This window comes from Uranotaenia lowii, chromosome 2 (genome assembly GCF_029784155.1).
Source record: "Uranotaenia lowii strain MFRU-FL chromosome 2, ASM2978415v1, whole genome shotgun sequence".
In the NCBI taxonomy this organism is placed as follows: domain Eukaryota; kingdom Metazoa; phylum Arthropoda; class Insecta; order Diptera; family Culicidae; genus Uranotaenia; species Uranotaenia lowii.
This window is the reverse complement of record NC_073692.1, coordinates 84,205,856-84,277,944: the sequence shown is the minus strand read 5'-3', so window position 1 is coordinate 84,277,944 and position 72,089 is coordinate 84,205,856. Positions and strand designations below refer to the sequence as shown.

At 34.0% G+C, this 72,089-nt stretch overlaps 3 protein-coding genes across 3 annotated transcripts; 2 read left to right on the top strand and 1 right to left on the bottom strand.

Annotated features, from left to right (window-relative positions):
• Nucleotides 1-19,158: 19,158 nt before the first annotated feature.
• Nucleotides 19,159-26,651, top strand: LOC129747702 (shematrin-like protein 2). Its single transcript, XM_055742020.1, has 2 exons — nt 19,159-19,309; nt 26,046-26,651. Exon 2 carries the CDS (start codon nt 26,053-26,055, stop codon nt 26,572-26,574), a length of 522 nt encoding a protein of 173 aa, XP_055597995.1. The 5' UTR covers nt 19,159-19,309; nt 26,046-26,052; the 3' UTR covers nt 26,575-26,651.
• A 25,914-nt stretch (nt 26,652-52,565) lies between these two features.
• On the top strand, nt 52,566-57,770 carry LOC129741616 (uncharacterized). Its single transcript, XM_055733354.1, has one exon. It carries the CDS (start codon nt 52,566-52,568, stop codon nt 57,768-57,770), a length of 5,205 nt encoding a protein of 1,734 aa, XP_055589329.1.
• Nucleotides 57,771-61,580: 3,810 nt separating this feature from the next.
• Nucleotides 61,581-70,989, bottom strand: LOC129745741 (cuticle protein CP14.6-like). The gene is made up of 2 exons (XM_055739064.1): nt 70,852-70,989; nt 61,581-62,713 (listed from the first exon to the last, which is right to left on the bottom strand). The coding sequence occupies exons 1-2, from the start codon at nt 70,858-70,860 to the stop codon at nt 62,315-62,317; spliced, it is 408 nt and encodes a 135-aa protein (XP_055595039.1). The 5' UTR covers nt 70,861-70,989; the 3' UTR covers nt 61,581-62,314.
• Nucleotides 70,990-72,089: the final 1,100 nt, after the last annotated feature.

Genomic DNA, 72,089 nt, shown 5'->3' with positions numbered 1-72,089 from the left:
TCGCGAACGTTTTGGCAAAATTTCTTACATAGGATGGACAAAACATTTTTCATAACTCTTCATTTGGCATAAGAAAACTTTACAGATAGGTAAAAATTATTTTAAGTTCTGAATATGTATAAAAACATAAAAATACAGGTGATTCAAGATGTGTGGCCCACGATTCCCCACAAGCTATGATTTGTAAATTGGTTGCGTTTGTGTGACTTATTGATGTTTCATCAAAAATTCCTTTTCCATGTGAAAGATCATGACAAAACTAAGATCATAAGCGTATGAGTATATTTTTGTTATGCACTTTAGGTTCCCCATCGATGGAACTAGCGGGTGTTTTTTTAATTATGTAAGTAAATTTTTCTAACTTTTTTTTGCTTGATAAATAAAAGAAGCATATGATGCGTATTTCTTTCAACAACATGTAGGAATATATGCTCACGCAAAGCGACGACGATGACAGTTGGTTTGAGATTTTTATCCCAACACACATCTGAGATATTAAAAGTGGCCCACGTTTCCCCATGGCCCACGATACCCCACTCTCCTCTATATATAAAAATGAATTTCTGTCTGTTTGTCTGTCTGTCTGTCTGTCTGTCTGTCTGTCTGTCTGTCTGTATTTCTGTCTGTTCCCTATAAACTCAGAAACTACTGAACAGATTTACGTGAAACTTGACAGGTGGGGGTATTAGAGGCCGGGGAAGGTTCCTATTATGGTTTGGGACCCCTCCCCCTAACAGGAAGGGGGGGGAGGGGCCTTTCAAACAAAAGACAATTTTTTGCATAACTCGAGAACTGATCATGCAAATGGTATGAAATTTGGCATGGGGTGGTATTTGGGAACGGGGAATATTTCAATGAATATAAGGTACCCCTCCCTCCTCTTAGTGGGGTTATAGCAAGGGGGAAAGGGGACTACCGTACAATTATTCATATAACTCGAAAAACAATTAAGATATTGGAACCAAATTTGGCATGGGAATGTATTTTGGTAAGAAAAATATTTCAATGATTATTTGAGACCCCTCCCTCTTTGCAGTTGAAAGGGGGAGGGCCTCTTTCATATTATTTTACGTTACTCAAAAACTAATAATGCAAATGGAACAAAATTTGACATGGGAAAGTATTTGAATACGAAAATATTTCTAGGATTATTTGAGACCCCTCGCTCTGTTCAGTAGGGAGGTATAAAGGGGGAGGGGCCCTCTTTTTAATTTTTTACTTAACTCAAAAACTAATCAAGCAAATGGAATTAAATTTGGCATGGGCGGATATTTGGGAAAGTGACATGTTCTAATGAATGTTCAAGGCCCCTTACTTCTTCCAGCGGGGAGAAAGGAAAGAGAAAGATAACTCAAGAACTACAACAGTAAATGGAACAAAATTTGGCATGGAACGATATTTGGGTACGAGAAATGCTTCTATGAATATTTGGTATCCCTTACTCCTTCAAAAGATGAAAAGGGGGAAAAGAGGTCTCCCTTACAATTTTCAGTATAACTGGAGAGCTGATCGAGCAAATTGAACCATATTTGGCATGTGAGGGTATTTGGATACGAGAAATGTTTCTGTTATAAATTGAAGCCCCACCTTTTTCCAGCGGAAAGATATAAAGGGGAAAATGGGAGCTTCCATACAATTTTTTTACATAACTCGAGAATTAATAGAGCAAATGAAATAAAAATACCAAATTTTACCAAGAAGATTTTGAGTACAAAAAATACTTTTATGAATATTAAGTTCTCACCCCTCCATTCAATGGGGGGATGCTATTTCCTTTCAAGTTTATGCATAACTCAAGAATTTACAAAGCAAATAAATCCAAATTTGTCATGGGATGGTATTTCAATACGAGAAATTTTTTTATGTCAAACAATTCCTTTCTTGCAGTGGGATGATAGAATTGGGAATAAAGTAAGGGAAGAGGAAAGCTTACATTTAACTTTATTTTTTTTTACAATATCCTTGAAATGGACAAAACTGAACATGGAAAATCATTTTGGTATGATTCTATGATTATCTGACACACCATCCTCCTTTCAGTGAGTAGGTACATAGGAGGAGGGAGGTGAGCCCAATACAATTTTGTTAGCATAAGTTCTCAATTTATGCTAACGAAGCCAACAAACGGAATAAATATTTCATGGAAATGTATTTGGGTACGAGATATGTTTCTACGATTGTTATAGACCCTTACGCTTTACAGTGTAAAGAGGGGAAGAAAGTAGGGGGTTCCATAGAAATTTTGTTGTAATGCTTTAAAACTTATCAACCAATGAAACTATATTTGATATAATAGGATTTTTGGGAACGAAAAACAATTGGTATTATAAAGATCACGACCTCTATTCCACAGGGGGTGAATGGAAGGACAGAGGGGGGGGGGCTCTCTTATCAGTTTTTTAGCATAAATCCAGAGCATATCAAGCAAAAACAAACATATTTTATAAGTTAGATTGTTTGCGTTCGATTAATTTGTGATCCTCCTTTTTTAGGGCGAAGCTATAACATAATTCATAAGCAACCGCTGAAAAATGAGAGCTGCAGCCAAGGACTAAAAAAATCGTATTCACATCGGAGCAGCCAAGAAACAAAACCGCGCGTAGTTCACAAAAGTTCTGACCACAGTAGGTTCGCGACTCAGCAAACACGTGATTGTAGAGGATTTTTTTCAAGGAGAATCCGATCGCCAGAAAATCATGAGCGAGCCGTGGCAGAAAACCTCGCGAACCTCGCGATTCTGGTTCGTGAACCAAATTGGAAAACGCATTGCACACGCATTGGTCGTGTTTTCCGTTTCGTTATTTTGTCTCCACATGGTTGTTGGTTGCGCCAAATGCAACGCGTGGACAGATGAAATAAATAGATTTCCAAAGTTTTCATAACATTTAAACGATGTAAATATATAATTTGTGAATTGAAGTTTGTCCTTTCTGATGTTAAACAGCGTCAAATTTGACAAATTTGTATATAGAGTTTCGGAAGGATGCGATTTGGCCCAGTAACAGATAGAAAAAATATTGATTTAATTATCCAAAGGAAAAAAGTTATTCCCACTCCTAAAAAGGTGTAAGGGGTGGACGAAGGATTCAAATTAAACTGTTGGACCATCACAAAGAAAAAAAATAAGTAAATTTGCATGTAAAAAAAGCTACCAGTCCAATCTAGAATTGTGCTACTTCGGCATCTTAATTGTATTCCCTTTGTTATTTACAAGTTTCTTCCGAAGTTCAAATTGAAGAACTTATATAAGTTTGGAATTTCAAATTTCATGTCATGGCAGAAAAAAGAGGCATTAACCGTGCGATGAAGTTGATGAAAGTGAGAGAAAACCATTAGGATAATTAAGAATTTCAATGTTAACTCATTACGGACCAAATGCAAGATATCTAGTTTTTTTCGTTTGAAGCGTATCCGAGCCGGACAAACCGTCCAAAATGTCCATAAATCCGAGCATTATCCGGACAAAAAAAAACCTTTTTTATCAGAATTTATCGACAGATTTTTAAACGTACTTTAAGATCCAAAACACCATTCATCATTATTTTTTCTCGAAAAATTCCGTTTGGAGAAGTTTGTAATTTTGATTTTCCTAATAAAGTGAATAAAATCGGGAAAACCCCGGGCATTTTCCAATGAAATCCAGGAAACCGAGCCGGGTCAGACTGTTTCAAAATTTTGAATTGAATGTCCAGAAAAACCCGGATAAAACCGGGAAATCGGACAACATTGATTAAGAAAGATACGCTATTTCGTTAATATCATTTTCAGTTTATGAGCAGATAAAAATGACGAATTAAAAAAAGCAGGAAATAATTCATCAAGCTCAATCAAAGGAAATCCAGGCTATAAACGTAGATTTCAAATCCATGAGTATGATGAGTCGCTCACCAAATCTACCACCCAACCCAGCAGCAGGAGGAACTGCCGTCTCGCCGATTCAGATTTCAGATTCAGATCTCAGATTCAGATTTCAGATTTCAAATTTCAGATTTCAGATTCAGATTTCAGATTCAGATTTCAGATTCAGATTTCAGATTCAGATTTCAGATTCAGATTTCAGATTCAGATTTCAGATTCTGATTTGAGATTCAGATTTCAGATTCAGATTTCAGATTCAGATCTCAGATTCAGATTTCAGATTTCAGATTTCAGATTCAGATTTCAGATTCAGATTTCAGATTCAGATTTCAGATTCAGATTTCAGATTCAGATTTCAGATTCAGATTTCAGATTCAGATTTCAGATTTCAGATTTCAGATTCGAGACGGCAGTTCCTCCTGCTGCTGGGTTGGGTGGTAGATTTGGTGAGCGACCAAAAGAGAGCTAAAGGATTTGTTTCTCCCGCGGCTACGTGAGGGGTGCGAGATTTGTACACCAACCTGCTGAAGATGTGGGCCAAACTGGTTGAAATCTGACAGCTTTCAGTAAATTCGAAAAACGTTGCTACAAATTTTCAAAACACAACACAAAAAGTATGTCCAGCGAAAGAGGAGATTCTAATGAATTTTAAGGTATATAAAAAGTGACCAAATTGAGTTCAAATTTTAGAGAAATCACGCTAACAAAATCCCGTAAACCCACCGACATGAGGGGAAGTTAGAAAAATGACAAAAAAGATGTGATTTTCATTACAATATACTGAACAACTGAGATTTTTGAGGAACCAACTATGTTCTACGAAAATAATAATAAAGTTACCGAAAAAAAAACTAAAATTTGAATTCAGAGAATCACTCCATTGGTAAGCGAGATACAGCAATGCAAAGCCAAAATTGGGTGACTTTTTTGAAGTAAGAATTTTTTCTACCGGAAGTTCCGGGATAGCGGCCAAAACTTCCTTTGGACCACCAAAAACTTATACATCCATGGATAGACTTATTCTTGACAATTCCAAATATTATAAAATCAGCGCAATATTTAGAATCTGTCACAAGTTATAAGAATTCTAAAAAGAGCTTTTTTCGGGACTTTTTTCATTCGGAATCAGCTACTGGTGATCTCGTAAAATATTTCAACTTATTTTTTCGATATTGAGAAACTGGAATAAATTATCTATACAGTGAACCAAAATTCATCGAAATCGGTCAATATTTGCGGCCAGGAGAACGTACGTAAACTACAGGTCAAATTTATCAAAAAAATAGATTTGTACGGAAATTTTGCGAACGGCTTCGGAAGGTTAAGAAGGTTGTCTTTTCCAAATTTAAGAAACAGTTATGGAATTTTACATTCAATCTCTGCTACAGAAATGTAGTGATTTGGATGAAATTGTGAGGCTTTAAGATTTGATTTGATTAATTATTCCTTAAACGGTTGTTAAAGATCATTTTTAGGGTCTCAAGTAGCTTTGTTTAATTCAATTGACCACCCAGGAGTTGACATGACAGTATGAATTTGATTTAATATTTAGAATTCCGTCAACCTTGAAACGCTGTAAGTTATCTTCGAAAATTTTTTTTTAAATAAACTTTAAAAAAACATAAATATTCCATACAATAATTGAAAGAAAATGAAGAACTTCCTGCTGCTGCTTGAAGCACAAATTATTACCCGTACACGTACCTAAAGAGACGCACAGCCTGCCTACGGAAGAAAATCAAATAACCATGCGTTTCCTTTCCAAAAAAAGTTCATGAACCTTTTCGCTAAATGGTTCGTGAGCCAAAATCGCGGGGAAAAATTTTCATGTATGTTACCATTTCCACGAGCGAGATAGGATTCAAAATCCAACAGAATCGTCTGTTGGTTGGACTGCTTCGCTCGTGTTTCCTATAGTTCACGAACCTAGGGGATTTTTTTTCACAGCCTGCTCGCGCTTTGGCGAACCTTTACGGGTAAAAATCGTAGACGAGCGGGAATCGCCACTCGAATTATGAATTATGTTATAGTTTGACTTAAAATGATGCCAACCAAACAATTAAAATTTTAAAAAATCTGAAAATATTATTCGATTTCGAAAGGCGTAGCAAAGCACACCGGGTCAGCTAGTATTAAATAACTAACAGCATTCAATAAAAACTTTTTTTTTTAATCTTTTGCATATCATCTACAAATTGAAATAAAGTAATACAAATACCATTAGTCAATATCTTTCAAACTCTGTATTTTTACGACAATGCATTTCTATAAATTTTACTTAATTAAATACGTTGAAAACATACTGTAAAAGTGTGAAAGGAAAGAAAAATACTGACAAGAATTATTTGACTCGCAAACAAATCATATTTCTAAAATTTGGCCCGCCACCTGAAAATATTCTCCACCTATGCTGTAGAATATTACAAAGGCTTTTTTGTAACATCTTTATTTGAAACGGCTCATACCAACTTACAAAGGCTTAGACAAATTTAAAATAGATTATAATTCAATTATCAACATGTTGAGAACGTTAGAAATTTTACTTCACAGAAAATCGTGAAAGAATTTTTTTTCTCCAATTCTGCAAAAAAAGGTGAATTTGACGAAATTTAAAACAATTTCAGATAGTGGATATTTCTTAAATCCGGTCATTTTGCAGTCTTCAGCTAAGTTAAAAAATAAATTCAAATATACAATAGGAAATGCTCAAACCGTTCTTTAATGATTGTTTCATCATCAGTAGTCAATGTTCGGTTTCACTAAATGGCGATGATTTTTAAAAATTCAAGACGTCACATCATGAAAACAACTATTGTACAAAGTCAGACAAAAGATTCGAGCTAAGGATGCCAAAATCAACCAAAATCAGTTTTTTAAACTTAGGCACCAAAAATGCTCAAGCGTGAATGGGATTTTCAAGTATTTTGCTCGAGAGAAGCAAGAAATACTGGTTTTTAATTAATAACTTTCTTCTTCACTCACTGATTGCTTTGTATGAATATTTTTCTAAAAGCCTTCGTCAAGACAAATATTTCAACCGAGGACTGCAAAACATGCTTAAAATGTACTCATTACGTGTTACACGACAATTTGCGGCCAAAATACAATCTTCGAACTACAGCAATTTTTTGATTTTAAGTCAAATCGTGTTACAGTCTTCGGGTGAAATATTTGTTTCGATTAAGGCTATTAAAAAATATTCATGAATAGCAGTCAGTGAGTACACCCATAGAAGAGGTTGCAAAAATCCAATGCCTTTTTAGCACATCTCTGTGCCGATAATGCTCTGAAATGTGCACTGTGCCGAAGACGGTATGTTTGAAAAACCGTAACTGGCATAAGGACTCGGCTCCCAACCAAAATGATGACCACTACATTCAAGCGAAACAAGAAAAACATTTTATGGGATTTCGTTCCTATTGGATAATTCATCCTAGAAACAAGAAAATAAAAATTAAAACCACAGCACTGTAGTGAGAATCGAACTCACATCACCAATTGTATCGTCTTGCCAGTCCGACATTCTAACCAGTGTACTATTCGAGCTTCATGCAGGACGAGGTATATTTGTCATAGGCTTTCTGTTACCGATCAATCACAAAAAACGTACAACGGCGGCTTCCCGGCGTTTGGCCTCCTTTCAATGCATTCCTTTGTCTTGCGATGGAAACGGGAAAGGGAACGGGAGTGAAGGAACGGGAAACCCATTGAATGAGAACTGTGCTTTGCTTACTGCCTGCTATTACATACACACGCTACATATACACAGCTGCTAAAGCCGGGCAGCTTGGCCGGTGTTGTTTGCCGGTAAATTGAAGGAATGTTTTTGTTGTTGCTTTTGCTACATACACACGCACAGCTTAGCCGTGTTTGCCGGTTGATTGAATTAGAAGGATGTTTTTGTTGTTGCTTTTGCTACATTCACACGCACAGTGCTCGGTTCGCTGGCTGCCTGGTGTTGGCCGGTATTTATTTCCATCCTTCTTCGGCTTGTGAAGCGATTGGGAGGGACGCGAAAACGTTTTTATTTTGTTTCATTCAGACATACGCAATTCGGTTACGCTGGGAGGTTAATGCCGGTGGGCGCAAATCGAATCAGTGCCGGTCGCGTTATCTTCTTGTACCAATGATGCTATGAAATTGACTACACGCCATTGGCACAGAGGCTGAATTTTGGGTGTAGAAGAAAATTAATAATGAAAAACTAGTATTGTAAAAAAAATGCAAATATTAATGTTTAAGTAAAATAACCATAATTTCTTCAATTTTCTACCGATTCTGATAAATAGTCACTTTAAATTTTTGTTTTAAACTTTAATCAACGATACATAGAAGGTCATATTTTTTAAATGTTACCAGCAATCTAGCTGTACGAAATTAATAGCGCCCAGAGATGGAGAGATAGACATTTGATGTCTTCAGCAACATTGTTCAATTTTACATGGAGCATATTTCAATATCAAAATTTTTGCCAAGGGGTCCACCGATAGCGAGATAAAAATGCTAACTATTTTGTTCTTCAAGTTAGGGCTTTGATGTCTTCGACAAAGTTGTTTATCTGATTAAAAAACATAAGTTTGTTGAATATGTCCAAGCCCTATCACATCACTTTCAGGAGTTACAGTCAAAGTAAAAAAAAAATCTCTTTTAAAAACAGTTTTTTGAACCTGACACGTTGTAGATTAAATAAAATGGTTCGCTGTCTTTGAAACAAGGTTGTAACAAGCCAGCCACGATCTACAATTGTCTCATACATTATGATGGGTTTAGAAGTAGCTGAAGCCCTATAGAAAGCATTTAGTGTATTTTATTGGCAATTTTTTAAGGCTCGTCCATCGAAAAGTGCACATTTTCGCAACACCTCCTTTTTTTGTGATTATTTTTTATGATAAGCGGAACCATTTCCATTTGAAATTAGCGGGGAAATTGGTGGAAATAGTAGAGATTTGAATGATTGAAAACACACTTTTTATATGAAAATTACCTATTTTACTTATAGAAAAAACGTTGATAACATTTAATTCATGAATAAAATGTTGCAGTTTTCTCTAATATATTTTATTTTATTAAAAGACATTTGCATTCGATTTTTCGAATCATTTAAACTTTAAAAAAATTAGTGGAACTAATCTGTTAAATTTGGTAGAGCACTAAATTGAACCGGTTGAAGCGGTTATATTGTACTGGCAAAATCGGTTCTATTATTCATTTATATGATATTAAATACTAATTTAGTGCTCTACCAAATTTTATAGATTTGTTCCATTATTCTTTTTTAGTTAAAATGATTTGAAAGATCGAATTAAAATGTCTTTTAATAAAATAAAAGATATAAAAGAAAACTGCAACACTTAATTAATGAATTAAATGTTATCAACGTTTTTTCTATAAGTAAAATAGGTAATTTTCATATAAATAGTGTATTTTTAATCATTCAAATCTCTACTATTTCCACCGATTTCCCCGCTAATTTCAAATGGAAATGGTTCCGCTTATCATAAAAAATAATCACAAAAAAGGAGTCGTTGCGAAAATGTGCACTTTTCGATGGACTTGAAGGCTCGTCCATCGAAAAGTGCACATTTGCCAATAAAATACACTAAATGCTTTCTATAGGGCTTCAGCAACTTCTAAACCCATCATAATGTATGAGACAATTGTAGATCGTGGCTTGTTACAACTTTGCTTCAAAGACAGCAAACCATTTTATTTAATCTACAACGTGTCAGGTTCAAAAAACTGTTTTTAAAAGAGATTTTTTTTACTTTGACTGTAATTCCTGAAAGTGATGTGATAGGACTTTGACATATTCAACAAACTTATGTATTTTAATCAGATAAACAACTTTGTCGAAGACATCAAAGCCCTAATTTGAAGAACAAAATAGTTAGCATTTTTATCTCGCTATCGGTGGACCCATTGGCAAAAATTTTGATATTGGAATATGCTCCATGTAAAACTGAACAATGTTTTTGTAGACATCAAATGTGTATCTCTTCATCCCGAGTCGTTAAGACAAACAACGAATGGATAGTGTTGGGTGGAGTAAATTTGGTATTTACGGGTAAATGAAAAAAGCTTGAGTGGAGGGAATCTCAAAAAAGAAGAAAAAAAGCATCGCACAGCCGGAAGGAAGGGCTGTTTGGGCTAGTTTTTCCCCGCGATTGAAATGTAGGGATCATAGCTTTGCCAGCGGGTGAAGTATTGGTCGGAAAGTGGTTAATAGGCGCGAGGTTTTGGGGGCCAGCCGAATGCATATTCCAAAGCACATGCGTTGCTTTAATGCATCTAAATCAGACGGCTTGCGGAACGCGCGGATCTACTGGCTCGAGGCATGGCAACGGTTTTGGCGATATGTCAAAGGAATCAAAAAGAAAGTGGGAGCTCAAAGTTCGTTGAAGTTATGTGGAAATTAGTTGGCTGAAAAAGAGTGTTGTGTGATTAAATCCAAATCGGAAATGTGGGTCTATGTAACGAATGCTGAAGTTTATTTTGAGTCCGAAGGAATAGTTTGAGGTGAAAATTGAGCTGCGAGTCGAGGGCTTCAAGCTCCGAATTGAGAGATAAAAAAGTGGTTGATAAATTGAAAATTGTACCGAAAAAGAAGAGCGGATTGATTTGTCTGCTTCTAGACCTGATGCCTATTGCGGTATGGTGAACGCATCCTTGATATGGAAAAACTAGGAATTGATGCTGATTTTTTGGTGAGATTGCTCCTTTTTGTATCATTTTATTCCATATAACGATTAAACGTTCAATTAGGTGCCAACTGGCCAGGTATATACACGGATGCCGGAATACTTGTAGTAAATGCATAACATTGAACTTGTTATACTTTTTTAACTAGTTGAGTACCTGTTTGAATTGTTATCCCAAATTATATTAACATTTACACGTTATACATTCACATCAAAACAGTTTACACGAAGCCATGGTGCCGGGTATGGAATTTTTAGTTGTCTATATAATCTATGTGTATCCATACTTTGGTCAAACTGCGGTGAATCCGTGCACCCATGGTGGATTATCAACATACATACAACATACACATCAAATGTGTATCTCTTCATCCCTGGGAGCTTTTATTTTCGTACAGCTAGATTGATGTTCTGCACCACTGTGTATTGAGTTAAAAACTGTCGATAAAATACAATTTCCTCTGCAAAAAATGCATTTGTTATTGTTTTTTCTATCACAACTTTACTAATATCAACAATACAATTGATCATATGCAAAAATGAAGTTTTATCATCTAGATTAAAAAATTATTCACCTTTAATAATCAAAAGAAAAAATTCAAATTTCTTCTATGCAGTCCAAGATATTTGAAGATAAGTAGGTACAAGGTCTTTATTTTTATTTTTACGAAGTCTAATATTTGGAGCATAACTCAAAAACTGGTTTACTGAGATTTTTTTAATTCCATTTTCGGATTCAGCGATGAAGTTCTCGATTTTTTTTTAAATTTTTTAAACTAGTGTTATTAAAAGTTTATATTTTGTGCTCATAAAAGATTTTTTGAGCGAGTTTTATCAAAATATACAGGAAAGATTTTTTAAAGCTAAAAAATACGATTTAAAATCTGCTGTAATTTCTTAACTTTTTTCAGGGTACTTTTTATTACTGTTAATGCTGCGTCAAAATGTTCGAAGCGGTGTCTCTCAAGAATAGTGATCACTAATGAATGTTACCCTTAAAAAAGATAACTATTTTTTGAAGCCTCATAACTTTATTATCTTTACTAGAATCAAAATGCAGTTTTCGGATGAAATATTTGTCATAGTTTAGGCTTTAAGAAAACCCGTTTTCAATAGAAATCGGCTGAAGGGGACTAAAGTTATTCATGATAAACTGGATTTTTATGTTCCTCCCGAACAAACTGTCTCAAAATCCCATACAAACTTTAAGCTTGTTGAGCGACCCCTTCCCGTGATCCGATCTGGCCCAAATTTGACATGAGACCTTTTACTCAGGGACCGAAAATAGCACGAACACAGTACGTGCAACACAATTTTTTGACACGGCACACTGAAAACGAAATCGTGTTGTGTTTGTGTTGTTCAAATTAGTTGTGTTGCGGATGATACATAACACAGTCTACATAAAAAACTTTGTGTGCAACATCTAATCGAAAGTGTTGACACAGATGACGATGTGCGCGACACTTGAATGTAGCACAACACATTAATTGTGTTGTGTTCAGATTAGACACAGTGTTTACAGAACGAACACAAATTACTTATTATAGCTATGGCGGCACAACTTTCCCGTATGTTTGGGTAACGTGCCGCCATTAAGCCTACCCCTTTTCTGATTGTTTATGAAATTGGGTTGTTACGCGGGTTTATCGGACAAATGGCCCTTAATCTGAATGAGATTAACTATCATGCGTACTAAATTAAAATCCTAATTATATTTTTTTCCGAACATGCACTCATTCAGAACATACCCATGAGAATTCGAGCCTTGCAACAGCAATCAAATTTTAAACAAAATTGTTAGGGTTTCTATACGATGGGCCAGACGGCTTGAATTTTAATTATTTTTCCTTTCAAAACAATTTGTTAACTTCATTTTGATGTATTTTTTTTATATCTCAAGTTTTGTTAATATTCTCCAATCTAAGTAATCGGTGCAAGAAAAAGTCAAAGTTTTCAATTATGTTGGAAGTCGTAATCGATCACCGGTGCCCTCCTCAAAAATAATTAGTTTGAAGCGAGTGTCAATTAAGTTGTAGTGCCATTAGTATTCCCAGCGCCAGACATCTTACGAAATGAATATAAAAGTAAGTGAAAGGTAAAATATAACTTATAGGGCTTTTGCTACACACACATACAACAGGTCTGTTGGGCACACATTAATGGTTTTTATATGCGGAAAAGGCAAAATTTAGCAAAAATGTTGTTTTAAACTAAAATGAATGCGCCTTTTCTCTAAAAAAGTGCCAATAAGCATATTTCGAATCATTGGCTAACAAGTTGAATCAATTCGGTGAATATTTGATTGAGTAGCAGTGCAGAAGCTAGCAGAACTAAATGGAAAAACATGACTATTATGTTTGAAAGGTATATTCAACGGTTCCCCCAGATCATTTGTTCACGTTTTCGGGTATGTTTTTTAGAATTTCAAACCCGGAAGATGAAGCTAAGTGTTTTCGTTTCGGAATTTATAAAGATGTTAAGCAATATTTTCTCTGTTTCCTCAGGAAACAGTCGTATCCTACACAGAATCTTAATTTTTTCAAAGCGCCTCACTCGAAATCAGAAAACAAATTTGCGAATAAATAAACAAATGCACTGGCTTCTTAAAAATGTGCTGCTTATTGAAAAACTTTCGATAGTTTTCCTAAATAAATTTGAAAACTAACTTTCTTCCGTCGAATCGTATTCATTTTGCATTAAGCTGTCACTTTTGTTTGCCCAACGGCTTACTTATACTAATGCACTGTGCAAATGCCCTATTCTTAGAATCTTTTAGGGACTGAACAGCTTGCTATGAAAACCATTCTGAGAAAAAAATTTATTCACCGGAAGTTTCAATGCGGTTACTTATTTATTTGTTCTAAGCTGGAACCTGTAGAAGATCAATCTTGGACCCATTCCAAACAACACCACAGCTATGAAGAAATAAGTTCGAAAAAAGTTCAGACTAGTCAGCTGAAATTTGGGTTGATACTACAGGAGTGTCCAGGTTTGTTCATGACATTTGAATTGAATACATTTAATCAAACTTTACATTTACTTTTCCTTATTGTAAATCATGGCGCAGCTTCCTAAATTGTTAAATTTAAAATGCTTATGTTAGTTTCAAAACTTCAGATCCTCCGAATAAGTTTTATAAACGGTAATCAACTAAATTACAAATAATTTCGAAGAAATTGAAGTTTTATTATTTAATAAAATTTAAACGAATAATTTTGATAATTCTAACATCGTACCGACCTCAAACTTATCAACATAACGAGTCAGCTTTGGATAATTAGAACAGTGTAGTCATTTTTTTATTTCATATAATCATTGAAACATTTTTTGAACAATTTTGAAACTGATAATTAATCATAGAGCGAAGTTCAAGCAGAATGTCTTGATGAAATATAACTTCTTTTTGAATTGAGTTCTAATGCTGATGGACCGATTCATAAAAGCGTCGGTCTCAGTGGTCTAAAAATGCTTCGCGCTAATGGCATAGTTCCGGGCCCCTAGAGCATTACCACAATGATGAACCGATTAGCGAAAGTTGAAATAACTTTATTGAATGGTTTTAAAGCTAATTGATTATCAGTTTTCATTTATGTTAAAAAATAATGTTTTGATAGTTTATAAAACTATAAAAAGACAACAAAAAGTTAGGAGAAGCGGTTCGCATATAATTTCCATTTAGTTTTGAGTATGACAATCTGTTGTGTCGTTCCAATTATATTTGTTAATACATCTGTTATTCATTCAAACAAAACAATTTTTCTTAAATTTTTTTTACATTACATTTATTCTGCCAGTTTATTATCAAAGAATTAGTATGAAAAGTATGTATGTAACTAAAAACATTAAAAATTAAAAGTAAGTAAACAAATTGCAAACTGAATTTTTTATAACTTGAGATCATCTAAAAACTCTTTATTCAGTTTTATGAACAGTATTTGCTCGAGTGTAGATTCGTTTAAATTACTGCGTAAGGGAGTGAGGACAGAGCTAAGTGAGCTGAACGCGCGTTCAACAGACACTTGAGTCGCTGGGGCCGAAAGAACAACAGACACCAATCTGTAGATATCTGGTCTTGTTGGTTTTTGGTTATACCAATAACTGAGAATTGTTTGTCCTTGTTCGAGGAACAAGCGTGGAGACCGAGATAAATCCTCAACCTGGTCCCAGAACTCATTCGAAGATCTTTCCTCACTGGATGTATCGTGTGATTGGAGATACTCTTCGTAGTTGCCATGATTACTGGAACCTTCGCCAGGGTCTACCTCCATGCCATCAGCCTTAGCTACGAGTTGCATAATTTTCCATGTGTTTTTCAGATGTTCCTGTTAAAAAAGATAATTAGAACAAAAGCGCAATTATCAAAATAGTTGATCATACCAATGCACAAGATCGCTGATCATCCGTCATAAGGGGACTGTTCCTAAAATTTATCCTCTGGTCAAGAAAAATTGCTGCTAAGAAAGGTTTGGATTCCAATAGAGAATATTCTCGCTTTGTCATGTTTTCGTATAAACTTCTCGAAAAACAATTGTCTACTTTTTCCAGCAACAGCTTACACCTGTACCAGTTAAGATAAAAATCTCCAAATGTAAGCTGAGAAGATTGCACGCACTTAGTGAAATTCGCCATTGGTTTAAATCCTTCAACAAAAGCTTCTGCAAAATCCCACTGTGATGCGGTGAGGTGGCATTTTTCATCGTTTTTTGTCATGTCCATTATGAATTTCTGTTCCCGGATCAATGACTCGACCATGTCGAAGGCCGAATTCCAACGGGTGTCGCAGCTCAAGTTTGGAATCGCTTTTTGTCTGTTCTTAAACATAGCTCGATATGGCATTTTTCTTAGTTTTTTTTATAAAAATTTTTATCAGGGAAATATTTTCACTCAGATGATGTACTTTCAATGTATCGTATACAGCAAGTTGAGCAGTATGGGCACAGCATCTGATTGTACTAAATATTCCGGAAATAAGTTTAAAATTTTCAGTTTCATATGAAACAGGAATTTCATCAACCGTTCCATATTCCTCATCATTTTCCGTGTCGCTTTCTGAATCAGAATCAGTATTCTCGGCATCCTCGTTGCTAAAACGATTGAAAAATGTAACAATAACAATACAACAAATGTTACAAATGTTAATACTTACATGTTCCTGGATTCCAAAAATTGAGAGCCAAGCTCGAGAAGCTGTTGTTGATTTGCCGACATCAGCTTACATGCAGCAACCATGTTGGATCCGTTGTCCACAGTTATGCTGTACACGCACTCTAAGCCAGTAGAAAAATTGTCAAGAATATCCTGAACCTGTTTTTTGATAACTTCACCAGTATGCCTAGCTTTAAGTTCCACCATAGCTAGTGTATAATATTTTAATGCATCCTTATCGATTACTTGGACATTGACTCCAAGGATGTGCCGATTCAAGCGGGTCGCAACGTCGAGCTTTAGACAGATTAGTCTTCCTTGAAGCTGGGAGGAAATTCTTAATTTTATAAGATTGTAAGCAGTTTTCATTAGCGGTTTAATGGTCCGAGAGTCGAGTTTTTTTTCAATCAATCCTTGCTCAATCGGACCATGCAAGTTCCGCATAGCCTCGTAGTCCAAAGCAGCAAGCGGTAGCCCATAAACTGTTACAAGTTCCAGAACCGACTTTCGGTAAATCGATTTGCTCATACGTATTGATATGGACCTACACTTTTCCGGTTGTTTGTCTTCATCTCCAGCACTCAATAAACCGTGTGTTTTGGAAAATTGTTTATGTTTGGTAGTATAATGGCGAACAAACACCCAGTTTCTCAAGCTTTTCAATGTTTGTCCGCATAACTTACACGTACCCACTTTATTTGCGCGAAAAGATCCTGCCCGAGGAGACTTTTCGCGCGTTTTCCCGATTCTGACATTATATAAAAGAAAACTAGGAAACTGTGTTGCTTTTCGAAAACACAGTGCCGTCTCCCAACACAACACATTTGAAAACTGTGCTGTGTTCGTACAGCACGGCACCCAAATTGTGTAGTGTTACAATGAAGTGTTGCACACATTTTTTTTTGTATCAGCACATGAAATTTCGTGTTGCACGTACAGTGTTCACAGCACAGTGTGTTTTTTTTCGGTCCCTGCTTTTACTAGGCCTATATGTGTGTGTTTGTTTTTATCCAAGGAATGCACTGATTTTGCCAGTGTTTAAGATAAAACAGCACAGATTTTTTGGGTACGTCTCGTGCAGAAAAATCCTGATAGTTTATTATAGACTGAACTGAATTCAATTCTAATTTTTCCAATTTTCAAAACAGAGATAACAAAAATCATGAGTTATTTGTTGATGATTGTTGTCGAAGGTAAGGTAAGGTTAGCCACCGAAACTTTTTACTTTAAAAATTCTTAGTTGATTTTGTTTTTTTTTGTTTTCTTTATTGTCGTTTTAACATCTTCATATCATTCGCGACATGAACGAAGCAGTTGGCGGATAATCATTGAAAAACTTATGCGATACAATTGTGTTTGATGTTTACTCTTGGGCTCGAACTCGCGGAATACGGCTCAGGAAGCTACTGACCTGTCAACTGAGCTATATCACAAGCCTGTTTTAATTTTGTTGAATCACGTAGATAATACCAGATTTTTTCAACCAACAGAATTTATTTTCTGCATAGGAAAATGTTACAAAGATTTTAAAATTAGTAATTGTGCCGACCTGTCCGGAGCTCCGAAGCTCGGTAGCAGCACCAGGGGGCCACCGGATCACTAACTGCAGCGGGAACTGCACGCACTACTCGGCTTGCTCGTTTGCTCACCGACCGACTGACTGACTGACTCGCCGCACGCTTATGTGGGATGACGCGGTATGCATTTAACCCATTCACACAGAGGGAATGTATCCATTCATCCATTCGTGCGCCACACAGTAATCATTTCACTTATTTTGGCTTTACAAATAAGGGTAGTACCCCTTAGTGAGGAAAACCTTCATTTTCACAAATATAAAAAATCTTAAGAAGCGTCAGAGCTTTGGGCGACGGGTTTTTCCCTAGATCGTAGAAGATTTTGATTCGATGATTTGTGTTGTTTACAAAACCATCAGTTCACCTTGTTTGCCAGACATGTATCACATAAACTTATAACGAAAGAAGATCAAAATCAATGATGCTATCGATCGTTCCACCATCTTCTGGTGACTATTTCGGCTCTTGTTTACGGCTAGAGGTTGTTAAGAAAAACAACAACAGCACCTGTTTGAATTTTCCTTGGTGAATCATCTAAACTAAATGCTATGCATATTTAAGGTGGTTGTTGTTATTTTGAGATTGATGCTGTTTTTGATGCTGTGCTGATTCTTCTGTTTATGTTTGATGCTGGTGCTGATATTGATCCGGAAGCTGATGCTGATGCTGATACCGAAAATGATGCAAATCTTGATGCTAAAGATGATGCCTTTTATTACACGCTTCAAGGATATACAAATTTGATGATTTTCAGATTAATTGAGAAAAAGTTTTTTTTTAAATTCTTGACAAATAGATGGTTAAAAATACCTTTACCCTACCCTATCCAGCTGCGCTGAAAACAAGTAGCCACCCGAACAATAAAGCTTGAAACAAATGTATTCTAAATCGGTGGTTTTCGTCCAATAACGGCTTCATAAATTGAACTTTTTTTCCCCAGAAATGACCTCGGGAAAACCCCCAAGAACCAGAAGAGGTTGCGTGAGAGCTGTGCCGGTTCTTGTTTGTCTACTTAGGCGGCATTGTAGCATGCCATTATGGCCGTGTGAAAAAGCCCAGTGTCTAAGCTCGCGATTTGTCTCCAAGCACAGCGTGGAGCCATTCATCGAATTCAGCCAATTATGTCGATTGATCATTCTCGTTGGTGATTGAACTTCCACGTATATGGCTTAACTCCACACCGGTTGAGTGAAAGATGCTCGAACGCCCCAACAGGTTTTGGCGGGGCTGCTGAATACTATACTGTATGGCGGATACGGTTTGAATTGTTACTATACTTTACGTGCGAACAAACAGGTAGTGCTTCGACGCCGTGGATAGTGTTTTTACAAAAGATTCTGGTCGAAATATGAATGAATGACGCATAGAATCGGTTGTTTCGTGGCGAGGGGACAGACTGTGTCACTTAAGAGACGCTGACGATTTGTTTTATTGTTCCGTACCGCAACTTTAAGATGGCTGCCGACGACGATGATGGTGATGATGATGATGGGAGATGTGGAGATACATCTCGCGCATAAAAGACTTGATCGATGGTAGATACGCAAACTCCCAGGCGCGGACGACGTGGGTCAAAATGGGACGCGATCTAGACACAAGCAAAAAAAAATCCAGTGAGAGAGTTGCCCGTTTAGGGTTTTTTTTCGCATTTTGATTTTAATTTTAATTTTGATAGGTTTCTTCTAGAAAAGTTTCTCTCCACATTTGTTGACGGAAGTGGGACGAGGAAATACCCGAGTCTGTTGTTGTTGTGGTGGCATTTGTTTTCGATTTCGCGTCTGGCTGGAGTTCCTTTTGCCTTTTGCGCGCTGGCTGGAGGGGCTTTGCAGATTAACAAGAACCGGTGACCGGGGCTGCTGATTGTTGGTTCCTGTTTTATTGGCCGCTGCTCTTGATTCTTGATGTTTGAAATATAAAAGCGGACTGGTCGGTCGGGAAGAGCAACAGTTGAGTATTGGATCTTGAAGAGGTCACGAGGTAGAAGGCAAAGCATTTGTGAAGTGAAGTTTTAGTCAGTTAGTTTCAAAGGTAGGTGACCAGTGATTAGTGATGATAAGATAAAACCAATCATAAAGTCAAAACCGGTTGACAACATTTGAGTGGGATGGAAGCGGAAGTGATATTTTTGTCTGATTTGCTCATATCGGACCAAAAAGTGTTTAGAATACTTTACTTGGAAATCTGCAATCTGTGATGGATTATATCAAATGGCAGTTCAAGAGCCAATAGATATTCAAACGATAGTGAACTGAGGAACCAATTGTGATTTTGTATGAATATATGAATATATGAGTTCAAACAACAAACTGATGCGAAAGCAGAAAGAGTAAAGTCGAAAAGTGAAAATCTCTTTGAGATATTTTGAAGTTGAACTTAAGTATATGTATTTGACTTCAAATGATTAAACTGTGATTCCAGGCGGCGAGACTTTGAATTCATGAGAAAAAATTTTTATCCTAGAAGTTCCAAAGTTTATTTAATTTTGTTAACACAAAATAAATTCTCCATAGATAGGAGAGAACAAGGATACTTCATCCCGAGGGATAATTAATTCCTCAGCTTTATTTCGAAACTTGAATGTCTCACATAGATCAAATGTTCTAGAAAAGCTTACAAATAGAACAAAAACAAAGCAAAAGTGTTATATATATATATATAAAAAAAAAATTTTTGAGTTTCTTGCACACTGTTTAAAAACTCTAACAAAATGTGATTTGAAGACCATTTTTTAACACATTTAAATGTTTCCCAAATCAAGGAAAAGTTTTTTAAAATGTTTGTTAATTGTTCACTTGAACCTTCGAGTCCACAAGGATATATTTTTCTGTTAAATTTATGTTTATCGTAACTAAGCAAGATAAACATTATTGATATTTATTCAATATTTGATAAAAAGTTCTCAACAAAGTGCTTTTATCTAAAAATTAGAAAATTGCGCCTTTAAGTATGCAATAAAACCAGGGTAGTATACAAGCTTTTTGAATTCTCTTTGTTTGACTCTTATAAACTGTGAAATGAAATCTATTGCGGCCAAACAAGTCAGTTATTCTATATTTAAAATGGGTTCTTTATTTTGAATCCTTACTTTCGAAAATAAGTCCTAGCCAATTTTTGATAAGGTATCGAAAATGAATAAGAGATCTTGAAGGTTTCATTTTAATAAAAACTTATTGCAAGTATTTATTGGAGTTAGCAAGTAAAAAGCTAACTCTTTCAAACCACAAACGTAATCGTTCTTGGGTCCAATTCAGACCTTTTCTCTACTATTGAAAATTCAATTAAAATTTGAAATTTTAGCATGAAACTTTGTTATTTCCATGAAAGCAATTAAAAAAAATTTCCAGCTGGATTAATTACAAAATCTTTCTCAAAAAAAAATTATAATTTAATTTTTTTTAAAATTAGAATCTTGTGGATATTTTTTTGAATATTGAAATCTAAGTTTTTCAAAGAACCAAATATTTAAAATGAATGCAAGCTTTATTTCATGTTTGAGATATCTTTTGGTTGGTTATTCAAAACTGACTCTGAAGGAATATAAAATTGCTACTTTGAATCCTGAATCAAAATTATGAAACTACGAACTCCTGCTATTTGAATCCTAAATAAAATTCTCACATTCATATTTTAATCGTGATTATGAAACTTAACTTCTAGCTCAATAAGAATCTGAATTTTAATTTTTTTCTATTCCGAGTCCTGAATCTTGCCTTTTGAACCTAAGCTCAAACTGAATTCCGAATTGGAAAACTATTTTTGAATTGTTTGATATGATAATTCTTCTTCTTCTTCTTCTTCTGACATCAACATGGCCAAAACTTGTATGCATCCTGGAAAATGAAAAACTTGCGTTCCTCATTTTTCTTTTCAACATAGTATCTGATACATAGAACATGCATTGCAGATACTACTACGACCAGGCCAACCATGTGATGATAAACGCAAAAGATACAGGAACAAGGAAGGAATGAAGCGTGGAGTTCCCTGCCAAACGCTTCATATGATTGTATACGGCTTTGGTTATGAATTTTCAATAGAATATGAATAAACAAACAGAATAAAAATAATACAGAACGGGCTCACCAAATCAAAGGGACACTATAATTACAAATGATTCAGGACGCAAAAATAGCTTCAACTACGGCAAAAAATTCTGGAAACTCGGCTTGACTGGATCAGGAGGTGTTGGGAAGACTGCTAACTTTGCTTCTTCGCAGGAACCGAGGCTAACTAGTAGGTTTTCATTTGGGTGGGCCTCTATTCCAGAGTCCGGACGGTTCCATTTCTTGGACTTTAGCCACCAAATAGATTCCGATTCTGAATATTTTACATATATCACAAATTGCAGCAAATTTTCCTGTCAAAAAATAAACTCGTCCGCTTTCCTCGCCCACAGCCTACTTCTGGTCTCAGGAGCAAATTCGAATTGTTTGAGATGATAATTCCTATTAATTACTAACCAAAAGGCGTTATATGTATCAGAACCTTTAACGGAAAATCTCTTATTTGAATTCTGAATTTTTAGATGTTAATCTGAGTTTTTTTTTTCAATCATTTATTCGAAATTCAACTTGTGAATCTTAATAAAAATTGCGAATACTGACACTACCATCTAGATCACCATTATGAAACTTTCTTATGTTTCGATTCCGTATAAGAGTTAAAAATAAAAATTTCAAATCCAAATCTTTTTAATTGTTTGTATGTAATTACGAGAACTTTCCTTCATATTCCGAAAAATGATGAGTTTCGATTATGGAAAATGCAGCTAGTTTATGCTTGAAATGCAAACCCAAGACTTGAATCAGGATTTTGTGTCAATGATGATAAACTGAAATTCAATTATTATAAACTGGATTCAGAATCCGAAATCTGATCACAGACATAGAATTTTCATGTTTATAATTGCCTAAGCTCTCCCGATATTTTTCCGGCTAGTGTCCGGGCCGTGCAAAGTCGGATTTTTTCATAGTTATCCGCAAAGAAAAAAATATTCAATTAAAATTATGATGAAAAACTACTGTTTTATTTTGGAAGGAATACCTCAGTCAATTTTAAATCACAGTTTATGCTTCCAAAACTCGTTAATGGTAATTTTGGTTAATTTTGATAAAATTTGCTTCGAATGGCTAAATTTAAATGTTTGTTTGCTGTTGCAAATAAAGTGAAACGATCGGCAAAATTGAGGCAATCGGAAAAGCTTATTGCAATCTTATTCAAAATCTATATTTAGGACTATAGTGAGGAAATTTTAAAAAAACTGTAATAGAATTATTGATCTGGGATAAGTTTTCATGGTTTTTGGTTTACTACTGAGTCGAAATTGTTACTCTTGAATCATTTGGGTCGTTTATCAAAATTAGATAAAAATTTGAAATTTTTAGTTTAGAAAAAAACATTTCGCTGGGAATTTTCGACCCTCATAGGGGTAGGGAAAGGTTAACCCCCAAACATCCCCCTCCGTTCCTTCGGCCATGAATTCAAGTATTTGATATTGCCCAGAAATTTGAGTAATAATTCTGAATTTAATAAAAAAAATGATGGATTTTTCTAATTCAATCTTTATGCTAGAGATCGGTTCTGAATTAATTTCATTTTGAATACTGATTGTGGGGTTTGACGTAAATTTCTTCATAATTTTCGTCTGTAAATGTCAACTGTGGTTATAAAATGTTAAACTGATTCTGAATACTAATGCAGTATATTAAACTGTACTGATATACGTTGAAATTATTTTAACCACGGAATGCTTCGATTGCTTTGATTCAGTTAAATCATTCAACCAAAAAAGCTAACAAAACAATAGAGTTAAAATTTTCAAAGATAGGGTGAGTGCTCCTACTTAGGACCTAGAGCCTACTTTAGTCCTAAAATGCCGAAAATCAGAAATAACTCTTTTCGTTTGCATAAATTAAAGACATTCCTATGCAAATAATGGACATTCTTCCTATAATACCGCCATAAAAAGTTAATCTAATCAAATTTTTATAGTTTAAAAAAAAGTGCATTTTCTTTAGTGGTAGAACAGACAGCTCAATTTGTTGGAAGCATTTAGAGATATCAGATAGATCTATCAGATATCAGATACATTCTATCTATTTTTCTTCAAATAATAAAAAATCTTTGGAAAACCCGGAAAATAGATATAGGGTCCAAAAATAAGACACTTTCGGCCATGATGTTCACTTTTTAGACATGACGTCAATTTTTTCAATACTAATCGATCAATCAAGGTGCAAATTTTCATAAGGGCTTATTTAGAAACCTATTTTGAGCAGTTTCAACACTTTTTTCTGCTTTAGGTATATAAGCTACAAGTAAAAACAAAAAAACTTCAAACTTTTATGCTTCTGCGAAATGTGCTATTGCGGAAAAAAATTCAGATATTCATAACAGAAATATAGGTTTTTATTTGTATCGTTAAAATGTTTAATGAGGTTTTTGATGTTTTTTTCGGGAAATCTATCTTTTCACAGCATTTTAGATCTAGGTCCAATAAACGGTACAAGTCCAGTACCAAAACAGGAACAGTAGGTTCAAAATAGGAAATTTTGAGTTTCCATGTCTTTGTTAATCTATCAAAAACGGCAAAACCAAGTATAAAAATTCTCATTGAAGCTTGCAGATGAGACCATTAACTACGAATGGGTTTTTGAAAATCACATAAAACTCATCTATATATGAGAAAAACATGGGTTTGTATAAACTATCGTTTAAAGGGTCCAAAGTAGGGCAACTAACCCTTTGATTTTCTTCCAAACTCATTGATTTAAAAGCATAACACAGGATATTCAAGTGATTATAATTCTTTTCAACTTTCCAAAGCTAAATTTTCAATTGGGTTTTTAACGTGAATAGCATCGTGCATCTTTAATCATCATGAATATCTCATTATAATTTTTTTTGTTTCGATTAAAGTCGTTTTACCATATTCATGTCAATCGCGACTTTATATCAACGTTGCAGTTGGCAAACAGCTACTGAAAAACTTATCCGGCACAACTGTCTCTGATGCTTACTCTTGGGCTTAAACTTACGGGCATCGGCTCAGGAGGCAATTGTCTTGCCAACTGAGCTACACAGAAAGAAAAATGTAAATTTACGTTACACATTTTCGCATCGTTGCCGATAGAATATGGAAAAGACTATAGCATCTTGACGACTGCGAAGAAATTCTCGTGTGATATCATGTAAATCTCAGCTTTGGCGACGTTCGTGGGTTCTCTTTTGCACCTGTTCGTGTGCTGTTTGCTTCTGTTCGAGTTGGAGAGGTGGTGCGTACAAGATTTCCAGCCAGTAACGTTCGTGAAAACTAAATGCAATTCTATTTATGAAGGTATGTGTGTGGAAATGTGGGTGTTACAAATTGTATTAATTGTTAATTTGTTGTTTTGCAGAAAATCACTACGATGGATTCAATTTTTCCGGCACCTGTCGTCGTTTCCTTCGCTGAGGGAATTGAAAAGCACCAACAGGCGTTTGTGTCAATTAAATTTGTGTCAAGTCAATTCAAGTGTATGCGAACAAACTGAATAAAGGTTCTTTAATAATCAACATCTCTGATTTGTTTATTATTTTCAAACACTCCTTTAAACAAAACATAAAAAGAAGAGGTTGAGCATGTAAATCTACAGTAAACTATCAATATCAATAGGACTGGGAATTTACATGTAACGAACAGTATTGGTACATGTAATAACGCGATTCCCTTCTACCCATGCAGTTGCATGTAAATCTACGTGGATTTTTCTAACTGTGTATATCACAAACCTTCAGTGTAATTTGAATTGTGAAATTAATTGTTAATCATAGCACATTATGTGGCCGGGAATCACCAAAACTTGTCATCGCAGAATCTACTCAATAAAGTTCTACAAATTTAGTATTTTTGAGTTACCCAAAGTTTTGTGTTTAATTTTACGGAACAAAGTTTCATCAAGCCATTTGAAACATTTTGTTAGCGTCAAGCGAAAAAACCTCTCGTATTTGGTCTGAAATGTGGTAAGTTTTCCACATTTATCCAGTCTGTAAAGCCCTAAATGGGTTAAGACGATGTAGGCCTTTTGAACACAAATTTCTTAGAGTTGTATATAATCGATCGCTATATCACACTAGCTGATCCCATACGAAATCCGTTTCAATTGCAACTTTTAATATGTGATGAATAACTCGTGTTTGAATGATAATTACGAAACATTTGCACGATGTTTTTTTCAGATGAAAAAATATTGAACAGTTAACGTAAGGATGATCCAATTTTCTTTCGCCTGAAATGAATTTGAAATCAGGAATCATTAAAACGTCCTTAAAAACTCTCGTTCCATAAAACTGAATTACGGTGTCGATCCAATGCAATTCCAATATCTGATAACATTTTTCGTCATTCCTGGTCCTAATCAGCATCCATACTAAATTTCTGCTCTCTAGGTCTTAAGACGGCTGAGCCTATCGCAGACAAACACACAAACGAACAAACCCACAATTGGAATAGCTTTATATACCTATACCCTATACCCTATCCACCAAATATCTTTTTCGTCTTTAGCATGAAGTATAAAGTTTATTAATCGTTAAATGTCCTTAAAAACGTGTTGTTTTTTATGTTAATCGTAAACTTATCCAGAGTCAGAGAATATATTATTAATCAAAAACGGTTTAAAAGTAATGTCAAGTCAATATGGAATTTTCTAAAACTTTTCTGGAGAAAAAGAAAATCATGATTCAGTTCTCACAGATCTCTTCTAATTCTTCTCTGTCCTCGCAGACTCAAAATGAAACCAACCTGCTTACTGGTGCTAGTGGCATTGGCCGGATCTGCGGTGGCATTCCCCCAGGGCGGTCAGGAGGGAGTTCTGGTTCAGATGTCAGAGCTGGAACCAGTCCAACAAGCGGCTGCCCTCAATGAGCAACCCCAGCCGGAACAGGAAGTCGCTCTCGCTGCCGAACCACAACAGGAACAGGAAGTCGCCCAGCAGGACGCCCCGGTCGTCGATGAAGCTGCTATCGATCCGGCCCAGTTGGCTCAAGTTGCTGATCACGAAACTGCTACCGGTGAACAGGCTGCCCGTGCCAAGCGTCAATTTGGATTCGGAGGAATCGGAGTCGGTGTGGGACTGATCGGTGGAGGATTCGGAGGACCAGGATTCTATGGTGGCTATCCCGGATATGGTGGTTATGGAGGATACGGTGGATATCATGGAGGTTACGGATATCACGGATATGGCGGATATGGAGGTTATGGACATGGACACGGATATGGCCACCGTCATCATCATCACCACCATCACGGATAAATCATTTGAGCGAATGCACGAGGAAAAGTGAAACCAATGTGATAAGTTATTTATAAAATTAAAAAAAACAAATTCAAGAAAAGAAGTTGAATTTTCTATTAATTTCCTAGGAATTTAATAAAGATCCGAAAGATTCTAGCGTACAGTAGTATCAACGTCAACATTTAAACGTAGTGGTATAAGAAGTACTAGGGGCTACGGTGTTTCAAAAATTCAAAAAACTATAAAATGTGGTAAAGATTGACTTCTGATAAACGAATTTCCTCAAACAGATTGCTAGATTAAAGTTGTTCGAACATCAAACTAACTTCCAACATTCTTCTAAATTGATAAGAGCAAGTTCACTGGTGTTGGGAACAAGTGGTAGAAATTTTGACACTTACGGCACGTTTTGAAAATTTTGCCATGCAAAAACATTTTCAATATCTGTGGCCTTCTCATTTTTTATAACACGTGTTGTATTTTCGCATGCTGTGATGCAAAAATAGCAATATTTCTATCATATACGGCTGAAATAGAAACAGTGTTGTAAAAAAATACAACGCTTCAAGATCTTGAAAACATTATTGCATGGTAAAATTTTCAAAATGTCCAAATTTCTACCATTTTTTCCCAACACCAGTGAATTTGCTCTAAATGAAGATAAAAAAAATGGAACAACCCCAACTTCAAACACATTTTGATAAAATTAGCACTTCCATTCAACCAAGACATTTTGAATCACATCGGATGCTCAGTCATAACAGATTAGAGATTTTGTGATTCAGTATATCTCCATCATCGTTTCAAGTTGTAATCTACTTCAAGTTCAAAAGAATAAATTCAAAGTTTTGCTTCACCAAAAATGAAGTGTTCATTTTTCAATGTAACGAAGTTAACTGTTTTGCTGTTGCTGATGGCAATTATTTCCTTCGATTCTAGCGAATCGGCCCCTTCACCCCATCATGGATGGTATCGACGGTTTGGTTTCGGATATCCGGCCTTCTACTACCCGAGGTCTTATGTTTACTACGATTCTCCGGTCATCGTGGCTCCCCCGCCGGTGCTGGCCCCTCCGGCGATAATTATTGGAAGAAAGTGAGACTTGTGTAAAGATTTTTAATGATTTGAATAAAATATATGAGTTTTCGCTGAAAATGAATCAATTTTATTTCACAAAAAAAACCTTGATGTAGACCTAAGCAAACAATTGTCAACATAGAAAACGAGTTTGGATCCTCAAAGCCTCTCTTTTATCTCGATTAGTGGATAAGCAGATGTTCCAATTTTTATAAATCGATTTATTTGAAATTCCAAATTCCAAACAAATAAAAAACATAAATAGTAAGACTGGTCTACAACAAGGTTTCTAGGTCGTCCGGTTTTATCCGGGCGCTCGCATATTTAATACAAAACTTGGGAGCAGCCCAACCTGGGTCGGTTGCCCGCGTTCCATTGAAAAATGGCCGAATTTATTCTCTTTATTTGGCAAATCAAACCAAAAAAATGTGTTTTTTTTATTTATGTCTCCAAAACGAAATTTTTTTAGCAAGTTTTATTAAAGTAGTAATCATGTAAGGTTTTTCGAAGCCGTAATACGATTGAAAATGTGTCGATAACTTTTAATGAAATTTTTTTCAATTATTTTTTCTTAATTTTTGTTGAGTAATTTCTTTGTTTCGACGAAATTTGTTCGAATTTTCGGTAGACAATTTTGAAATCAAATGCCCGGATTTTGACAGGTTTTTATATAAAATAGGCCGGATAGGTTCGGCCCGGATATATACAGAAAGAATTCTGGCTACCTTAGTCTACAAGACACTTTCAGCAAACCCGACTTTCCAATGTTTACAAAGGAGGGCTTTTAAGTTTGAAAAATGCTTCCTATGAAATATGCATATTCTTCTACTATTGCCGAACAGTGATGGATAAAATTTTTTTTTTAATTATTTTTTTTAATTCTAAGCGAATATTGATGTTACTTTGTAATAATATTTCCTATGATCTTACCAAACTCATTAAAAATAGCTGATTTTTTAAAGTTCAAAGGCTTTGATTAATTTAAAAGATCTATGCTGTATAATAAGCGCTAGCTTTCTTAACACTCAAAGCACTTAAAGGCCCAAAATCGATTAATTAAACTCAAAAAGCTGTAACTTGCTATTCTCTGGCTGAAACTTCATCTAATAATTTTTGATGAGTTACTTAGAGTGTTTATTTTGAATTTTTTGACAAACTTACATTTTCAAAAGTTGAGCTACTTAATGAAATATGGAGGCAACTTTATTTAAAAATTGTAATTTTGTTTTCAAATGAATTTTGTATTATCTTCGACTTCTGAAGTTATGCTTCATTTTCTTTTGAATTTTTATAAGATTAAAATTATAATGGGAAAACCAAATAGTTAATATAGTTATTATACTGAAATACCTACTAAATATATATTTAATGCAATTCAGTACTGAAAAGTGAGTTTTTCGACACAGAAAACAATATCGAAAAGTGCTTCTTTGACACTGTTTTTATGCTTGCAAATGTACTTACAATCTAAGACCTATATACAGGATCAATTTTGTATGCAGCTCGTTGCAAAACTCGTTTTTCCATCACTCGTCGTAACTATCCAACTCGGCGAGCCTCGTTGCATGAATGTGCGAGTTATGCTGAAGAAATTAACTTTTTGCAATTTGATGCATGATTAACTTTTTTGCAAATCCACACTAAAACATGCGTTTTTCGAAAATCACTTTGGTTGAATAAAGGACTGCTTTTCCTACCAAAAACAGTGTAGAAAAGTAGTTCTTTTTTAAACTGTTTCAAAACGGTGTCGGAAAGTGCTACTTTTTGACACTGTTTTCATTCTAAAGAAAAATCACACTCTGTTTCTTCAAGTTTAAAACTTGATTCTGAGTGGTATTTTGCGGTATTGCAAAACATTATGTAAGCAACTCGTTGCAAAATTTCAATTTTTTAGCAATTTGACGTAATTATCCAATTCGGAAAACCTCGTTGCATAAATGTACGACTCATGCTGCAAAAATCTACTGTTTGCCACTTATTAGTGTTAGTGTTAAAATAATTCCTAATTCAACTCCGACTGACCGTTAAATCTGAATGGTACATCAGGCTAGATTTTTTTATTTAATTTTCCACAAGTCATTTCTCAAAACTACTCCATGCTGTGAATTTGTTGAAATAGATTTCCTATCATATGAATATAATCAATTTAAGTTATTTAGTACCTAACTGAACTCGGATAGTTCAGTTCAAGATCAAGTTTTCTGAATATAGTTTTGAGCAAAAATAACGCTAATATAAAATCGCCTGAAAGTAGACTCAATATTCTACCCTCCATGTCTAGGCTAGTGAGAGCTTTCAAAACCGATTCCAATCGGTTAAATTCTGTTAGCTGCGGTATATGAAGGTTTTTGAAATTTGTATTTGCCATTAATAAATTAGTTTATTCATTAATAATACGTAATGAAAAGTATTCTTTCCCGGGAGGTTTAAATTATCTCACGGAATATTCTACTGCTTAAAACGGAAAATGTTCCCCTCTTAATCAGATTATTTTCAGATATTTTAAATTGATGTCAAAATTCTTCTTCTCAACTTGAATTTCATCATTAATTTTATTTATTAGAATCAGAGTTTTGATGCATTTTATGACAGTCAATTTCAAACTGCTTCTCAAAACCATATTAGATTTCAAATCCAAATCCTTAAACGAAATACAGAAATAATACCTGAGTTTGCATTTAAATTATGATAGAGAGTCAAGGTCAAGGAACTCGGTGGTCTTCTAATAAATGCTTGAGATGGCTCGAAATGGCTCAAACGCGGTGTAAACGAACTCAATCATCAGGGATATTATTAGAAAATAATCGATAAACTTACTTTAACATTTTGTGAAAAGAATCAAGAACAAAAACAAAATAATTCTTGGCAATATCAGCAATTACCAAATTGTTCAAATATTATTTGTTTTCGGCAAGCATTTTTGGAAAAGTTTATGACTAGTGCTGAAAAAATCTTCATTTGCAACTTGTTGCAAAAATAACTATATGATTTCATTGATAAATAAGTGTACCTAGAATGTTATTTTTCATCAAATCCTAACCCTCTGGAACCCAAATTTATTTTTTGCAGAAAATCCACGGCAGCTTAATTTTATTACTAAACACAACTTATGTTACACGAAAAAAATTTAAGATGAGGAATAAAATTTGACATTTTTTTACCTTCATTGCATAACCAAATGGGTAAGAAACTTGCCATCATGAATACTGCAGTACTTTTTCGGTTGTAGTTTTTTCACACTTCAACCATTTTTCCCAGGGGACTGAAATAAACGGAGAATCGTCGTCAATGATCAAACAAATTTGGCAGCCAAAGATTGAATTTGTGTCAATTTGTTAGAGAGAATTAGTAGGTTTAAGTTAAAATGAGAGAAACCGGTGCTCGGAGAGAGTGAAATTGTGCTTATTGTTGCAAATTGTTGCAATTTGTTAAGCAGTTGTGGAATTTTGATCATTAGGTACCATTACAAATGCAAAGAATTCTCTCTCCACTGTAATCCCTTGATTTTTCCTCAACTTTGAAAAATATGTACACTGACTCTTAGCTATATTTCTATATAGTGTTTGTTAACATTGCATTTTGAAGAACAGAGATTTTCAACTTTTATATGAAAAGTTAATAATGTGCCGTCAAACTTTTTCAACAACACTTTTTCAATTTTTATTTTTATATAGTGTACTAATGTTGTCATTAAATGATAACAAAATCATGATGACATAGTTTCTCATACCGTGAGATAGTTGTTTAAAGTTTTTGATTCTCATAAAAAATTTAAAATACCAATCAATAGATGTAGAAAATTTTTACATTTTTCGATGCCTTTTAAAACTGTACCCAGTATGACGGATTGGCTTAATGGTATCACCATCAAACCTTAAACTGACCCATTCCAGCGTGACGTCACAACGAATGAAACAATTTTTTTGGTAATTTGTTTGTAGATTTTACAGTTCATATCGCACATCGAAAAAAATTATACATCTAAGTTCAGAATTCAATTCGCTACAATATGAAATCAAAAGTATTTTTATTGAACTAATGGTTATCAAAATATAAGCAAAAGAAATCGTGACGTCACAACTCGCCACTTTTTCCACTTTTCGTTTTTTATTTTTTACAAAACCGCATTTTTCTGCTCTTCTATTCGATCAAATTTTATAAAAATTTCAGAAAAGTATCGTTCTATTACAACTTACAAATTGCTGTTTTTGATTTTTCAAATGTTGATTTAAATTTATTATAGAGCGATTCAGTTTCTTGACGTCACAACGCGCCATTCTTTTAAAGCACGGTTTTGCAAAGCGGTCGGTTTATGGTCAGGTTTAAAGGAATCATGAACTAAAAAACAGTATAGTTTTTGTGACGTCACAACGCTTAAAAATAGATACCTGTATTACCTATCCTACAGCGTGAATTTTCTGTGATTATTCTTAATCTAATATTATGCTTAAAAAATGGTTTTTTGACAATCACTTTGAAAAAAAAAATTTATATAGCTAGATTTTTGACAAAATTATGTTTGAAATAAAGAATAAACCTTAAAATTAGTTTATTTTCATACCAAAATTTTTAATTTTCAACGACAACATCGTCAATTCTAGAAAAAGGTAACTGAATATCTTTCGATGGAAAATGAAGCTCAAGGAACAACCTGATGAATGCTGGGCAAACTATTTTTGAATAATGAAAAATAAAAATCGGTTCTCCAGATGAGGGGCGCTTGGAATGGGGTTTTTGCTTTTATTATTCTTTGCCAACAATGTTTGTGTAAAAACATTTTTCGGACAATCACCACATTTTTTTAAACAAATATTTTAAAATTCAATTACCAGTCTGGGCTTAAATGCATCATAATGCAAATCAAAGATTCACTTTCTATATATATTTCAGAAACCTAGTAAATTTTGTTGTGGAATTTTTTATACCTAAATGTTTGTAGGCCCTTATGCTTTTCTTTAAAAATATTTTTGACAGATAAATTGTAAAATTTAATTCGAACTAACCCTGTATGCGTCATGACATCACAAATATATCTAAAACTATACATTTTCAAACGTTTTTATTTGATTTTTCATTAGAAACAATTTTTGTTGCAACTTACCCCTTTTTCTTAGAAGGGTGAAAATCGCGTGTTTATGTAAATTTAAAAATAACTGGTGAAACCCATAATTTTGCTGACTGCTGTCGAATTCGCCGGTTGAGTTTGTTTGTAATTTCCTCTTAACTTTGTTTTTATTAAATCACAATCTGAAAATCACAACTGAACGTTTTTACCAATAGCCGCAAATTAACTAACTTTTCCCCTGCATATGCACTCTACAGTGTTTTCACACAGTATGCACGATAGAAACGGAATGCTAAATTAAACGTTATTATATAACCATCTCAACAATTATTATTTTTATAAAATGATTTTAATGATGTTATGTAATTCTGATATAAGTATCGTTTTATTTTATTATCGTTATCTCAAATTCATCTCTATCCTCCACAACACGTCAATTTTATGTCCCATTAAGCTTTAAAATTTTGATGTACAGGCGTTATGAATCTCTGTTTACATTGAGTTTTTAAAAGCCATCGAAGTTGAAAAGTGTTGCATGATGCCCCAGTTGACGGTACATATTTTTCGAATTGTTGTCGTTCTTTCGCAACTCCGTCTTTAGACGGAGTTTTGTGTTTCATCTCTTCTACCTTCTTAAGGATATTTTATCTATAAACAATCAATCCAGAATGGCCTAACTGCCAATCATTTTTATAGATCGAAAAAAACATGACGCAAGGATTTTTAAAGCTGCCAAATTGATAATTTTTTGCAAAATATATCCATTTGCAGACTTGCAAATGTTTTTAAGGTTCTCCTTTGACAACAGTTTGTCAAACTGTTTTCATGAGTATAAATTGAAAGATTAACATTTTTTTTTGTTTTTTAGAGAAATAAATTTGTAAAACAAACTACTCGAATCAATTCTATGACAATTTATGTCACTAGCAGGATAGTAAATCTGAGAAGCATGTGATTCGTAGCGGGGAGGAGGGGTGGAATTCGATCGAAATTTGCGTTACGTAATGTTTCAACGACCCTTATTAAAATACATTATTTGATGGAATTCTGGAGCAAATTTGAAACCTCTGGGCACAAACCAATAAAACAGCAAAAAAGGCCTCTGTATCTATAAAAAAAAACAAATTTAACTACTTCTATGAAAATTACATGCGTTTTTTCAACAACAACAAGTTGATTTGATCTCTAAGTTTCAAATTTCTGGTCCAATGGCATTACGTATAGGAATAACATTTTTTTTGTAAATCGTGTTGTTTACGTTACAATTCTAATATTCGATACAAATAAGAACAAGTATTTAGTTTCAAATTAATTTAGGAGGTCCAATTTATTTCTCAAACACATACATATATAGGCTTAGCTGAATTTCTGCCATTCCAATAATTTAACTATAAATAACTTTGATAAATAATGATTTCTTATGGTGACTAAATATTCAAAACTAATGGCACATCACTTTGAATACAACAGTTTCTCATCAACTCATCCAATAATGGCCGGTGGGCAGGGGAAAAACCTCTTCTTCTTCGGCACCCTCACTTCCGGCTGTGGAGAAATCGAATTCTGGCTGGGAGGTCCTGTCACTTGAGTCACTACTGGGGCCACAGCTGGACCCACTGCTGGAGCCACTGCTGGAGTCGCTGCTGGAGCCACCGTTTGGTTCACCGCTTGAGGTCTCGAATCCACCGTACTGATCTGCGTTAGCACCATCAGCAAAACAACCAGAGTAATCAACCGCACTACGGTAACTAATCGCACCATTTTAATGGAAAATAGAATTGAACTAGGAAGTTTTACAGTTTTAGACAAGAAGCTTCTCGCACTGAGTTGCTAATTTGCTGTTCGCGTTCCTATGACTTAAGAGATTGCAATCCTCGGGTGTCGTTATATATGGCAAATCGTCTCCAGGGGTGTGTCGATGCGGTGTTTTTTTTAAAACGGTATCAACAATGTAACTTGACCAATTAGAAGTCTGGTTGGGACTGTTTCTGATTGCTTTTCAAAGTAGAGTTTAAATAGATTGCCAGGGATGTTTTCTTCTGATTATCGATTGGATGACGAAATTCTATCAAGAATGGAAAATTGTGCTGTAACGATTCGCTCGTGAAATAAGTCTCGTTCCATAGGTAGTTGCAGCTGAGTGATTGTTCTTCATTATCCAACAAATTTTACAGTGGTTTTTAGCTTGGTTCCCAATTTGAGTCAAGATTCGACAGATTTAAAGATAGACTTTGTTGAATCTATGCAGTCTTTTTAGATGAAATCTAAGTCGTAATTTTTATAGTCAGACTAGTTCTGCAGAAATTCTATGAAACTATGAAATATGAATATCAAAAACTGATTGTTTTAAAGTCATTTAAGAAAATTTGATAATGCTGTTGGAGGAAATGTTGATAAAAAATTTTTAAATTGTGTATGTACAGACTTTTTCAACCGGTAGAAGTCTTATCATAAAATATGTAGCATTTTGAATACGTTTAGCTAAATGAAAGTAATTTAGAGTCTTTAAAACTGTATGCGAATCAGTGGTGCAATAAATGAATGAATTTGCTACAAAAATCACGTAGGCTTAATTAAAAAAAATGATAACAGTTCTGAGTGTGGTTTGCAAGACATTTTAAATCGAATTTAGAATATTAGAATGGCAATCATTTTCCGAGAGCTCTTCAGGGTTAGGATGATATATGACCCAAAATTTATTTTCTCGGTGCTATTTTCTTAAAAATAGTATTTCCTTATAAATTCAATAAGAATTTCATGTCAATTTGATCTTTTTTAATTTAAGAATATGTATTAAAAAAAAAGAAAAACATTATTGAACGAATTTGTCATTCTGAGGTTTAAAATGTGTGTTTATTATTTTGATTGTATTTAAAGTGAATCATTGATCGTTCGGCAAATATTCACACGCATGGTTGGAAAATATTCGCAAATTTGTTCCGTTTGAGTGATTTTCAGCAGATTATTTAGAACTGTCTGGTAAATTATTTAAGAATTTGTGAAAACCGGACTCAACCATAAAAACCCCTATTGATTGCTCTAATTCGCAAGTGCTCACGGAACTCGAATTAGAACCTTCTGCAAAAAGATTTGTTTTTGTTGGTTCGTTCTATTAGCGCTCGTATTGAGATTCATTTGGTTCCAGCATAATTTTTTCAAGGGTTAGAATGTTTTCATCAAAGAAAATCGAAATGCAGCAGTATCAAGTGCGCAACAGAGCTATCGAGGTTTCCAGAACAGCTGAATGGAATAAGCGAAAGTTGTTGTTGATAAGTTTCCAAGAATTTACAAGTCATAACTTCGTGGACGTTGTAAACGAAGACAAAAGTGAAATTATCGTGTAAAAATGAGATATTAAAATTGATCAATTTTTGTGTTTTTTGTCATTTTTGTCATTTTTGTCATTTTTGTCATTTTTGTCATTTTTGTCATTTTTGTCATTTTTGTCATTTTTGTCATTTTTGTCATTTTTGTCATTTTTGTCATTTTTGTCATTTTTGTCATTTTTGTCATTTTTGTCATTTTTGTCATTTTTGTCATTTTTGTCATTTTTGTCATTTTTGTCATTTTTGTCATTTTTGTCATTTTTGTCATTTTTGTCATTTTTGTCATTTTTGTCATTTTTGTCATTTTTGTCATTTTTGTCATTTTTGTCATTTTTGTCATTTTTGTCATTTTTGTCATTTTTGTCATTTTTGTCATTTTTGTCATTTTTGTCATTTTTGTCATTTTTGTCATTTTTGTCATTTTTGTCATTTTTGTCATTTTTGTCATTTTTGTCATTTTTGTCATTTTTGTCATTTTTGTCATTTTTGTCATTTTTGTCATTTTTGTCATTTTTGTCATTTTTGTCATTTTTGTCATTTTTGTCATTTTTGTCATTTTTGTCATTTTTGTCATTTTTGTCATTTTTGTCATTTTTGTCATTTTTGTCATTTTTGTCATTTTTGTCATTTTTGTCATTTTTGTCATTTTTGTCATTTTTGTCATTTTTGTCATTTTTGTCATTTTTGTCATTTTTGTCATTTTTGTCATTTTTGTCATTTTTGTCATTTTTGTCATTTTTGTCATTTTTGTCATTTTTGTCATTTTTGTCATTTTTGTCATTTTTGTCATTTTTGTCATTTTTGTCATTTTTGTCATTTTTGTCATTTTTGTCATTTTTGTCATTTTTGTCATTTTTGTCATTTTTGTCATTTTTGTCATTTTTGTCATTTTTGTCATTTTTGTCATTTTTGTCATTTTTGTCATTTTTGTCATTTTTGTCATTTTTGTCATTTTTGTCATTTTTGTCATTTTTGTCATTTTTGTCATTTTTGTCATTTTTGTCATTTTTGTCATTTTTGTCATTTTTGTCATTTTTGTCATTTTTGTCATTTTTGTCATTTTTGTCATTTTTGTCATTTTTGTCATTTTTGTCATTTTTGTCATTTTTGTCATTTTTGTCATTTTTGTCATTTTTGTCATTTTTGTCATTTTTGTCATTTTTGTCATTTTTGTCATTTTTGTCATTTTTGTCATTTTTGTCATTTTTGTCATTTTTGTCATTTTTGTCATTTTTGTCATTTTTGTCATTTTTGTCATTTTTGTCATTTTTGTCATTTTTGTCATTTTTGTCATTTTTGTCATTTTTGTCATTTTTGTCATTTTTGTCATTTTTGTCATTTTTGTCATTTTTGTCATTTTTGTCATTTTTGTCATTTTTGTCATTTTTGTCATTTTTGTCATTTTTGTCATTTTTGTCATTTTTGTCATTTTTGTCATTTTTGTCATTTTTGTCATTTTTGTCATTTTTGTCATTTTTGTCATTTTTGTCATTTTTGTCATTTTTGTCATTTTTGTCATTTTTGTCATTTTTGTCATTTTTGTCATTTTTGTCATTTTTGTCATTTTTGTCATTTTTGTCATTTTTGTCATTTTTGTCATTTTTGTCATTTTTGTCATTTTTGTCATTTTTGTCATTTTTGTCATTTTTGTCATTTTTGTCATTTTTGTCATTTTTGTCATTTTTGTCATTTTTGTCATTTTTGTCATTTTTGTCATTTTTGTCATTTTTGTCATTTTTGTCATTTTTGTCATTTTTGTCATTTTTGTCATTTTTGTCATTTTTGTCATTTTTGTCATTTTTGTCATTTTTGTCATTTTTTTTTTGTCATTTTTGTCATTTTTGTCATTTTTGTCATTTTTGTCATTTTTGTCATTTTTGTCATTTTTGTCATTTTTGTCATTTTTGTCATTTTTGTCATTTTTGTCATTTTTGTCATTTTTGTCATTTTTGTCATTTTTGTCATTTTTGTCATTTTTGTCATTTTTGTCATTTTTGTCATTTTTGTCATTTTTGTCATTTTTGTCATTTTTGTCATTTTTGTCATTTTTGTCATTTTTGTCATTTTTGTCATTTTTGTCATTTTTGTCATTTTTGTCATTTTTGTCATTTTTGTCATTTTTGTCATTTTTGTCATTTTTGTCATTTTTGTCATTTTTGTCATTTTTGTCATTTTTGTCATTTTTGTCATTTTTGTCATTTTTGTCATTTTTGTCATTTTTGTCATTTTTGTCATTTTTGTCATTTTTGTCATTTTTGTCATTTTTGTCATTTTTGTCATTTTTGTCATTTTTGTCATTTTTGTCATTTTTGTCATTTTTGTCATTTTTGTCATTTTTGTCATTTTTGTCATTTTTGTCATTTTTGTCATTTTTGTCATTTTTGTCATTTTTGTCATTTTTGTCATTTTTGTCATTTTTGTCATTTTTGTCATTTTTGTCATTTTTGTCATTTTTGTCATTTTTGTCATTTTTGTCATTTTTGTCATTTTTGTCATTTTTGTCATTTTTGTCATTTTTGTCATTTTTGTCATTTTTGTCATTTTTGTCATTTTTGTCATTTTTGTCATTTTTGTCATTTTTGTCATTTTTGTCATTTTTGTCATTTTTGTCATTTTTGTCATTTTTGTCATTTTTGTCATTTTTGTCATTTTTGTCATTTTTGTCATTTTTGTCATTTTTGTCATTTTTGTCATTTTTGTCATTTTTGTCATTTTTGTCATTTTTGTCATTTTTGTCATTTTTGTCATTTTTGTCATTTTTGTCATTTTTGTCATTTTTGTCATTTTTGTCATTTTTGTCATTTTTGTCATTTTTGTCATTTTTGTCATTTTTGTCATTTTTGTCATTTTTGTCATTTTTGTCATTTTTGTCATTTTTGTCATTTTTGTCATTTTTGTCATTTTTGTCATTTTTGTCATTTTTGTCATTTTTGTCATTTTTGTCATTTTTGTCATTTTTGTCATTTTTGTCATTTTTGTCATTTTTGTCATTTTTGTCATTTTTGTCATTTTTGTCATTTTTGTCATTTTTGTCATTTTTGTCATTTTTGTCATTTTTGTCATTTTTGTCATTTTTGTCATTTTTGTCATTTTTGTCATTTTTGTCATTTTTGTCATTTTTGTCATTTTTGTCATTTTTGTCATTTTTGTCATTTTTGTCATTTTTGTCATTTTTGTCATTTTTGTCATTTTTGTCATTTTTGTCATTTTTGTCATTTTTGTCATTTTTGTCATTTTTGTCATTTTTGTCATTTTTGTCATTTTTGTCATTTTTGTCATTTTTGTCATTTTTGTCATTTTTGTCATTTTTGTCATTTTTGTCATTTTTGTCATTTTTGTCATTTTTGTCATTTTTGTCATTTTTGTCATTTTTGTCATTTTTGTCATTTTTGTCATTTTTGTCATTTTTGTCATTTTTGTCATTTTTGTCATTTTTGTCATTTTTGTCATTTTTGTCATTTTTGTCATTTTTGTCATTTTTGTCATTTTTGTCATTTTTGTCATTTTTGTCATTTTTGTCATTTTTGTCATTTTTGTCATTTTTGTCATTTTTGTCATTTTTGTCATTTTTGTCATTTTTGTCATTTTTGTCATTTTTGTCATTTTTGTCATTTTTGTCATTTTTGTCATTTTTGTCATTTTTGTCATTTTTGTCATTTTTGTCATTTTTGTCATTTTTGTCATTTTTGTCATTTTTGTCATTTTTGTCATTTTTGTCATTTTTGTCATTTTTGTCATTTTTGTCATTTTTGTCATTTTTGTCATTTTTGTCATTTTTGTCATTTTTGTCATTTTTGTCATTTTTGTCATTTTTGTCATTTTTGTCATTTTTGTCATTTTTGTCATTTTTGTCATTTTTGTCATTTTTGTCATTTTTGTCATTTTTGTCATTTTTGTCATTTTTGTCATTTTTGTCATTTTTGTCATTTTTGTCATTTTTGTCATTTTTGTCATTTTTGTCATTTTTGTCATTTTTGTCATTTTTGTCATTTTTGTCATTTTTGTCATTTTTGTCATTTTTGTCATTTTTGTCATTTTTGTCATTTTTGTCATTTTTGTCATTTTTGTCATTTTTGTCATTTTTGTCATTTTTGTCATTTTTGTCATTTTTGTCATTTTTGTCATTTTTGTCATTTTTGTCATTTTTGTCATTTTTGTCATTTTTGTCATTTTTGTCATTTTTGTCATTTTTGTCATTTTTGTCATTTTTGTCATTTTTGTCATTTTTGTCATTTTTGTCATTTTTGTCATTTTTGTCATTTTTGTCATTTTTGTCATTTTTGTCATTTTTGTCATTTTTGTCATTTTTGTCATTTTTGTCATTTTTGTCATTTTTGTCATTTTTGTCATTTTTGTCATTTTTGTCATTTTTGTCATTTTTGTCATTTTTGTCATTTTTGTCATTTTTGTCATTTTTGTCATTTTTGTCATTTTTGTCATTTTTGTCATTTTTGTCATTTTTGTCATTTTTGTCATTTTTGTCATTTTTGTCATTTTTGTCATTTTTGTCATTTTTGTCATTTTTGTCATTTTTGTCATTTTTGTCATTTTTGTCATTTTTGTCATTTTTGTCATTTTTGTCATTTTTGTCATTTTTGTCATTTTTGTCATTTTTGTCATTTTTGTCATTTTTGTCATTTTTGTCATTTTTGTCATTTTTGTCATTTTTGTCATTTTTGTCATTTTTGTCATTTTTGTCATTTTTGTCATTTTTGTCATTTTTGTCATTTTTGTCATTTTTGTCATTTTTGTCATTTTTGTCATTTTTGTCATTTTTGTCATTTTTGTCATTTTTGTCATTTTTGTCATTTTTGTCATTTTTGTCATTTTTGTCATTTTTGTCATTTTTGTCATTTTTGTCATTTTTGTCATTTTTGTCATTTTTGTCATTTTTGTCATTTTTGTCATTTTTGTCATTTTTGTCATTTTTGTCATTTTTGTCATTTTTGTCATTTTTGTCATTTTTGTCATTTTTGTCATTTTTGTCATTTTTGTCATTTTTGTCATTTTTGTCATTTTTGTCATTTTTGTCATTTTTGTCATTTTTGTCATTTTTGTCATTTTTGTCATTTTTGTCATTTTTGTCATTTTTGTCATTTTTGTCATTTTTGTCATTTTTGTCATTTTTGTCATTTTTGTCATTTTTGTCATTTTTGTCATTTTTGTCATTTTTGTCATTTTTGTCATTTTTGTCATTTTTGTCATTTTTGTCATTTTTGTCATTTTTGTCATTTTTGTCATTTTTGTCATTTTTGTCATTTTTGTCATTTTTGTCATTTTTGTCATTTTTGTCATTTTTGTCATTTTTGTCATTTTTGTCATTTTTGTCATTTTTGTCATTTTTGTCATTTTTGTCATTTTTGTCATTTTTGTCATTTTTGTCATTTTTGTCATTTTTGTCATTTTTGTCATTTTTGTCATTTTTGTCATTTTTGTCATTTTTGTCATTTTTGTCATTTTTGTCATTTTTGTCATTTTTGTCATTTTTGTCATTTTTGTCATTTTTGTCATTTTTGTCATTTTTGTCATTTTTGTCATTTTTGTCATTTTTGTCATTTTTGTCATTTTTGTCATTTTTGTCATTTTTGTCATTTTTGTCATTTTTGTCATTTTTGTCATTTTTGTCATTTTTGTCATTTTTGTCATTTTTGTCATTTTTGTCATTTTTAACATTTTTGTCATTTTTGTCATTTTTGTCATTTTTGTCATTTTTGTCATTTTTGAAATTTTTGTCATTTTTGTCATTTTTGTCATTTTTGTCATTTTTGTCATTTTTGTCATTTTTGTCATTTTTGTCATTTTTGTCATTTTTGTCATTTTTGTCATTTTTGTCATTTTTGTCATTTTTGTCATTTTTGTCATTTTTGTCATTTTTGTCATTTTTGTCATTTTTGTCATTTTTGTCATTTTTGTCATTTTTGTCATTTTTGTCATTTTTGTCATTTTTGTCATTTTTGTCATTTTTGTCATTTTTGTCATTTTTGTCATTTTTGTCATTTTTGTCATTTTTGTCATTTTTGTCATTTTTGTCATTTTTGTCATTTTTGTCATTTTTGTCATTTTTGTCATTTTTGTCATTTTTGTCATTTTTGTCATTTTTGTCATTTTTGTCATTTTTGTCATTTTTGTCATTTTTGTCATTTTTGTCATTTTTGTCATTTTTGTCATTTTTGTCATTTTTGTCATTTTTGTCATTTTTGTCATTTTTGTCATTTTTGTCATTTTTGTCATTTTTGTCATTTTTGTCATTTTTGTCATTTTTGTCATTTTTGTCATTTTTGTCATTTTTGTCATTTTTGTCATTTTTGTCATTTTTGTCATTTTTGTCATTTTTGTCATTTTTGTCATTTTTGTCATTTTTGTCATTTTTGTCATTTTTGTCATTTTTGTCATTTTTGTCATTTTTGTCATTTTTGTCATTTTTGTCATTTTTGTCATTTTTGTCATTTTTGTCATTTTTGTCATTTTTGTCATTTTTGTCATTTTTGTCATTTTTGTCATTTTTGTCATTTTTGTCATTTTTGTCATTTTTGTCATTTTTGTCATTTTTGTCATTTTTGTCATTTTTGTCATTTTTGTCATTTTTGTCATTTTTGTCATTTTTGTCATTTTTGTCATTTTTGTCATTTTTATCATTTTTGTCATTTTTGTCATTTTTGTCATTTTTGTCATTTTTGTCATTTTTGTCATTTTTGTCATTTTTGTCATTTTTGTCATTTTTGTCATTTTTGTCATTTTTGTCATTTTTGTCATTTTTGTCATTTTTGTCATTTTTGTCATTTTTGTCATTTTTGTCATTTTTGTCATTTTTGTCATTTTTGTCATTTTTGTCATTTTTGTCATTTTTGTCATTTTTGTCATTTTTGTCATTTTTGTCATTTTTGTCATTTTTGTCATTTTTGTCTTTTTTGTCATTTTTGTCATTTTTGTCATTTTTGTCACTTTTGTCACTTTTGTCACTTTTGTCATTTTTGTCATTTTTGCCATTTTTGTCATTTTTGTCATTTTTGTCATTTTTGTCATTTTTGTCATTTTTGTCATTTTTGTCATTTTTGTCATTTTTGTCATTTTTGTCATTTTTGTCATTTTTGTCATTTTTGTCATTTTTGTCATTTTTGTCATTTTTGTCATTTTTGTCATTTTTGTCATTTTTGTCATTTTTGTCATTTTTGTCATTTTTGTCATTTTTGTCATTTTTGTCATTTTTGTCATTTTTGTCATTTTTGTCATTTTTGTCATTTTTGTCATTTTTGTCATTTTTGTCATTTTTGTCATTTTTGTCATTTTTGTCATTTTTGTCATTTTTGTCATTTTTGTAATTTTTGTCATTTTTGTCATTTTTGTCATTTTTGTCATTTTTGTCATTTTTGTCATTTTTGTCATTTTTGTCATTTTTGTCATTTTTGTCATTTTTGTCATTTTTGTCATTTTTGTCATTTTTGTCATTTTTGTCATTTTTGTCATTTTTGTCATTTTTGTCATTTTTGTCATTTTTGTCATTTTTGTCATTTCTGTCATTTTTGTCACTTTTGTCACTTTTGTCACTTTTGTCATTTTTGTCATTTTTGTCATTTTTGCCATTTTTGTCATTTTTGTCATTTTTGTCATTTTTGTCATTTTTGTCATTTTTGTCATTTTTGTCATTTTTGTCATTTTTGTCATTTTTGTCATTTTTGTCATTTTTGTCATTTTTGTCATTTTTGTCATTTTTGTCATTTTTGTCATTTTTGTCATTTTTGTCATTTTTGTCATTTTTGTCATTTTTGTCATTTTTGTCATTTTTGTCATTTTTGTCATTTTTGTCATTTTTGTCATTTTTGTCATTTTTGTCATTTTTGTCATTTTTGTCATTTTTGTCATTTTTGTCATTTTTGTCATTTTTGTCATTTTTGTCATTTTTGTCATTTTTGTCATTTTTGTCATTTTTGTCATTTTTGTCATTTTTGTCATTTTTGTCATTTTTGTCATTTTTGTCATTTTTGTCATTTTTGTCATTTTTGTCATTTTTGTCACTTTTGTCACTTTTGTCATTTTTGTCATTTTTGTCATTTTTGCCATTTTTGTCATTTTTGTCATTTTTGTCATTTTTGTCATTTTTGTCATTTTTGTCATTTTTGTCATTTTTGTCATTTTTGTCATTTTTGTCATTTTTGTCATTTTTGTCATTTTTGTCATTTTTGTCATTTTTGTCATTTTTGTCATTTTTGTCATTTTTGTCATTTTTGTCATTTTTGTCATTTTTGTCATTTTTGTCATTTTTGTCATTTTTGTCATTTTTGTCATTTTTGTCATTTTTGTCATTTTTGTCATTTTTGTCATTTTTGTCATTTTTGTCATTTTTGTCATTTTTGTCATTTTTGTCATTTTTGTCATTTTTGTCATTTTTGTCATTTTTGTCATTTTTGTCATTTTTGTCATTTTTGTCATTTTTGTCATTTTTGTCATTTTTGTCATTTTTGTCATTTTTGTCATTTTTGTCATTTTTGCATTTTTGTCATTTTTGTCATTTTTGTCATTTTTGTCATTTTTGTCATTTTTGTCATTTTTGTCATTTTTGTCATTTTTGTCATTTTTGTCATTTTTGTCATTTTTGTCATTTTTGTCATTTTTGTCATTTTTGTCATTTTTGTCATTTTTGTCATTTTTGTCATTTTTGTCATTTTTGTCATTTTTGTCATTTTTGTCATTTTTGTCATTTTTGTCATTTTTGTCATTTTTGTCATTTTTGTCATTTTTGTCATTTTTGTCATTTTTGTCATTTTTGTCATTTTTGTCATTTTTGTCATTTTTGTCATTTTTGTCATTTTTGTCATTTTTGTCATTTTTGTCATTTTTGTCATTTTTGTCATTTTTGTCATTTTTGTCATTTTTGTCATTTTTGTCATTTTTGTCATTTTTGTCATTTTTGTCATTTTTGTCATTTTTGTCATTTTTGTCATTTTTGTCATTTTTGTCATTTTTGTCATTTTTGTCATTTTTGTCATTTTTGTCATTTTTGTCATTTTTGTCATTTTTGTCATTTTTGTCATTTTTGTCATTTTTGTCATTTTTGTCATTTTTGTCATTTTTGTCATTTTTGTCATTTTTGTCATTTTTGTCATTTTTGTCATTTTTGTCATTTTTGTCATTTTTGTCATTTTTGTCATTTTTGTCATTTTTGTCATTTTTGTCATTTTTGTCATTTTTGTCATTTTTGTCATTTTTGTCATTTTTGTCATTTTTGTCATTTTTGTCATTTTTGTCATTTTTGTCATTTTGTCATTTTTGTCATTTTTGTCATTTTTGTCATTTTTGTCATTTTTGTCATTTTTGTCATTTTTGTCATTTTTGTCATTTTTGTCATTTGTTTCATTTTTGTCATTTTTGTCATTTTTGTCATTTTTGTCATTTTTGTCATTTGTTTCATTTTTGTCATTTTTATAATTTTTTGTCATTCATGTCGTTTTTGTCATTTCCTCCATTAATAATATGCGTTTTTAATACTTGTGAATGTTACTGAATTTAAAGCAAAATAAATCCAAAGAAATATCAACGTGAAAGTTATAAAGTTCCAGCTTAAACTGGCTGCTAGACTTTTTTAAGAACTTGTTTAATCCAAATATTTATGACACCGCAAGGTGTGATTTGGATCGAGTAAAAAACTTGGTGAATGAATCATTTTCTGGATACTTGTGAATTCCTTCCATTAGCATCTTGGTTCTGATATGGCCTAAGAATGTTGGCTTATTTGTTTGGTTGGACAGCATCAGATAGTCTCCGTGATCCAAGCTGTTAAGTTGTCTCATCAAGATGAAAATTTTGCAATTTATCAGTTTATCAATATTGGCGTGCAGCTTGTTTGTAGTAGCAAATCCCAATCCGTTTTTTTGGCCAACTTTAAGTTACAATTTTTGGGAGGCAAATCGTGGAGACATTCAGCAAAGTCACAACAAAGAGAAACGCAAGAAATTTTTCCCAGCACCACCTGCAATAGTGATCGGTTGATTTTGAACTTAAAATAACAACAAATTAGTGTTTCGTGCGTGAATTACTCCAAATTTGTGTTACATGTGTGAACTTGTAAGTTGAGTATTAGACAAATAAACAAATCCCTAAACGTACGTACACAGTTTTTTATGTAATTCGATCTAAAGAAACGAATATAAATAAGCTCGAGCAGCATTCAACGTTCAACACTATCTACAAATAAGTGAAGGTGTGAAAAGTCATTTGCAGATAATAATACTTCAAACATGGTGCGATGCTTTTTCGGTTACTCCATCAGTGTGTTGATCCTAGCGATTTTAGTGATGATGATACCTTCAGTGTACAGTCAAACTCAACGGACAACGGTAGCCTCAACTGGCAAAGAACCATCTCAGACCGATAAGATTCGATTAACGCGACAAGTGATAAAGAAATCAAGAAGAAAGTTTTTCGGTGCACCTCCGTCGATTGTAGGATAAAAAGTAGACTAAGTTTAATGAAAGATAAAAGTGAATAAAGTTTTAATTTTGTATTTTTTATTTTGATAACCGGATTATAGAATTTTTCGCCTAAAAGCCCCATATTTGTTTCTCACGATCAGTCACAGGCTTAATTTGATTTATTCCGATCAAGGCTTCTCCCTGGCAGCTTAACACAAATAATTCAACACCATCAGTTGGTAAACCGAAAACAACGCAGAACAAGATGTAATTTCGTAAGTCATGAAATTCAATTGAGCCAGGCACTTTTTCCCTGCATCCGAAATGCTCCCTCTCGCTGCCCGTTTCTTCATAAGGGTACTAAGTTGCAGCTCTTCAGTTCGGCGATACAACAAGCTCAATCCAGTTATGATTTATGAACCGTGGTTTTAATCCTGCCCTCTTGAAGCAACCGAAGATGCAGAGCTAAACCGGCAGGGTCGTGATGGCCAGACGGCCAACAAAAGTCAGACAGACTACACCCGCACCCGGCCAAAAGTCGGTCGATGCAACTAAGTGCAAGTTTGCATCGGTTGGATTGCACTTAGAACTCTTCTTCCAATTCTGAAAAAATACACGGAGCGACAATCGAGCAAGAAGTTCTTTGTCTTTGAAAAGTTTCGGAAAGTTTTAGTATTGCAAGTGCAAAATGAATTTAACGTCATTAATTTGAAAATTTTGATGTTAAAACAATCCACAAAAATATATAGACGTCAGGTATCAGGTCAAGTCAGAGTTGGGTTTGTGTGTTTTTTTAGATGACTGCGATTTTTTTCCGATTATTACTATTTTTTGTTTGTTTAAAAAATCAGATATTAAAACAATTTTTAATACACTTTCTACCAATAAGCCGTGTTGTTATGGGCAATTTTTTAAAGTAAAATCAATTGAGACTCACAGCTTATTCCTCAATTTTGATTTGAAAAATGAAATGAATGAATGTGCATTTTTCTCTGGAGTTGATTCAGTAGTTATGAAATTATATACTTGTGTTTGAATATTGTGCGTTGATATTCAAATTTAAACGTCTTTCAGAGATAGCTGAAAGAGTTATAATTTTTTTATTTATTTTTCTATTTTTTTTAAAGCATGGCACAATGGAAAAAAGTGTAAAAACTGCGAAGAAATTCAATATCTTCCCTCCTACATGTACCGAATCTATGAAAATATACTTTCTTTTGTGAAAAAGTCCAGAAAATCGATTGGACACAGTTTTAAGCGCCACACGAGCTAACGAATGAAGATGTAGTGCCTTTTTAACCCCTCATTGCCCTAAATTTTGTAAACAGTCTAGATGAAACTGATTTAGACTACATAGCAAAAACATTTGTTGTAAAATTTCAGCAAATATCATGTAACAAAAAGAAGCAGGACATTTACCGTAATCATCAAGAATCAAGCTTAACCCTGCGATGACTCATGGATGACCAGTCCTTTTGTAAACATGGTCACGAAAGTGTCCATTACAGACAAATCCTTCGGAGCAATCTTCTTTCAGGAAAGTTCAGCTAATCTAAACCTCTCTTCCATGGATCACTGGCGTTTGAAATGTTCGAAAAAAAAAATCAGTGACGTGCTCAAAATCATATTCATCAATCCGTAAGAAATTCGCAATATTGCAACTCAGAATCTCGAAATGATTGTTTGTGAATGGTTAAACCGATTTAGTGTATCAGATTTGAAGGCAAACTGATACGTTAAAAAAAACTCATTCGCCATTCGAAAACGTTAATTTCAATGAACTTACAAGTCATCCTTACGTAAGCAGGGCACAACCCGGCGTAGCATGATCGGTGCATTTTTCGCGAGCCAAATTTGCGAAAAGCCGACGCCATTTTCCCTGACCCGGAGGTTCTGCTGCCAAACAGAGTTCTGGTCATCTCCGGCGTTCTTTTTTGAATAACGTAACCGGAGGCAGAGATAGCCTAGAATCATTAAGACCTCCAAGCAGGGGTGCCAGGTGTCCTGATTTATCAGGACTTGTCCTGATTTTCGAAAGACCGTCCAGATTTTTCAAAAACTCTTGCCTTGTTCTAGATTTTGAAAATTGATCACTAAAATGTCCTGAATTGTCCTAATTTTTATTAAATCATCTTAAATATAATCGAATCTATAGTATAACTTTAAGAAAATCGACTAAATATAACAATAATCGAATAAGCCTTTTCAACGTATGGTAATCTTCGGTTTAGATGATTTTTAAACTGTGTTTTTCCACAAAAACTACAGGCCAGCCAGAAAACTGCTTACAGCTACTGCATAGATCAAGGCGTTTACAGCATCTGTGTTTCATCTTTATTTATGCAATCTAAGCAGAGCTGCTTGTGATTTCCAGGAATCAAGAAGTGCCCTGAAAAACCCTGATTTTTTGCTTTGCATTGTCCTGATTTTTGACGAAACCACCTGGCACCCCTGCCTCCAAGCTCTAGAAAAAAATAGAATTTTTAGCATCTCACTCAAGAGTGTTTCTAAGTATTTAACTGTTAATTTCTCTACAGCATACAAGCCCATAATTATCCTCATTTTTTTCATATCTTTTAGCATAATTCTTTACCGTACAAAAAGTTTTCAAACAATTTGAATTCATCAAAATTTCAATAAGCAATTATTAAACCTTGAAAAAATTAAAAAAAATTATCGCCTGTCAGACACTATTTAAACAATTTAAACTATTGAAAAAACTATTAATTTTTTTTTGGCATAAATTGCTTAGTTAGAGGTCAATAAAGTGAATTCCATTGACAGACATTTTTCTCAACGGATTCGTAGTCCATCTTTTTAACGCTAATCGATTGGCTTCTTAAAATTTGCTTATTGTTTTTTTAAAACTGATTGCTTTGCTTGAAACTGTGTAAACTGGCTTCGCATCCCTCGGCTGAACGGGAGACACGCAACCTGTCGTTTGCTAATTGCAGCCGGCGAATGCTCGCTCACGCACGATACGCAGCTCAGCCGCCGTGTCTGTAAGTGTGCGTGTAGTAGGTAGAGTTGCTAACTGTTTTCAAAAAAGTCTGGAAGATTTTCGTAGGTGGTGGCCCTATTATTTTTTTGCTCACCAGTTTTATTTTAGACGGATACTATACTACTCATTACTTTACTCGTAAAATCGCATAATAAGATACAGATGTTGCTGTCACTATCAATTTAATGGGCCTCAATGTGCTTTGTTTATTGCCTGCTTCACTTTTCCCCCAACATTTCGCTGAGTCAGTTGGCGAAAATGGAAGAAGTAAGCATTAGAGTTGTCCAAATGCGATTCGAAAGAACGGAGAGGAAAGCAGCTTCGTGAATAAAAAAAATCTGGATGGAAACCAGATCCGGTGGACAAAACTTTGAACCGGATAAGCCAGTGATGGAGTGGAGTGAATGGAATGCATGTGTTAATGTAAGTATATTTGGAAGAACGAGTCAATCAGGTGGGCTAGTTTGATCACAGTTATTCCGGCATCCATGTATGTATAAACCCGGTCAACTGGCAACTGATTGAACATTCTTATTGTATAGCCAGTTCGGGATTCGAAACCAAAAGTTATCTTGCCGATACCGGTAATCGAACCCAGTACGCCAGGCATATCATACCAGACTCGTGCCAGCCTATCCGCTAGACCACATCGGCACTAGAAGACTGCCTCGCCTCAGTTCAAGAGGTGGCCAAAAAAATGGGATCTCGTCATAGCAACGTCCATCATGCCAAGGCAAGATTTAGTCTAAAGACATATAAGAAGCAAAAGAAGCCGAAGCCAAATTGAAAACAAGCTGTTTCTGTCAAACCAAGAGCTCTTAAATTATATGATCAACTACTGTCTGAAAAATATTTATAATTTTTGTCAATTCAAAATTTAGGTAGCACCAATGTACGTTTTTGGTGATAAATGTTTTTAGAAGAAAACGATAAATTTTTCAGTTTTGTCCAAAATACTTGATTCACTTAAATGGATCTTTTACGCTTTACTAGATTTACCCTTGTGTGCGTTGCAACATGTCCATTGAGGGAAAAATTGAATCATACCGTAAAAACAGTTTTTGAAATTCTTAAATTTAAATTTAAATCTTAACTCTCTCATTGTTTTTTTTATTTTAAACTGCAAGCAAAACGTGAGCAATGCTTTGCTATATGTTTTCTTGCATTTTATAGAGTTTTCATATGATTTTGGCAACAACACCGAGTGAATAGTTTTCAATTTTTTTTTTATCGAAGCTTGTATGTTTTTAGATCAAACTCTGTCTATTACGATGAGAACACCAGAAAGGCATCCACTTACCCCTGACGGCCAATCAGCTGAACGCTATGGACGGAATCCGCACCACACTGGAACCACACCACTACAACCGACAGCCACAGATGACAGCGAGAGAGAGACAGTAAATTTACCATCCACCCACCACCCAACTACCCCACTTTGAAGAATGCACCTACGTACTTTTCGGGCTTTGAAGAAAGTAACTCGTTAGCACCATTTTGCATTATATAATTTCACCATTCGTGTGCTATCACTTGCCCTAAACACTCGTCAAAATCATTCCCGTTTATTTCGTTAATTTTAAATATATTATGTAGTTGTTTTTGAATAAAATGTGTAATTATTAGTGTCGTGTTTTTATAAGTCGTCGCGTTAATTTGTTTTGTCCGGAACGTCCCAAAATTGGGAAATAAATAGTTGAGAAAGGCTCAACCCAACCAACAACGAGGAACCAATCTCCAGGCACCAATTCCAAACCATAGGACCCAATTGAGAAGGCATCCATACAGTCCACCAATCCACCAGATACCAGGCAAGGTAATCCCACCCCAACATTTGGTCCTTCGAGCCGGATTTCGGCCAGCAAGTTTCACTTTCTGGGCCCATCGAAGCGAGGCAAGCTTCATCTCAAGGCAAGGCAAGGCAAGCGACTTTTGGCGCCATCGCAAAACACGACACTCATCACTATTCAGCACTACACATCTTCGCCATCGAGGTCATCACTCAGCCAAGTAAAACATCGCACGGAATTCTTATTGGATTACCAGCTATCGTCGTTTGGGCATTCTAAACTGCACGTTTAGCACTTAATCATTTGCACACTACCATTCCGGCTTGCTGAGGAGGATCTCGAACACAACTTACCACGGCAAGAGGTTTTCGGCGGCTGATTCCTGACCAAACCGACAACTTTCCGATCACGATCATCACCATCATCACCCAAAACAGTCAAAGCCTATTGGCGGGTACTTTGTACTGTTTTGTCAGGTAAATAACACACGAACCTAGTATACGTCCAGCCGTAGTTTGGACCCTTTTTGATCCTACATCGCATGTTTTTATTTCGCCTGTTTGTAAACAAACTTCGGATGCACTTTCCGAGTTGCATCATCAACATTTGGATAACTAATACACCGATCATAAAAAGTGTTGAAGAGGTCACACACATCACCGCGCAGTGGGGTCCATTGAGGAAAATTTCTGGAGATTGCCGATAGAAATAAATACACTGATTCGGCACCTTTCTAGTAATTTTCACCCGTAACACAACCGATACTATTTCCGAATACATCGCGACGTAACTTCGACAGCAGAACAACGAGTTTTTCTGTAAAGTAAGTGAAATTTAGGCACTACACTTTTAGTATATGTTCTGTCGAAGCGAACGCGGATACTACATTGAAGTTTATGTTTCCCTATATGAACACACTGTCAACCTAATGATCATCAACCATCATTGAGCTTCCGAGGGGCTGTAAGAAGTACGATTTGAGGAATTATCAATTTAATTTTGGAATTGCAGTTTTTAACTGCGAATGATAAAATTTAAATTGCGCTACAGTTTTTTCGGTCAGGTAAATTACACACGTATATGTCCTACCGAAGCAAAATTTTGCGGAATTCTACATCCAACAATTCTCGTTCCCTTCAACGCACGTGGCCAACAACATAATCAATTGATAACCGAGTGGAAATTGCATTTGTCATCAATTACCTGGTTTTCTGAAACTTCAACATACCTGTAGAGGTTGCGCAGCTAAATTTTTTCAAAATTCAACTACCATGCCAGCTACTACTTCATCTACCAAGGGCGTCGGTGAAGAATCTACAAACGAAACTTCGGGCGCAACTTGAGATGTTCAAGACGATTACAGCGTTTTCGAGCACTCTTGCTGAGGTGACTTCGGTTGAGAAAATCCAGGTGCGGTTGGCGAAAATAGACGAATTGTGGGAGAAGGTTAATGAAACACTGCTTGAAATCGAAACCCATGAGGAGTACGTAACAATGCCAAACACATCACCGTCGCAAATTCGTATCGATTTTGGAGAAACCTACTACGATGCGAAGGCTGCCATGCTTGAACGAGTCAAGGAGATTGAGCAAGAGTCTTCTACCGTTCACCAGTCTACAAGAATGATGGATTCCTCTTTGCAACCAACAGTTGAACACGTGAAGCTTCCTCAAATAAAACTTCAGCAGTTTGATGGAAATGTGGATGAATGGCTTAGTTTCCGGGATCTTTACATGTCGTTAATACATACGAAGGCGGACTTACCAGATATTGAGAAGTTTCACTATCTCAAGGGCTGTTTAGCTGGAGAGGCTAAGAAGTTGGTCGACCCTCTCGCTATAACCAGTGCAAATTACTCAATCGCATGGGAATGTTTAATGAAACGGTATAACGACAGTAAGCTGCTGAAACGTAGGCAGGTTAATGCACTGCTGAAACTCCCAGGTGTCACCAAGGAATCCGTAATGGAGCTGCAATCTTTACTAGAAGCTTTCGAACGTGTCGTACAAACCCTTGATCAACTTGTGAATGCCGATGAGTACAAGGACTTGCTGTTACTGGAGATTTTATGTACTAGGTTGGACCCAACAACGCGTCGCGCATGGGAAGAGCACACGGCCGGCAATGATCGGGATAAAATCTCGGATTTAACGCAGTTCATTCAAAAAAGGATCTCTGTTCTCGGCTCACTACCTAGCAAGGTCTCCGAAGGACGACCCGAGTACAACAGGAAACCACTCGGAATCCGCACTAGCCACAGTGCGACCCAATTTCCCAAAGGTCGATGCGTTGCCTGCTCTGATTTTCACCCACTCTTCATGTGCCAGTCTTTCAAACGGTTATCGGTTTCGGAAAGAGATAAGATGATTCGTACGAACTCTCTATGCAGAAACTGCTTTCGGCGAGGACATGTGGCTTCGGAATGTTCTTCTAAATACGTATGTCACAACTGTAAGGGAAAACATCACACGTTGATTTGTTTTCGGCCAGACGCACCAACACCATCCACCTCAGGAGCGATAAGACATACTTCGGACAATCCAGGTACTTCTACTTCAGGAACAGTGTCAGCCAACATCGCAAGACGTTCGCTTTCCTCGGTACTTCTAGCAACAGCCGTAGTTTTGGTAGAGGACCAAACTGGAGGCAGTTATCCCGCGAGAGCCTTACTAGACTCTGGCTCTGAATGTAACTTTATGGCTGAACATCTATGTCAAAAACTCGGAATAAAAAGAAGGCATTCAAACTTATCGGTAATTGGAATTGGACAGGCCAACACTCGAATCAAACATCAGGTCACTGCAACCGTCAAGTCGCGGAACTGTCAGTACAAACAACAAATGGATTTCTTGGTTATGGCAAAGGTTACCGCGGATTTACCAACAACAGATATCAACATTTCAACCTGGAGATTACCCGAAGGAATCAAACTGGCTGATTCCGAATTTTTCGCTTCGAAATCCATTGATCTTATCCTTGGCATCCAACACTTCTTCGAATTCTTCCAATCTGGTCAACGAATTGCGTTAGGAAATGGGCTACCGGTCATCACTGAATCCGTATTTGGATGGATAATATCTGGAGTGACAGAAAACAGGCAACAAATATCGAAAACTGTCTGCAACACTGCAAGTTCAATGGATCTGGACGAATACCTAACCCGGTTTTGGACATGCGAAGAGATGGGGTCTGTTCGCAATTATTCGCCAGAAGAAGCCCTATGTGAGGAGCAGTTTGCAAGCACGGTCCGCAGAGAAGAAGACGGGCGATACACAGTTTCATTACCAAAGGATGGAGACGCAACGTCTCGACTGGGCGAGTCGAGAAAAATGGCTTTACAGCGTTTCGAGAAGCTCGAGAATAGGCTCCAACGGAATACGAATCTTCGCCAACAATACAACTTATTCGTACAAGAGTATCTACAGCTTGGTCATATGCGGAAGGTGGACTTGTCCCAAGGGGAAAGCAAGAAGCGGTGTTATCTCCCTCATCACCCTGTTTTCAAAGAAGCTAGCACTACAACCAAACTTAGAGTGGTGTTCGACGCATCGGCTCTAACGTCGAATGGACTATCGCTGAACGACACATTACTGGCAGGGCCGGTAATACAAGATGAACTGCGATCAATCGTTTTACGCTGCAGAACGAAGCAATTTCTAATAGTAGCCGATGTGGAAAAGATGTTCCGCCAAATAAACGTTTGCGAGGAAGATAAGGCACTGCAGAGCATTCTCTGGCGTTTCGACCCTACAGAACCGGTGGATACGTATGAGTTGACAACCGTCACATACGGTACAAAGCCGGCACCCTTTTTGGCAACGAGAACGCTTCTACAGCTCACAAGAGATGAAGGCATCAAATACCCTTTGGCAGCGAAGGCTATGTCCGAAGACGTCTACATGGACGACGTCTTAACTGGCACGGAGAAGGAGCATGAAGCAATTCAGTTACGAGAGCAGCTCATCGAATTAACTAAGCAAGGAGGATTCAGACTGAGGAAGTTCGCATCCAATTCGAGAGCAGTGCTTCAAGGAATTCAGGTCGCTGACTTGGCAATTGCAGAATCAGGTGAAGTGGAACTTGATTCGGACCCCACTATCAAGACTCTTGGTTTAGTCTGGCAACCTGCAACGGATACGTTTAGGTTTCAATTCAACATTAAAACGATGGATCCCAACGAGATGCAAACGAAACGCAGGATTTTAGGCGCAATTGCGGCCCTTTTCGACCCACTTGGCCTTTTGGGAGCAGTCATAACAACAGCAAAGGTGTTTATGCAACGTTTGTGGTGTTTAATGGATGAAAATGGTCAACCCTTAGATTGGGACAGTAAAATACCTGATGACATGGCACGAGATTGGATGGCGTTTTACACTGGAATACCTAAGTTGAACGAATTAAGAATACCACGCTGCACAATTGTTCCAGATGCTGTTGATATTCAACTTCACATTTTTTCTGATGCGTCCGAGCGGGCCTACGGAGCATGCGTGTACGCCCGTAGTGTGAATTCAAAAGGAAAGGTTTGCGTACAGCTACTGACCTCCAAATCAAGGGTTTCACCGCTTAAATCTCAGTCGATTCCGAGACTTGAACTTTGTGGTGCGCTGAAGGCAGCTGAACTGGGAGAAAAGGTTAAGGAGTCGATTAAAAGCGATGTGAAAATGTGCTTCTGGACTGATTCTACATGCGTCTTACAATGGTTAAAATCTCTTCCAACAACGTGGTCAACATATGTTGCTAATCGCGTCTCCAAAATCCAAACAATCACCGAGAATCAATCGTGGAGGCACGTCCCAGGGGAACAAAATCCAGCAGACTTGGTCTCTCGTGGTTTATTACCAGAGCAGATCGAATCCATCAGCCTGTGGTGGGAAGGCCCACCATGGTTAAAGCAGGAGACATCGAGTTGGCCAGTACAACCTATACGGATGGAAACAGAGGCAGTCACCAGCGAATTGAAACGAAAGGCAGCGAATGTAGCGACAACAGAGAATCAGAGATTTATCGATTGGTATGTGGAAAAATTCTCCTCGTTTTCGGATCTGATTCGAAAAACAGCGTATTGGATGCGGCTTATTAAACATTTTCGGAAACTTGAACCCACACCGACTGGATTTTTAACTACTCCCGAGCTGAAGGAAGCTGAATACACTATAATCCGTTTAATTCAACAATCAGCGTTTAGTGAAGAATGGAAACAACTTTCTAAGGGTGAAGAAGTTCATCGAGGTTCTCCTATGCGTTACTTTAATCCAATTCTAGAATCCGATAACCTTATTCGTCTTGGAGGAAGACTAAAATATGCACAAATACCTGAAGGAGCAAGACACCCCATAGCACTTCCAGTGCGTCACCACTTCACCAAGCTTCTACTAGAAGCATATCATAAGCGGTTACTACATGCAGCACCGCAACTTCTTCTGAGTAATGTCAGGCTCCACTACTGGCCTCTTGGAGGACGCAGCTACGTTCGTCATATTGTCCATCAGTGTTTACGCTGCCACAGAACGAAACCGAAGGCCATCGAGCAGTTTATGGGAGAACTTCCAAGAGCCCGTGTAACCGCAGCACCGCCGTTCGCACGAACTGGAATTGACTATTTCGGGCCTGTATACATTCGCCAGGGACCACGTCGAGCGCCACTTAAGGCTTATGTAGCCCTCTTCATATGTCTCTGTACAAAGGCGATTCATCTAGAATTGGTGTCCGATTTGTCGACGGAGAAATTTCTTCAGGCTCTGCGTAGATTCATTGGAAGACGCTCAATACCTACCGATTTGTTTTCCGATAATGGTACTAATTTCGTCGGCGCTCGGAATCAGCTGAAGGATTTATTGGCGAACCTTCGAGACCGGCAGCATCACCAGCAGATCACTAAGGAATGTGCTGAACAAGGGATCCAATGGCACTTTAACCCTCCTGCCGCTCCCCATTTCGGAGGTTTATGGGAAGCTGCTGTGAAGTCTGCCAAAATACATCTCCTGAAGGTCCTAGGTGACAACGCGGTTTCGTACGAAGACTTCAACACGCTGCTAATACAAGTGGAGGCATGTTTAAATTCAAGGCCGATTACCCCACTGTCGGAAGACCCCAACGATCTGGAGCCGTTAACTCCTGGTCATTTCATAGCTGGAAGACCACTTCAACAACTGCCAGATCGAGATTTCACCGATAAAAAACCAGGACAACTGAAACAATACCAACTTATGCAGCAGAAACTACAATTTTTTTGGGCACGGTGGCATAATGAGTACCTATCACAACTTCAAGGAAGATTCAAACGCTGGAAACGTGCTGTAGAGATCAAGGTCGGTCAACTCGTCGTTTTGAAAAATGAGAATACACCTCCGATGCGTTGGAGACTAGGTCGTATCCAGCAACTGCATCCGGGAGAAGATGGAGTCGTCAGAGTAGTTACACTGAAGACATCTAGCGGAGTTCTGAAGCGGCCCGTCGAAAAACTCTGCTTGCTCCCGTCGGAATGTCAGCCACTGGACAGCGAAACCACCGACGACAATAAGGCACCTCGAAGGTTGATTGAGTGATCATGTGTGTTCGGAAGGGTCTTTTCTTATTTCGTTTCAGAAATTCCGGCAATTTCAGCGCGGGCGAAGATGTCTATTACGATGAGAACACCAGAAAGGCATCCACTTACCCCTGACGGCCAATCAGCTGAACGCTATGGACGGAATCCGCACCACACTGGAACCACACCACTACAACCGACAGCCACAGATGACAGCGAGAGAGAGACAGTAAATTTACCATCCACCCACCACCCAACTACCCCACTTTGAAGAATGCACCTACGTACTTTTCGGGCTTTGAAGAAAGTAACTCGTTAGCACCATTTTGCATTATATAATTTCACCATTCGTGTGCTATCACTTGCCCTAAACACTCGTCAAAATCATTCCCGTTTATTTCGTTAATTTTAAATATATTATGTAGTTGTTTTTGAATAAAATGTGTAATTATTAGTGTCGTGTTTTTATAAGTCGTCGCGTTAATTTGTTTTGTCCGGAACGTCCCAAAATTGGGAAATAAATAGTTGAGAAAGGCTCAACCCAACCAACAACGAGGAACCAATCTCCAGGCACCAATTCCAAACCATAGGACCCAATTGAGAAGGCATCCATACAGTCCACCAATCCACCAGATACCAGGCAAGGTAATCCCACCCCAACAAACTCTGTTATCGACATTTCAATTTTGTTCTTTTTGTTTGGAATTTAATCGGTGTTTGTTTTTCTTCTTCACATGTACCTAGTTTGATTTTCAGAAACTTATAAGAGCATCTTTGCTGTTTGAACTTTTTTTCGTAAGACTCCTGTCCAAATCAGCTTATTGAGCTCACTTTTTAGGTTAGAAGTTATTCTGTGCATTCTTTTTATTCGAACAAAATTAAAACAGGAAATGAAAACCCAACTACCTTCTAGATTTTAATCAGCAGTTTTAGCCTCTTCATGAATGTGGACAAACGTTAATCAATAAAAAACAAACTCCTAGAATTCGAAAACCATATAAAAGCAAAGAGCATACACATGTTCATACATACATAAGCAATGTATGTTTGTTTTCTCAAACTTTAACTGCTTCCATTTAAAAAAAATGGTTAATTTACGTTGTACTCTTGGCTAGTTTTTTCTTAATTTTAACCAATCCAAAATAAACACGTTTTCTGACATACACACGTATTTGAAAAAAAGGAACGGGTGCATATAATTAGGTTTAAAATTTATCACAAAATTTATGTTTTTTTATTAACCAACGAAAACTGTGAACCGTAGCTATATGGATTCATGTTTAATTTGTATTTTCTTTAGTTTAGTTGAACTTACTTTGGTTGAAAGAGATATTGGACACTCACATAAGAATAAGGGTAGCGATGAAAGTTGATGGTTGAAATGTGAATATTAAGAGTAGTTTGAATAACCCTGTTTTTATTAATTTTAAAGTGGGCCTAAATTCGTGTTCCAGTACTTAAACCGTGATCAGCACTTGTGGTAATTTTTTTTAATCGTATGGAGTAAAGGAAATATTGATGACTCATCTTTCATTCCCTTTCCTATTCCAAGAATGAAAATGTGCAAATGATTCTTGAGTTTAAAACATAATACAAATTTCAAAATATAGAGCTTCAGATTTGACTTAGTTTTTAATTGTTATCATCAACAGGTTTCCCAGATTTGCCTTCGTTAGATGCGCGATTTTTTTTTTAAATCTAGTAACACACTAAGCATGCCTTGACCGGAGAAAAAATTATTCGCATAATTATTCCTACATGATAGTATGTCTTCGACAGTTTTTTTTTACCAATCTCAACATTTCTGCTTTCTCTCTACACAAAGAACATGTACATTAAACTGAGCCGATTTGGGGTCATTTTTTAATTTCACAAACCTTGGGGTCTAGAAAGCAATGTTTTGGTTCAAAAGTAATCAATGATTTTTAACAGAATTTTTAAATAACGTTGAGTAAATTTGGACTTTTAGGTTTGTATGGGAAAATTGAATATTTTACACAACTTTCTGAAGATTTTTTGTTCGAGCTTGTAAATCTGTTCATCTGTGCCCCAGGGTTTGAGAAAATCAAAAATGACCTCAAATCGACTCACTCCAATGTACATACTAAATTTGTTGAAATTTTCCCAACAAAAATACGGGTTTTCCCGAGACATGAAATCGTGCTTTGAGATAAACATTAAATATTAGCAAGAAAGAAGCTAGGGCCACAAGCTTTAGTATTGGTAAAGACTGAGATGTTACAATCACAAAAAAATTGCTTATTTACTAAGAAACTTTTTCGACGATAATTTGAAGATTCTGCTAGAAATTTTCCACTTTGAAGGCATGTTGTTCCAGGAAGATTCTTGTTCTTCAAGATCGGTAATTAAAAAGTTGGGTTTTTAAGAACTTTTTCTATAAAATAGACTTTTAAAGTTCGAAATAATGTGCATTTTCCCAACTTAAATTTGCAACACCATAGAATGAATTCAAAACCTACCATGACAATATTCAAGTCAGTTCAGTTTAAACTTCTTATTACGAGGTAGTAATAAAAAAACTTTTTTTTTTAAGCAAAACTACAATCTTTTACTGGCATTTTAGTGAACCAAGTAAATAATCATTTAATGATGTTAATTGTTCTATATAAGAATTGTATATTACCGGTTGGATAAAAATCATGACAATCAGTTGAACATTCAAATACTACCAGCTAGATCTTTTGAAAGCTGATTCTATTTTATTTTTGCACGTTTAAGCTTCAAGATGACACTGCATTCAATAATAAAATAGGAAAATATTTATAATACCTACTTCAAAAGACCAACAAACATCATAGCATAATCAAAAAGAAGCCTTTGGAATTCATTTTTGTTCTAAAACGTGTTTTCCTTTGACATTTCTGCCATTCTCGTATAAATTTTCGATGCAATCGTTTTTGTAACGTCCCAATAAAAAAAAATCCAATATGGCTCTCGGCACTACCTTGTTTGAATGTTCATTGTAATATTCGCCACTAATGTCGTTTGAATATTCTGCAAACAAATATATTTCGATATGCTCCTTACTACAATAAGTGTTTTAAAAATTTTAGGTGTTACAAAAAAGCAACCCCTTATCAATTATTCAATAATCAGTAAAAATAGTTATCAAAGTTTCCCAGTTTACGATAGCTTGTTATTGTTCAGAATATTTTGATAATATTGCGCAGCCTGAAAACAAAAATTTTCTCCATTCCGACAAATAAAAAAAATTGTAGTTCAAAATATTTCGCAAGAAGACTGTACTTTTTTACATTATCGCTTGCAAGTAGAACTGAGCGATAGTTGATTGATTCACGTTTTAATATTGATGCATCCATAAGCTGATTACAAAATTATTTCCCTATGATTCATTGAATTGAGTATTCGAATGATTACAATGAACATCCATAAATAAGTCTTTTGGATATATACATTACATATATATAGTAGATTATTTAACAGCATTGGCTCTTTTTTAACCCATCCAAATTTATTTGATTAGATATTTGAAAAAAAAAAATTTTTTTTGGGAGAGGAAAATTTAAGATAAATTATAACAAAAGGAGTAATTTTGATGTCATGTTTGAATCCGAATCTTTTCCAAAAAAGGCAACGTGAAACCGCAACGCGAAAATCAAGCCGACCGGTGTAGCGAACTGTGACTGCGATTCCTCGCCCCGAGGTGTTACAGTTGATGGCCGTAATTCTGCGGTGGGCGAGACCCCGAGGAGGGAGCTTTATGGATTCTTCAAAGGTCAGTTTCGGTGGCGCGTCTCCGCAGGGAAAAAGGTTTCTGGGTTAGCGGGAAAAACTCACAGAACGATGATTTTGGTTTCAAGAAAAGCCCCTTCTTTTTGGGCGGTTGCTTTATTCTGTTCATTTCAATTCAAACTTGCTCTCGTTTGGGTATACATAATGTAACTGCAAAAATGGCTTATTTGATCACAACAAACAAAGAGTATTTTTACGTATAGTTATTTATATTTTTACACACACATAATAATCACAATTTATCGTTTGAGGGTGCTGTTAATGTCATTACTGTACAAACACAATGGGTGAGTGAGGATGCTGGGATGGGTGTAGGTATAGGGTATGAGCGGGAAAACTAAGCAGAAGAAATAAATTACGTTCAGAGAATGATTCATGCACACAGTCAGTGGAGAGCTGAATGAAAATGGCAGATTGCTGTTCAGTTAGCTGGGAACGAAGCGATTTGATCTGGAGAAAAAAAAGGGAGGATCGACCACCTATGATGAGTCGTGGGATCGTGGAGCGAGATGTCACGCGATTCGGAAGTAGGAGGAGTAGCAACACTTAGAAGCTATCGGAAAAAAGAGGAATGGTCGTAATCACTTAACGTTCTGACGATTACCGATGCTGTCTGTAATCGTCAGTGAGAAGAGTCGAGCTTAGCTAATCACGATTGCGCTCTTGAGGTTTGGCTAGTTGCTGTACAAAAGTGGGGGCAAAAAAGTAAAGCTTTACACGTGGAAACTAGTTAGCAGTAAGTATCATCTGGGGGTAACTGGCGCTAGGAATGTCATCCCACTCCTTGATCTAGAATGGACCTTGGCCAGGGAATCGTGGGTTGTATCGGGGAGCCGATGGGATGTGAGCACCTTCTGCTCGGTATCCATTTTCGTCGGCGATGTAGTTGATCGTGTAGACAACGCCATCAGGTCCGGTGTAGGAGTAAGATCCTTGCATGACCTGAGCTTCTCCTGGAGTTCCTGGATTTTTCAGGAAACCTCGCTGCTCCGCACGAATTCCGTTGCTGGTTTCGTAGCTGTAGATGTAAGAACCATCTGGGTTTGGTTCGTAAACTTGGTTAAGGATAACAGCTCCAGCTTCCGGTCCACCATAAGGAGCTGGTCTAATAGGACCCGGGAAGGGTCCACCTGGTCCCGGTCGGATTTGGCCGGACACTGCCACAACAGCGATAGCGAGTACAATTACCTGAAAGTAGGCAAAGCAAAAATTTATCATATCATTAAATCAGTCAACCTCTCACAGTGCGGGAAAAACGTTTTGCAATGACAGCGAATCTTCGAAAATAAATTGTAAGATTTTATTAGCGATAAGTGGGCCTCTCGGGCAGTTTGTTTGAATCAAGATCGGTTTGAGGTTGCAGAGTTGATTCGAGGCAATCGTTGATTTAGCTCGTCTCGTAGGAGATTGCTGCTCGAAGATGCCACGAGAAGATTCAAATGCGCAATTTGTGCAATGTCGCATCGCGGGCGTAGCTACACAGATTTTGTTGGAAAATTTTAATTAGTTTCAGCCTCTAGTTTGAACTGCGGTTGGGATGAGATCAAACGCTTGGAGCGGTAGTTGATCGCGGGTTGATGAGTTTGAATTGAAGGCGGAAACTATCGAGCGGACGGAGAATAGAAGATGAATTTGTGCAGGGGTGTTGGCAGTACTTTTAGAGCCCAAGTTTGAAAGCAACAAGATATAAGTATATGCTGTTATCAAGTTGTTTTAAGGGCAATAAACCATACTTTGAAGCATGGCATGGGTCAGTTCCATACAATGAGGTTGCAAAAAGTATTATTTTGTGTTTTGGATTCTTTTAAAATTTTTGAAAATTAAAAAAATGACTTTTTCATTGTTTTCAAACAATTTTTGTAAGAATTTATCTAAATTAATCTTACAAAAATTGTTTAAAAACAATCTATAAAGTAGGTTTATTGGTGTTATTTTCGACTCTACTTCTTAATTCTTTTGAAAGCAGTTTATTGGACTAGTTGATAACTGAATGATAAATATTTTCAAAACATTTCATGAAACTCAAATCCGCAACCAATTTTTTGAATATATACTAACTAATAGGTGAAAATTATCCATTTGCATGATATTTCCAGCTTTATTTGACTATAACTCCAAAAACGGTGCTTTGGGGTGCCTGGCAACTATTCTATTGTATTTATAGGACCTGAAACTAGATCTTGAAAAAAAAAAGAGTATGGGGCAATGCGGGACTTTTTGTGACCAGGCTTATGAGTTTTTGATTTTTGAAAAAAAAAATGTTTTTTACGCCTTTTTAGCATAGATAAATTTATTGTGTAAAAGTTTTGAACCGTTCAAATGAAAGCATTTATAAACTCTCATTTGGTGTACTTAAAATCTTTTCCATGAAAAAATCTTTTCCATGAAAATATATGTTATTTAAATTTTTTTCTTCATCATAGAAATTTTTCAATTTTCCAAAGTCTGATCCTAAGCAACCAAAAGTCCCATAAAACAGATACAAAAACGTTTACTCAGCCGCATCATTGATATGAAGTACGTTCTATGTAGCTCAAAATTTAAGTTCTTATTGATACTTTCAAGTTTCAAAACAATTCTTGATGATCTTCTATTCAGCTTCCAGTGGCCTTTTAATTAACTATTCAAAAATCGTAAAATGAGCAAAAAATCTCTCTCTATCTCAACTGCACGCTTGGCATCGGTTCATATCACCTTCTCTTGATTATTTACTATGTTCTGTACATGGTGCCGCCATGATGCCACGCGCCGGATTCCAAACTCGACAAATTGCTCAATTGCCCAATTTTCTACATTTTCTACATATTTCGCATCAAAATGGTAACTCAATTACCAAAATACTTATTGGAAAAAAGCTTGCCCGGCTTGGGGATCGAACCCCGACCTTCATGGTGAGAATCGAGCACGCTACCACAAGACCACGCCTAGATGTTGTTCTTACTAAAACTAAAACTTTAAGTGGTGATTGGGTTTTGAAAGCACCTCAATGCACTTTTTGTTACTTATCAAATTCCGTTTTGAGCACTTTTGTGCTTTTTATGTGACTTTAGTGCCGTACAACGTACTTATAAATCACTTTTGCAACTTTCAAGTTCATTAATGAGTACATATAGTTCACTTATGGAAATTGGGCTAAATAATTCACATACAACGTACATGTTAATCACTTTTGCAACTTTGAAGTTCTTTAATGAGTACATAAAGTTCACTAAGGGGAATTGGGCAGTAGATTCTCTTTGTCAGCCAATATGTAACTTTCAATGCTTTCATTCAAGTAAATATGTTAATTTTGGTTACTTGGAATGTCTGTGGTGTGTTCAGTATTCAAGATAATGAGTTGCAAAACTGGGGATATCTTAGTAAAATATAAAGTTTTTAAGTTTAATAGAAAAAAGTGATCCGATAAAGTTCAGTTTTTGACTGTGTGCCACCTTTCCAAATTTTGGTGATTATCTAATACAATTATTTTCATTTTCCTCTATATTCTAACAACCAGACATCAAGTAAAGGGTGAGTTTTAATTGGACTGGTAGATATTCCATGAAAGATACTAATCAAATTTGTTTTTTCAGGTGGCGAATGTTCAACATTTTGGCACAAAGCTACAACCCCGTGAGCCGGTATTCGTATATAGGAAAAAAAAATCATGTTTCTGAAAATAAAAACATCACTTATTGAAAAACAGTCAAAAATAATTGTTAGTTATTGCTTTTCATATGCACAGCCAGTGTTTAAATATTAATTTTGAATTGAAATAAAAATTTGATACCAAATACAGCCGGTTGCTATGAAAGAAAAAGCTGGTTTCCAGTAATTTGAACTGTTGGAAACCAGCATTGATGTTTGCTGTTTTTTTCCAGCAATTCAAATTTCTTGAAATTTTGCAGGAAAGTTTTAGAACAAAAACCTGCAAAATTTTGCTGGTGTCCAGCAAAAAAAAATGCTGTGTACGATGGTGATGGTAATGGGAAAAATTCCATGATCGAATTTCCTAAACCGACAATATACATTTTGCACTAAAAGTTTCGATTTTTTTACCTTCAAAATTCACAAAAGGGGAAGACCATAGAAAATCAAAAAAATCGTAATTTTTTGCGGTTTTCAAAAAAACGGAATAGGTCCCAGAATGTTGATTTTTGGCAAAATTTGGTTTTCGAGGTAACCAGTGGTCGGAAAATCGCTCAAGAAAAGCAATCAGGAATGGTTTCTAGCTAGAATGATGCTACCTCCGAGTGCTGTGATACGCACGTGGTAAAAGTACCCATTGAATATATGTCGAAAATCAACACTAACTTGATACAAGAAGATATACCATGCCCCACCGGAGGCTACCGTTGCTATTCGTCACGTGGCTAATCGACGGTGATCGACATACTTGGTGATACATTTTGAACGTCGCTCCCTCAATCATTCCCGAACGTCTATCCTCGCATCATTGTTGATAATGCTCGTTATTGATAGACGATCATTAATGTTTCAAAAGGAAAAATCTGAATAAATACCAGGACCACATGTTCAAAAAAGCTGTAGCACATGCTGGACAGTTCATTGCGGTTACCTAGTCATGATTTTGTCCTTCTAGGCAAAACGAAAAATAAAAAATCATCTGATAGCCTACATAGATCGCTCAGAACTGATACATATCAGTTATGATCCTAAAGGTTGAAAGTCGTTAGGGGAAGGAAATCAGCATCGAGACGTTCGTTGCTGATAGTCTGCGTCCTTTTTTATCTCATCATGTATCGCAAAAGTGTTTCAAATACAGAAGCGTCGTTGTCATGCATGATTGTTTGTATGATTTGGTTGAAGAAGGAAAATTTGACTGCTTTGATTTTTTGGCTCTGAATGTAGTCAAGCATGGCTCAGTGAAAATGATTGATTTTCGGAAGCATGGAGGTAACAACAGATTTCAATGTTTTATGTATTTATATAATTTGGCCTCAACATTAAAATTGTTATTTTACCCGATTTCCTTTGGCCCCCTCTTGGGTAATTTTTTAAGTTAAAAAAATCCGAAACATTAAGTGCACCCCTAAATCAAATCTGATCGTGGTGAAATTTAGCACAGGTCTGTTTTTTTGGGTCAATCTACAAAATGTATATGTTCGGTTTTCAAAATTCGACCTGACCCATTTGGCTGCCACCCTAATGTATACCAATAGGATAAAGTGTACTTAAGCCTAAATTTGTATCAACTGTAACTGTAACTGTAATTCCAAACATGATTCTGAGGGAAACTATAACATTCCTAATTTTATATAATATTCAACAAATTATCCGTACTTTTGAATCATATACGAAAGTAAATTTTCCCAAGATCAAAGTGAATTTTTTTTTTAAATTCAGACCTAGAAAGAACAAAGTATTAGGGCCCCTCTGCCGTGATATGCTGAAATGGCGTATATTCCATTCTCAGATCTCTGCAATAAGAGTGTCCTTCTACCTTTCCCTACTTTCCACTTTTTCAATCCTCTTTGAAAACCTTCAAAGTTTGCTGTTTGCTTGTTTGCTCTGAAAACTTGTTACAGCTAATTTTGTCTCTTAAATTTGAGCTTGCATATGAAGAGTCGTAAGCGAGTTGAGGTTTTTTTAATATTGAAATGTTAAGGTGTTTCGAAAAAAAAAACAGTATTCTGACTCTGACTTTTGTGAATGAACTCATACAATAAAAATGTCTTCTTGACATTTGTTTGAAATAAAAATTCGCACATTTTTCTGCCACAGTGCAAACTTGTATCTGGAGGCATTCGTAAGTTACAAGGGATTTTTTAGCAAAATTTTGTTCTTTTTAAATTGTTATATCTCGGATTGGTGCAAACCAAAAAAATTATTTTATGACGGCATAAATATTAAATATTTGACTGTGAAATTATGAGGGATAGGTTATTAAAAAAATCGGTACAAATTCACACATTTAAAGTCCCTGTGAAATTGAAATAGAACATCCTCAGTTCTCGTGTAAAGACGAATTTTGATCATTTTGTTATTGTCTGAGACCGGTGTGATGCTATAATAGTGATTTATCACCTTTTTTCCGCTTTTAGTCAAATTTGTAAAATTTCAAAATTTAAAAAAATATGAAAAAATAAGTTATTTTCAATTATTTTTTTAAATTTTACCAAATATGCTAAATCGCTATTAAAGCATCGCCGTGAACTCAGACAATAACAAAATGATGAAAATCCGACTTTTGCACGAGAAATGGGGTTGTTATTATTCAAAGGGTCTTGAAAAATGTGAATATGCTTTGAAAATTAACTTATTTTGAATTTTTTTTTCTCGAGTTTAAAAAATAACCCATCACCCATCATTCCACAATCATATATATGATAGTTGAACTAAATAATGCCGTCGATAATTTTTTTTTTGGTTTGCAAACATTCCGAGATATGACAGTTTAAAAAGAACAAGTGTTTCTAAAAAATCTCTTACAACTTACGAAATTTGTAGAAAATAGTTCGGCTATATTTGTTCACTAGAACAAGTTTTTATGTGTAAATCATGCAAAAATGACATTCCCCTATATTTGATTTAAGGTAACTAGAGCGCATGGTTTGATAAGCATTTTTGCTGGAGACACCTTTTGTCTATCTCTTATAATATCCTCGTATTAAATTTTGTCACGATAAAGTTACGTCCTGGACCACTGTGCAATGTTTAAAAAAAATTATACAGCAATTCATTCAGTAATTACGGTGTGTTCTCTCAGATTATTGACAACTTAATCAGTTTAAATTCAGTGAAAAAAATTACAGCTATATATTTGAAATAATATTTTTCCCTTATTGAAAAATATAATTATTTGGAATGTTGTTTTGGAGTTGAATGTTATCTCTGAAGATACTTATTATCTTGATTTGTAATAAATTGCTTTATTTTTTCTGTTTTCAAATTTTAATTTTTTCGAAATACATTTAAAGTTTTCAAGTTAATTTTAGATATTTCTACAGGCATGCACAGTTTATAAACAAATAATATCTGTGTTTATTTAGTTTTACTCAATAAGAGTAGAAAGTACCAAAGTATTCTTAATTGGTCGGCTAAATAAATGTCGTAATTGTTAATCGAGGAAGAATGACCTTAACGGGTTAAACTCCTATCAAAAAGAATAGAAAAAAAGTTATTATTAATAGATTATTTTTCTTTCATTATTTAAAGAAAAAGTTATTAATTAGAAAACAAATGTTGTCATACTAATCTCAACTGTAATGTTGGCTCCTCAATGTCGATAACATCGATATGATCTATTGAGTTTTACTCGAAGAATCTACAAAAATGATATTTAAAACATTTTATGGAGTACTGGCAAAAGTTTCATAAGGCTCAAAGCTCAATCAGTTTTTTATTATCATTTCAAGGTATCTTATTCTCAATAAGTATACTTCGAATATTTTGCAAAACAGTATTTAAATTGGATTTATTTTTTTACTCAATTCAACAGTATCATGTTTAAGATGTTAACAATGTAAGAGGCACATAGCACCTGAAAATTCAGGAGTCAGGCCAAAATCTTTTAAGATTATATAACAAAAATTTTCAATGTAAAATTTTAGTATTTTCAACGCAACAACCTAATTATCGGGTTCAAAATGAATTTTATTAAATCATTCTGAGGTTAAATTTTGTTAAAAAACTTTAACTTAATGAGCCATGAAAAAATAGAAGATTGGAAATATATGGATAAATTGGTACCGCAAATTTAAAGAGAGAACCATTTATTTTAAATGCAAAAGTTAAGTAAACAGAACTGTTTTAGATCCTCGATCCGTTATTCGTAAACACATAGAATAAAAACTAAAGTAACTTTTTTTAAATTGTAAAATTTCAAAAATGATTCAAAGATTTAAAAAAATATTACTAGAAAATAGATTTAAGGCCAAAATGTTTGTTTTGGCATTAATTGTTTTTGTCATCAATCCCTATCCCCTTGAAATTTCCTAAAACCCCAAAAAAAAATTTATGATGTGATTTTGGCAAATATTCGCATTCGTGATTTTTTTTTCCGATTTTTGCTTTGAAAAAACTCGATTTTCCGATTTTTCTAAATAAAGATTGTTAAAACATTACATACAAGGTTCTGCCCTAATTATTCTTTTTTATTGGTGTTTCGAATTATATTTAACTTTCCCTAACTACTGATGATGTTTAACTCCAATACTTAAAGAAAGATGCAAAATTCGTTCTGACCTCAATGATCCACAGCCACTTTTTTATGGAATAGTTCCAAAGTATTCATTTATACAGTATTCAGTCTCACACAATTCCTCCAATTCACTTAGTTCATGGCAGACTTAGAGTAAATGAACTTTTTGTTTATGTTTATTTGTTTTCAATAATCCACCTTTAAATAAATTTTGATTGAATGATTTCTTGGAAAAAGTTGTAGGCTATTTAATGTTTATTTTAGTCTCATGTACAGTTTGAATCTTGTACAAAAAAAGTTCTGTTTTGCAAGCCTTATTCAGATTTTATGAAACCAGTTTAATGCGTACAACTCGAGGCTTATTGTGATTTTTAAATCTTAAGAATCATGTTGATACTAAAATGTTACTTTGCAGCATGTAGATATCAATATATGTAGAGTTGAATGTGGAATAAGGTTTATCCCTCGATTCTAGCTTTAATTATTTAAATCCAACACTTTTATTGTTTAGTATTAGTTATAACATTTAAAATTTTCGAACCCATCCTTCCATGCTACCTTTTAGTTTATTTATAATTTCCCAAGTAACATTTAAAGTTTTAAAGCAGGCTTCTAAATAAAGTTTTGGTTTTATAAGGGCTTTGAGGAATCTAATAAAACTTGGGTTGTTGATTCTGAACCGTGGAAAAATTGTGGAAAACCGCAATTTCAAATTTCTAAATAATTAGTTATTTGAAAATGTTTCAATCAATTGTTTACAAGTTTTTGATTTTTTGAATTATGATAAATATTGCATTCTGAAAAAATCTCTTATTCAGTTTGTTTACAAGAAAAATCCGAATTTTGAGAAAAAAATTAAACATACAGAAATTGCAATAAAATCTGAATTCCCACGCTTTTCAAATGGGATTTATAAGATTGAAGTAAGACAATAAGAGATATTCTTTTCCACTAATGGTAACTTTTGAATAAAATTATACATTATGGAATTTTTCTTTACACATCACTAAAGTTTTGGATTCGCAGATATCTGAATTCACTTTTTTAAACTTTAAAGTTGATTCACTGTATTGAGTTTCACTGCTGCAAGTATTTTCATTCTTCAGTATCCTTCCTTGATTATAGTTTTTCCCACTGACAGTCCATTTTAAAAGTCCTTTACAAGAAGCACTCTATCACTTACAAATTTCATGATTCTCGTTTTGATGCTTTGGTACAACACAATTGGCAACTAGACACAAACTCTGGGCAAAGATCCTTTTTGGGCCGGAGCACACTCGAAGTATCCTAGATGATCTTGATCACTGAAAGTCACAAAACAATATGATACGGTTTCGAGGATCGCAGTTCGTAATATATACCCGACATAGGCAGGCAGCTCGAAAAAATACAAACCCTCGAAAGAATTTCGCGCCGCTCTCACACGGATCTTGCCTTCAGAATCGACTAGCAGTAGCCAATAGACGGTAGAATTATAATATGCAGAAAAAAAAAATAAAAGAAAAGATACAGATTATCATTAATAAGTCGACTGCGCACGAAAACAATATCCAAACGGAAAAAGGGAGAAACACACAAAGATCTCGCCTGACTTGACAAGCCGCGTGTCGCGTGGGGGTGAGAAAATGCTCTCTTGCACCCCACCGGAGTCAGACTACGAAACACCAATACTATCGCACAGGTGCAATCTGTGTTCTAGGAACATCGAAGAAGGTACCTTCGAACATGTGCTCAACCCATGAACGAGAGCGTACATGAGCGAACCACCCTCTAGCTAGGAGGATCAATACCTACACCCTCAATCCGTCAAGTGGCTCAGGCAGCCAACCAGCCCACGCCATACAACGAGAGCGAGATCCGCTAGTAGTTTACCTACCTAGGCCGATGATTAGGGTTAAAAATTAAAACACCTCGCGATGAGAGGATCGCGAATAAAGGCGAATAAAGCGCTTTGCTTTTTTTTTGTAGCCAAGAAAAACTTCCCCCAAAGGGTCAATTTGCAGTTGCTGGTTGTTGTTTATATTTTTTTTTCTCTGCCATGTTGAAGCTGTACGCTTCAAAGGACTTTGGCTTGCAGTTGCATTTGGCTGCTTTGAGCTGCTCGTGGTGAGAAAAGTTAAACCCGGAACGTTTGTTTGTTCCTCATGGTAGTGAACTTCAAATTGTTTGTTTATGAATGGCCTTTATAATATTAATGATAATATTGCCAAGTCCACCATATGTCCACCATGGTAAAAATTGTGTCTTGCTATGTCGTTAACAATAACTATTTAAGAACATCGTGAAACTTAAGCTTCTCTAGATTTGTTCTCTTAAATTTCTTTGAAACTCAATGAGGGTTATCAAACCTTAACTCAAACTTACAGGACAAAGTGAACGAAAAATCAATATTTCATTGAATTATAACCTTGAATTCTGAAC

Coding starts and splice junctions, on each gene's coding strand:
- LOC129747702 (XM_055742020.1), top strand. CDS start 26,053: ATGAAACCAACCTGCTTACTGGTGCTAGTGGCATTGGCCGGATCTGCG.
- LOC129741616 (XM_055733354.1), top strand. CDS start 52,566: ATGTTCAAGACGATTACAGCGTTTTCGAGCACTCTTGCTGAGGTGACT.